Source organism: Nyctibius grandis, chromosome 6 (genome assembly GCF_013368605.1).
Source record: "Nyctibius grandis isolate bNycGra1 chromosome 6, bNycGra1.pri, whole genome shotgun sequence".
In the NCBI taxonomy this organism is placed as follows: domain Eukaryota; kingdom Metazoa; phylum Chordata; class Aves; order Nyctibiiformes; family Nyctibiidae; genus Nyctibius; species Nyctibius grandis.
Window position 1 is genome coordinate 59,782,395 of NC_090663.1, and position 62,114 is coordinate 59,844,508.

General features: G+C 39.9%; 1 protein-coding gene across 3 annotated transcripts; it reads left to right on the forward strand.

The window, feature by feature from the left end:
- Nucleotides 1-721: 721 nt before the first annotated feature.
- Nucleotides 722-59,594, forward strand: NFKB1 (nuclear factor kappa B subunit 1). Of its 3 annotated transcripts, none has more exons than XM_068403658.1 (24): nt 722-880; nt 13,769-13,821; nt 14,960-15,044; nt 22,562-22,602; nt 25,231-25,329; nt 32,374-32,522; nt 34,052-34,215; nt 35,001-35,159; nt 37,147-37,251; nt 39,084-39,175; nt 39,768-39,906; nt 42,341-42,463; nt 43,529-43,618; nt 44,536-44,727; nt 46,377-46,518; nt 49,781-49,895; nt 51,970-52,171; nt 53,368-53,537; nt 54,389-54,491; nt 55,413-55,537; nt 56,357-56,423; nt 56,751-56,923; nt 57,057-57,234; nt 58,787-59,594. In XM_068403658.1, the coding sequence occupies exons 2-24, from the start codon at nt 13,777-13,779 to the stop codon at nt 58,972-58,974; spliced, it is 2,946 nt and encodes a 981-aa protein (XP_068259759.1). In that variant the 5' UTR covers nt 722-880; nt 13,769-13,776; the 3' UTR covers nt 58,975-59,594. The 3 variants fall into 3 exon arrangements, with proteins under 3 accessions (XP_068259759.1, XP_068259758.1, XP_068259760.1); XM_068403657.1 differs by having other exon boundaries at nt 800-880; nt 22,565-22,602; XM_068403659.1 differs by lacking the exons at nt 56,357-56,423; nt 57,057-57,234; nt 58,787-59,594 and having other exon boundaries at nt 800-880; nt 56,751-56,829.
- Nucleotides 59,595-62,114: the final 2,520 nt, after the last annotated feature.

The following is a 62,114-nucleotide window of genomic DNA, read 5'->3' on the forward strand; positions in this document are numbered from 1 at the left end:
GCTGTACAAATCCACAGAAAAATGGTGCTGTGTAGCCTGTACTTTCTGCTCAGTGCTGTTTTCAGACATCAGGTGGTTGTCAATCAGTAAACCTCCTTTTATGAAGTGCCCGTGAAAGGCAGCCAACAGCCAGGCACTACGTAAGTGGGTTTAAATTCGCTCTACGCATAGCCTTTCTTCCCTTCAAAACTTTTTAGGGGTCAAGCAACAAGAAAACGCTGGCAGCCACCAAGTCGGGGCTGACTCCACAGAGGTGTTGAGAACGTCGCTGTGGCCCAAGCAACGCGGACAACGCCGGGATCCCTCCTGTGGCGGTGGTAATGCCCCCGGCATGAAGAGGCTCACGTATGCGCGCCGCTTTCTCCGGGCGGGAGGGCCCGTCCCCGGGGGAGGGAGTTCGCCGCCAGCGGGTGGGTGCCAGGCGCTTCCTCGCCCGCCCGGGGTGGGCTTCTCCGGAGCCGTGAGGATCCGGGCGGGCGCTGAGGGGGCCGCCACAGGCGGCTGGAGGTGCTCGGAGCTGTGCGGGCGCCCTTCTCCTGCCCCGCCCCTCCCGCGCAGCCGTTTGCGCTGCCGGAGCGTCAGCGGGAATTTCCAGCCAGGAAGTGCGGCGGGCCGGGGGGCAGGCGGCCACGGGGGCGGAGGGTACGCAGGCGACGGCCGCGCAGGCTGGTGCCGCTCGGCTGCCCTAGCCAGTGGGCCCGCGGTGGGGGGGGCAGGCGGGAGGGAGGGGGAAAGTCCGCGCGGAGCCAGGGCGCGGGCGGCGCCGGCGGCGTCACGCCGGTTACATGGCGCGGCGCTGAGGGACGCGCGGCCGGGAACCGCCAGCGGCAGACGGCGACAAGAAGGAGGAGGAGGCGCCGCCAGCCCTGCCCTGCTCCAGGTGAGCCTCAGGCGGCCCCTGACCCGCCGCTCGCTGCCTTGTTTCTCCCCTGCCCCTACTTCGGTGCCCGTTTGCCCGTGTCTGCGCTTCTTCCGTCCGGCGGGGAGCGCGGCGCCGCCGCGGCCCGAGAGCGGGGTGGGAGCGGACAGCTGCGCCCTGCTCGGGCTGGGCTGGGGGAAGCGCCGTGGAGAGTGTGGCGGACCCCTGGAGGGAAGGTTTGCCGACAGGAAGCGTGTCCCCCGGGCCAGCCCCCGCTCGCCTGTGACCTCGGCCCGGGCGTGGACCTCTCACTGAAGCGCCGGGAGCGATCGCCGCGGGGTTTGCCAGCGCTCGCCGGGGCGGCTGCGGCGAGCGAGAAGGGAAGGTGGGCAGCCGGCGACAGCGGCGGTGACCCGGGGGGGGCCGGGGAGACGAACACCCCCTTCTTCCCGGAGCGGAGTTTCTGAAAAGGGCGATTGCCACCTCGCTTTGGTTTCTGTTGCGGGTTTGGAGAATCGCGCTCTGCTGGTGCACGAACCGCCTCACGCCTCTGCTGTGGTGTATTTTTTTTAGGCACGTAGTAGGTTTTTCTGCTGCTGTGCTGTAGGGGCCCTCGTACCTAGGAAGGGGTGTCTGTGAAGGACTGACAAGTAAAGTGAAAAAGTTTGAAAGCGCAGCTTGCGCTGACCGTGTGGTCGGTGCGTGCAGGCAAAGGAGGTGCTGCTTGTTACGCTTTTGGTTTCGAAGGTGACATACGTGGTTAACCTGAGACACAGTCCGGAGTGTCCCCTGCTGTATCGTCGCCGGCTGGCCTTGAAAAAACAGCCGGTTACCACGCAAACAGAGGTTTGTCACTGGCAGCTTGGTGTCCTGGTCTTGGGTGGGGCTTGCAGGAGTTCTCCAAGTGTCACAAATAGTATAAATAAAGGCTACTTTAAAACGTTGTAAATAGTGAGTCTTTGAATGGCAATTTAGCGGTAAGGGGTGAAACTGAAATGATCTCACCGTGACAAGGAATATTATCGGACTGATTGTTCTGTTACATTTGACCTTAAAACCAAGAATATTCAGCTGTTCATCATCACAGTTATTTTTTTTACCTGTTGACGCTTTCTGCTTTGATGGTAACTTTGATAAAGAAGCACTATTGACTTATTTTCTGTGAATATAAAATGGAGTATTATTTCTGAACTGTACTACAGGTGAGCTATGTGTTAATTGGCCATTATCATCATGCAGTATACTGCTATGTAATTTCATTCAAATAAGTAAATAAGAGTGCCTGCAAGCATTTGCAGAATAAGGCTTTGTAGGCAAGGGATCATAACACCTTTGGTGCTGCATTTCAACTTCCTGTTTTAAAATGCTAAAAATCTTTGCTAAAGAATAACATTTTAAAAGAAATACGGATTTTTTTGGTTAAAATGGTTTTAAAGTGCCGATCGTATATGACATGTTTTGGGCTTCAGAAGTCCTCTTTTCATTTATTCTGTTCACAGAGAGAATTAATACTAAGTGGGTGAATTCTGCCATATCACCTTGTGCCTTACATGCTGTAAGGTGCTACACCACCACTGTCAAGCTCACAGAACAGAGCTGAAAATACAGCTGTTTTATTGACATCCAAAGTCAATGTACTGTGAAGTATCAGCTTTTGAAGTAGTATTTCAGTTAAAGCATTTTTGTTCTTTCAAAGGGGAATGTAGCTGCCCATTCTGGGAAAGCATTAACCAAAAAGTCATTTTAAGATGTCATCCTGTCTGCAATGTTTTGTAATGTACAGAAACGACTACAGTTTTAACTGAGAAAACGAAAGAGGAAAAAGCAGCCTGTAACTATCCAGAGGCAGGTCCTCTGTTCTGTAAACCTCCTTGGCTTAAGAACTTAACTGACATTTATGCTGAAATACTATTATCAGGATCTGCCATAGAGTGGGGAAATTTTAAGGAAACTCAGTGCTGAAATATGTGCAAGATCTGTTAAATTTAATCCGAAATATTAAACAGAAAGGGAAAAGCCTTTTTCTTTCCCCCTTTTGTCCCTTTTTTAAAGACAGAAGTGTCAATCAGCGGTCGAGTCATCAAAAATGAAATGGTTTTCTCATGCGAGTAATGAATACACTGAGTAAAGTTGTAAAACTGAGAACGGCTTTGTATCACTTTGTGTCATATTGTGTGTTTTCAAAAAACAATGTAGCAGATAAACTTCATACCTGTAGCTGCTTAATTCAGTCAGCACCTTGGTAATGTGTTTGTAGTACATATTTTGAAATCAGACAAGTTTACTGGGAGGAAAAAAAAGTGTGCTGGGAGAGAGAATAAGGGAGTCTTGGGAGAGGGTGAGAGGGTGGAAAGCAGACAATGATAATTCATTTATATGCACATTCTAAAATTTCCTACTTCATGTATTGAAAAACGGCAATTTAATTGTTTCTCCATTACTATGTATTTGATGTTTAAAATCTATTTTAATAATAAATTTAAATTGCTTTTTTCATTGAGGTGGCATTATGTGAATTCATTAATGGATACGTACAAATAAATATGACTGACACAAATTTGCTAATTAATAGATTTTTGAGTTTTCATGAAAACAATACTCTTTTTCATCATGGCCTTTTCTCAAAATCTTCCCATGCCACTGTCTCATGAATACATGCAAACTCCAGAAATAAATGCAGTTAGGAATTCATGTTATCATGCTTGTGACTGCTGAGTCTGGAAGGACAGGAACCAAGTTTGAAGGCCTATAAGTTTTTACTATCAAGGATGCTCTATGCTGACTAGAAAGTTCAAGTCTCCCTCGATAGTTGTATGCATACAAAGTAAATGTTGTTTTGAAGCAAAGATACAGTGAAAGACTATTTTTTATGAACTTACAGCTGGCCTTCTGATGTAGCTAGTGATGAGAAAATTCTGTGGTCTTCAGAGATTCTGGTTAATTACTCTCTGTTTTCATAGATTACTTCAAAATGTACTTGCTAAAATCTTCTCACCTTTCGGTGCTGTAGATGTTTGCCAACTCTAAATTTGGAAGTATTAGCCTTAAAGAAAATTGTTACTTATTTCCCTAAGCAACTAATGAAAACTCTAAAGTTAGTTTAAAAATTTTTCTCCCAGCATGTTGATAGCTTTTCTTTGGTTCTCAGACACAAAATATCACATCTGTTATAAAACAAAGAGGAGAGAATGTTTCAGGCAAATAAAGAAAAAGAAATTCCTGGTCTTGGTCACTTTTAGCTCCAACACAGGTATTTTAGAAGTGGAAGTTGTAATTTGATGTCCTTTAAATAAACTGTGAGCCTTTTATGAAGTTCTACATTGATAAGATCATAATTACAGTTGTCATTAACTGTGCCCTTAGGTCAGTCAGGCACGAAGTTTGCATCTAATTTTGAGCATAGAAATAATTCAGTGAGTCTTCCTCAGTGCCTTCATTTAAACATATTTTGCTGAAGCACTGTTGACAGTTTCAGAAGTAAGGCCTTAAAAGATGATTCAAATTATTCTAGTCTCAGGGTAAAATCCTTTGTTTAGGATTTAGGTGGAGCTGACAGACAGCGTGTGGGGAGGAAGCTACTGTTGCTACTATTAGCATTTTTTCCCCCTTTCAGCTTTTATGTTCTTTTGAAAAGCAATGCCAGATATATTTTTTTTCCTTAATTTAAAATGCAGAATTAGCTAAACTAGAATACCTCTGTATTTCATTGCATCCTCCAAGCAAACTGTACTGGTATCAACAGATCAAGAGCAGAGTAGGTCCGAGTTGTGTGGTGTTGCTTTTTTTGTTTGTTTTTTGTTGCTTTTAAAGATTGTACTTCTATGTTTGAACACTTACAGACAGATTTTAACACACACGAAAAAAAAAAACAAAGGGAGCAGATTTTTTTTTTGTGTCTCATTAGTCTAAGTGATTTTTTTGTTGTATCATAGGTTACTGTAGAAAATTGAGGCTGCAGGAGTTTTACTATTTCTTTGTAAAAAAAAAAAAACAAAAAACAACTTAGTAACCACTTTGCACTTGTAGATTTGAAACCTAGGGTATAGCTGTGACAGTGCTGGGCTCAGTTCTACCTGTTTGGCTCCACTTATTGGTGTTATTTAACTGACTGTTTCTGTCATGTTATGTTTTCAGTGGCTGTTCGAAACCAAAAGGACACTGAGAATCCCTTAGCTCACTTTTGTGATTGCAGTGGTAACAGCCCTTGCTGTTTTCTGAGCCCTCTGTTGCTCACGAAATGAGGGACTGTGTCTTCAGTAAGACACCAGAACCTGTGTGAAACTACCTGGTGATACAGCAAACCTTATGTGGAGTTTTGACATCTTGGGTTTGCTTGTTACTTGGCTTCTCAGAAACGCTGTTCTTCCCCATCCCCCCCCCCCCAAAAAAAGGAAAAGGTCTGCTGTTTAATATTGGTGATTCATTACACTTAAGGCTTACGAAATGGGTATGTGTGGCTTTTTAAGTTAAAATTTTACTTTGCTGAACAACATTGTATGAACTAGAACTATTTCTAAAGAACGTTCAGTGATTCTTTTTAATCTGTAGGAAAAAGTAACAGCATTTTAACATGATACTCAGGTTAGTTCAAGTAGCGTTACCACCCCATGTGGCTAAAATACAGTGTAGTTACTAAAGTTGTTTTGCTGTGTTGAACCTCACTATTTTTACATATACTTATCATTATACATATACCAGAGTATGTTTGCCATATATTTGAATACTGTTTATTCCTTTGGTTTTAGTTGCTTTGAATGTGTTTTAACAAAAACATTCTAATTTTATTCCGACAATACCCTGGAAAAACTGTATGTTTATGGCATCTTAGTGTTTCCTTTTGTCATATTAGTTAACTACTTTGACATTTGGGAAAGGAATAAAACACACAAAAATTCTCTTTGTAAAAATACTTAATAAAGCAACCATTCAGGTAGCCCAGTTACTCTTTGCCAAGTGGATTTCCTCATGCTATGAATTTTTCTTCAAATTTAGTAGTTATCTGGTGTAATAAATTTGAGTCTAGATTTCCTACAATAATTCTGCACCCAGTTCTGATTCAAGAGCATCACACTTCTATGAAATCTCTTTTAGGAAATTAAATCAATCACAAGTATTAATGTTTTGTAGTTTTTATACTGTTGTCCAATAATGCATTTGCTCATGACTGAAAATATTTGAAAATTTTAACTTAAACAGTTTTTTAATTTTAAAAATACGCAGCCATAACTCCAAGGTCCCACCCAACAGGAAATAATAAGCAGACTTCATTAATAAGAAGAGGAGACAATTTGTGTTGTTATGTTAGAAAAACAAACAGTGTCATTTAGGGTTATGTAGTGTTATTGCAGCTGTAACAGTCTATGTATGAGAAAAAACCTGCAGAGGAAAGTAGTGTCTTTGATAAAAATGCCTCTCTGCACAAACCTTTTTCTCACTTGTATACCAAGAAATTATACTCAAATCTTTATTCAGAGATTACACGTCTTTGTAGTAGCTGAAGGAAAGTAAAAAATACAACTTTCGTATGCCACTTTTGCAGAAATTGAGCATTGTTGACTCTCGTACTGAGAATACAGTTTCCTTAAAACAGACCCCTACACCCCCAGGTATTGAAGTCATAGATGGGAGAAGAAATATTGCTAAACTTTTAACATTTAAAGGCAAACTTCAAATTTCAAGTCTGTTTCATTACTGAGTTAAAATCCCTTCAAAAAAACAGTTGATGGGGCTCCTTGTCAACTTGAGCCAGTTAGAAATTCCTTCTCATGGTTTTTAAAATGCTTTTTCTTTCCTGTTTGTGCTTGAGATTCATGCCAATAACGTGAGTGAAAGTATGTATGATGTTCCCTTAATATTTTGATTCTATTTACTTTATATATTTCAAATACATCTGTTTATCACCTCTTATTTTGAATAATCCAGGGGTTTGCTCTCTGTAGCACATCTTTTTCTTTTCCTTTTATTGTAAAAAGAAAAACGTGTGTTTGTGTGTATAGCTTGCATTTTCCCAATTTTTCCAGACTGTGCATCAGGACAGTGTTCATCTAAATGACAAATATTTGGTCCAGTCTTAACCTTTGCCTGGGGACTTCAGAAACAGTATAATTTATTAAAACGGGTGCAATCAAAATGAGTAGTTGAGAACAATGTCAATAAAATTACCATTGGTAAAACCTTTTCTGTGTTAACATTTTGCTTGATAAGTATTTGTGAGGGAGGTCTCTCTTTCCCCTCTCCCTCTCCAGAAAACTTTCTTCTGCAGCAGCTTTGTTTATGGCAACAGTAATGGAAGTACAAGGTGCTGGTAGCTAACAGCTGTTGGAGTTTAGTTGTGTAGACCTGCTTTAAGCAGGTTTGGACAACATGTGTTCAAAATGCCAACAACTGTTTGGAATCCTGCCTGTACAATATTCCCACTGTTGTTACATTGCTTTTAAAAAAAATGGGATTTATTTTTCTTAAGAAAAGCATCTTTTATTCAGCCTTACAAAATTAAAGTGATGAGAAGGACATGCGCGGCTTAAACTAGGAGTTGTCCGTGTAACTGCTGCAGGTTCATGACCCAACTTGTGTGTCCTCTGAAGCGTCAGGAGACCTAAGCCTGTGTATATGTGTACGGCCTGCTATTTTGTGCAGAGGTAGAAAACAGCAGTTCTCAAACTTCCTTTTTTCCCTCCCTGTGCTTCTCTAAGAATATATTCTGCACCAAAGGTTTTTGCTCTGGAGCTGTACTCCCAGTATTTTGGGAAAAATAACTGGGTTATAAGGGAAATGAAGTGCTGGATGAAGTTGAGAGGAGGCAGACAGAGCTAAGGTGAAAAGGCCAGGCATTGAAAGGGGCAGCATCCTGACTTTGAAGGCAATACCGTGGTGAAAACTTGAGACTAAGTTTGGATCGGTATCTCTGTTCTGTCAGAGCAGCCTGCTCCATCCTCTAGCCGAAATCATTTCAGCAGATCTTGTCCTGCTTCCAGTCCTGACCCAGCAACTCGCAGCGTCTGTTGCACAATACATTTCCCAGCATCTCCATTTGGGAAATGCTGATCTCTGAAACAACTGTCTCTATACAGATTATGTTTTGCAAAGGATAGAAAAGTGAGGCTCAAGGATGGATAGTTGCCACTAAAGAAGTAAACGATACCAGATAAAACATGTTGGAGAGACTGTACAATACAAGAGTTATTGTTTCTACCTCAATATTTCGTAGCTGCTACAGGATTTCAGAGAACTTGATGCTGTTCCTAAAAACATAGTTCTCTGCAATCAGATAGTCTACCGTATTTTATAACCCTGATGTAGCAAAAATATACTTACAATATAATGTATAAAACACAGATGTCTTTGCCTTTCTTTCATCCTTATTCCTCTCTATTTTTAATGAGCAAAATAAATAGTGTAAGAACATAATCACAGTGGATTTCATGACTTTCATTCAGTGTCCAGTAGAGAAGTTTATTTTTAACAGGTAGATTCCAACAAAAGCCAAGTTAAAGAGAAAAAAACCACTCTGCTAGAAAACTTGCAGGAAGAACTGTGCTTTCAGTGTATCAAGTCAGCTGGAGTGTAGTAGTTGAGTTTCTCATCTTGAGGCTTGTTTACTGAATCCCAGCCTTGAAAGATGAGAACAGTTTGATGTAAAACATCTCATAAAGTAAGAGATGGATGTTCCTCAATATAGAAATTTATTTAAACCATCAGACTAATTCCAGTTCACAAGTATCATGAACTCTGAGTAATAAAGATCATGATTCACTAACATATGTATCTTCGGTATATCTTTTATGGAATATGCCCTCATTTTCATCCTGTTAAACTGATCTGTGCCAAACCTTCTTCCATAAAATATTAATCTATCCTGAACTCAGTCTTTATACTGAACTAATTAAAAAATAATGGACAAGTTTAGAAAAGATGAGTTGATTCTTTGTATTTTAAAACCGCAGCAGGCAGATACCCTGATGCTAGTGTTTTGCATTCATTTTCTGAGGATATAATTGGCATCCTGTCACATCAGTTTTAATGCTTTTATTTTGTTTGGTTGGATCGAAGTACAGAAAGATTAAAAGAGATGAGTGGCTGGTAAGAGTTTCCACCAGGCATCATGCTCTTTTATGATGAGGCAGGTCTTTGTGGGGTAGAGAAGTTGGGGATACTGTTCATCCCTCATCTCTGCAAATTGACTTAAAAAAATGCATTTATATTCAAAGAACATAGATTAAAAGTAGAGACCTGCTTACAATGTCTCTCCTTGAAGGTCTGGGAAAGGAAGTCCATGTCATGTTTTGTGTTTTGTTTTTTTTTTTTCTCTGATCCTATGTGAAATGTTAGCTTCATCAGTAAGCATGCTCGTGCATTTTAAAACATGGATAGATTTGGGGTACTAAAGTTCAAATTTTTTTGGGGGGGTGGGATGATGTTCAACTATTTAGGGTAATATTCAAGTGATTTTATTTCCTGCTTGGAGGAATAAGAAGTCTTCCTAATTTGTTAGTATATATACTGTTCAGGTTTTTAGCCAGGCTGGTATGAGAACAAAGCTAGAAAGAAAAATAATGTAGTTTGAAGTCTTAGTTTTTTAAAAGGCATGCAGCTGCTGGGTGAGATGTTTGTAAATGTTTTCAGAAATAACTGGACTATTAGTATCTGAATCAAACATCAAAGCTTGATTCCTCATAGATGATGAAATTTGCATCAGGTTATGCTTGTCTGTAGAAAGTCCCATTCTGTGTTCGTAGGTATTGGAGTAGATACAGGTATCAAAGAGGGAAATGGTTCACCTCATTTTTAAAATTCAGGCTGGAAAGTTGAAGAGGAACAGTAGAGGGAAGGATCTGGACTGCAAAAAATCAGGGGGCTAAAAAAGTAGGTTAGAGAAACCTATCTTTGTTTTTTATAGTTAGTTAGATACAGTGGGTGTTGGAGAACAGCAGGTGAGATCTGAAATCAAATGATCAAGATAAACAGAAATGAGAATTTCATAAGATGAAATGCATCTTATGATGCATTCATCTGGATGAGAGCATTCCTACATTAATTACGTTGTTTTCGTTTTAAATGCCTGATCCTTTTGAAGCTTTAAAACAGATATTCAGAATACAATAAATGAACTTGAGTTCCTCCAGCTGTGTCTGCTTGTACCTGGTGTTATTTGGTTATTAAGGAGGAGTAGTGATGCAAAGTAACTGCCATTATGTTTGCTTGGTTAGTTGGTGCAACCCCATCACCTTCCATATCTGTGTACGTATACATATATGTGGATATATGTGTATAAATCTTCCTAGGTTTTTTTCTTTTCTCCTTTTTTTAACCTTTTTCACAGTGGCAACTGACCCGCGGTGGGGAGAAGGAATACTGCACACATATACATATGCATATGCATATGCTCTTACAGTCCCTCAGTAGGCACAGCTGTGTGGTTTTGGACATGTTTAGCTGGATTTTATGTTTTCCCATTGTGCTACTAGCTGAATGATGTTCCTTCACCCACCTTCGAATTTTCACACTAAAAAATACTGTGAGTTGAAATGTTTAGTTTCCTGTGCCCCATTATCTGAAAGACTTCAGACGATCTCCAGGGTGGAGGCTGTCGTGGTTGATTGTGGTCTGCGGGTGCAGGGGTATTTTTTTATTGTAGATGCAAGTTTGCAGTACAGTTTGTGGGAATTGGAGATTATGTGGGAGGCAGACATATATGCTAACACGAACTTCCACAAAACAATTTTGATCCCAGTCATCTTCAAATGAGAGAGGGGTAGTTTTGACCTGACTTCTGTACGATGCATATAGCAGCAAATACAGCTTGGATAAAAACAATCTCTGCCCCAAAATACAACTAAATGTAAGGCGACGATGAACAAAGCTACTCATGGTAGATGGTAATCTTACCACTTAATGCATGTAGGAAAGGTGCGTAGAGACTCAAGCAATAAGGGTCGAGGCCAATTAAGAGTCATACAGTTAATGCTAGGGTCTGTTTTTCTGCAAGTGTCTTTTTGGTTTTTAATCGTATTATTGACTCCCTGGGTTTGCCCCAATTTTCTTGTAAGAAGAGGAAGCTTAGGGATTTGTTAACTGAATAAATCCTAAGGAAACAAATTCTATTTTGGAGGTAGAGTTCCCAGAACATTTTTGTTGTTTGTTTGACTTTGAAAGAGGACAAAACATATAGTGAAACCAAGAGTGTTTTTAGTCATTAGAGGGGTCATTTTAAACTGCTGGATTAATTTTTGTCTAGGCCCTGAAAAGGCAATCAAGTGTCAGTTTACATACACAAAGGTGTTTGTTTGCACATCAAAATTATCACATGTTTATAATAAACTGGTTTAGCAATGAAGCCAGAGAGAATGTCTTTAACCTCTCCCTCAAACACTGCAGCTGACTGTTGAACACAAAAGTTCTCCAGTAAGAGACACCTGTGCTTTTGGAGTGAGAGAGATTGTGTTTAATACCTGGTTAGAAATTCCTTAGTACATACCTACAGCAGCTGGGTAGTATGTGGGTAGTTACCTTGCTGCTTCTGAGTGTAACATTTATCTTTAATGACTGCAGGTTTGCTCTCATGACATTCATGTTCATTGCATTGGCCAAAAAGCAAAAAATGGCCATTGTGATCAGGTGAAATTGAAGGACGGATTCAGATAGACATAGGTTTTATTTCTGCGTGGATTCGAATTTCTATATCAAAGTACTTTAAATGAAAAGTTTTCAGAAATACTGCCTCTGTGGTATTTTTCCATTTTGTTGAAGTCATGTATTGTAGAACTGTAAATGTGATGAGGAAGTGTAGCAGGTGAGAGCTGCCCTTCTCCCACAGACTTCTGCTGGAGTGAGAGTGATGCAGCCTGAGAAACTAGAATAGGGCAAAGACAATAGAACATGCTGTTAAATTTATCCTATTGGGCTTACAGAAAAAGCTGTGAGATGCTTTGAAAGTTTTGCAAAGAAATAACAGGCAAGTGGGCAGATGCTATTCATATTAGAGCCTCAGAATTTTTTTCTGCATAAGTGTATTTACCATGTTATCTGGGTACCGTAGGTATTTTGGAACACAATTTTGCATATGTGACTCATGAAATAGTAAGTGATAAAATATGAGAGATCACAAAACAAGACTTTTAGAACCAGTTTTTATTGTGTTTTTGCAGAAGAAATCTGGCATTTGCACTCACAGTTTACACTCACATCAGTGTGCATCAGCAGGGTGGGTATTTTCTGACACTTCCTAAAAAATGCTGGCTGTTGAGGTCTTCAGATTGTTTTCTGTGATATCTACACCTTTAATTGGTGTTATGCCTTGTATGTTGATTTTTTCCCATAAAGATTGATAAGAACAATAGCAAATTATTGATGAAAATAATGCTTTGCAGAATGTACTTGTGAGATAATGTGATTGACTGTTATTTTTTATATTGCTGAAATCCTGATGTATTAGGTGATGAAGTACAGCATGGGTGATTGTGGCTGCTTGTTGTGTGTGTTACTCATTTTTGGTTGAAATCTTATGTCCAGTTATTTGATATTTGCTCAAATACTACAAATAAACATTACCTAGTAAATATTTCTCTCTAAAATTGAATTACAAACTGGTGAGTACTTTCATTTTCCAGATTAAAAAATAATTTTATCCTCATGGACCTCTTTTTCCTGGAAGTGATCTGGGTACTGTCTCCTATTTCTCAATTTTAAATTTTCTTTCATTTTCTACTTGTGTGGGATGAGTGACTGTGTGTTGTCTTTGGAACTTGTTAACAAGCTGAGTTGAGCCTCTGTCAAAGAGAAGTACTCGAGTATTGCAGTTTTGTTTCTGATATTTGCCTTTATAGTTCCTGTAGAAGGTACATGGTGACTCAGTTTTTCTTTACTGGTTTACTGATCGCTTGCCACTCTCTTTCATAGGGCAGTAGGTTTTCACAGTTCACTTTGCTTTGCTGGAAGACATGGTTCATGTTCATTGTGGTGCAATATGAGAGCCAGTGACATGTTTCTATCTTCTATTAGTTATTAACCTTATTTAGAGTGTCTGCTTGCATGCAGACGTGAGTCTCTTGAAATAGTCACTACGGTTATTTTCAGATGTTCTCTTGGAGAGCCTTTTTTTGTAAGATCAACATAAGTGAAATTGTAATTCTTTCAATAATGTCTGCATGAAAGGAAATAACACTCATCTTTTATTATAGACGTAATAAATTCCTAAGAAAATTTCCAGGCTCTGCTATGGGCTTGCTACTGGCCGCAGGAAAACTAAGCCAGGCTAAACTTTCCCAGTGTCCAGCATTTACATGTAGACCTGTGAGAGAGGATTAAGTATGTTGTACATCCTTAATTGTCATTGTCAGCACCGAGTTATTGTGGGTGCCAAGCACTTGTGGACCTGTGGAAATAAAGGTGTCCAAAATCAATCACTGTTTGACTCCTGGTTTTGTTTAAAGAAGAAATATTGGATGTTCTTTCTCAGGCATCTTTATCTTGCATTTAGTAGTACTTCACAAGAAAACCGTTAGGGTTAATTCATGAATGCTCAGAAGTCGTTTTATTGTATAAAAGTGTGGAGTCCTGCTTTTGCTCAACTATGATAATGATCTTGCCTAACCTCTAATGGCAGAATAGTTAGAGCAAAGGCAGAAACAAATTAATTCCTGATTTCAGTAAATTTTGTCTTCAGGACTTTGACTGTAATTTTTAGTTGCTTGGGAGCGGGGAATGGAAAATCCTAGCTGTAGCCTGTCCTGTCCTTAGCCTGGCCCCTTGCAAATACTGAGGAATGTTAAGAGTATTTTAGAACTCATTAACATTATGAGTAAAATAAGAGAAGTCAGAGATGGGGCTTTCAACTTTAACATTTTTCAAGTTTCTCTATTGCTGTACGTTGAAAAAAAAAATGAGAGTTCTGATTATGTTTTTATGTTTCAGGACTTAAAATGGCAGGAGAAGATCCCTATATTATGGGAGTGTCTGATCCCCAAGTAAGTGGATTTGTGTATTTTCAATATCCCTGTATTCTCTCCTAGCTCTCTGTTTTGGCTTCCTATCATATTGTCCTGTCATTTCCTAGGCTTAACAACATGAAGATATAAAAGCATTCCAGCTATTGGCAGAAATCAGGTTTGGGGAAATCTGGGTTTTTTTTTTCTCTAAGGTGTTTTTCATGTGACCTGTAAAGTGCCTTGCCAGGTGAAATGGCTGAAGTGAAAAGGAAAGGTAGGCCTGCTGAAAGAAGCAGTTGAAAAAATACTCAGTTTTATGCCCTGTCTGCCTGTGACAATTGCTCTGAAACTTCTTCTGTGGTGAGCATGGGACTTTATCTGAAAATGAAGCCCTTTATGCCCCAAAAGGCCCCTTTGTATCATTTTTTGTGAAATTTGCATTGACATTGATGACTAAAATGTTCCTTCACTCACACCGATCACTAGGCCTAGCTCTTCAGAAGCTCTTCCTGATCTCATTAGGTCATTTCATGATTCTTTTGAATTGTGAGAACGGTGCTTGAGTGAAAAGTTTGAATGAAGGACAGATCATTTCTACTCACCTTAATTTCTAAAGAGAAACTATTTTCTCCTTTATACTTGCTCCATTTTGGAAGAAGATAGATTTATACCTGACGACAATTGCAGTGAGTTAAGGCATGTCTGTGTTCAAAAAAAAAAAAAAAAATTAAACTTTAACCTGGGTATACTGCTTTCTTGCATTAGAGCATGTAAATGTATTTACATAAGGAGTGTAGTCTGGTGGGGTTTAATCACAGAAGTGGAAATGAAAACTCATAGGTTTTCAGCAAGGCCTTGGGCAAGACATCTAGGGTCAGATTTTCAGAATTTACCACCTAAGCTCTTCCGAATATATAGCATGCAAGCAAAATGCGTGCTTAGAAACTGAGCCGAGCTCAGTGCAGTCTAATGATACTGGTGAAACTGGGTCAATACTATCAGCTTTGCTTGCGCTGCTGTTGCCAGCAAAAATAAAATAGATACAAAATGTTTATGTACTGCACTGTGGTGTTTGCAGTCTCAGTATTTGCAGAGAGCTTTGACATTCTTTGCGACAGATGCTTTATGAAATTATGTCCATATGTAGTAATGAAGAGTATATTTTCTTTCAATATAGATGTTTGCAATGGATCAGTTCATGGGAATGAATGCATTATTTAATAATACAAATTACATCACTTCAGACTTACCACTACGAACAGGTAGGAACTGTTGCTATTTAATTGTGCTATTGTCCTGCTCTTTCTTCCCATTTGTTTTTTTTTTGTGAAGTTCTTTTCAGAGGCCTTTTTGTTTACACTCTTGTATTTCATAATACTCGATCCCAAAGTTGCCAGCTAGGCTTTTTATTACACCCTTATGCATCTCTTTCTTACCCTCATGAAACTTTCAGCAACGAGACAATCTGATTTTCTTTTGGCTTGTACAGAAGCTGAAAGTTTCAATTAGTTAAATGGTTTGAGTGACCAAAGAGCTTTTAAGTGACGTGGTTTTATAAATTATTTTGTATCTTTTTCTAAATTTGCATCTTCAGTGACCTACATGTTTGTATTGTCAGTTTGCAGAGTGCAACATGTACTTTTTTTTCCTTTTGAATGGTGTTTCGGTTGTTGTAATAATTCTTAAGGTGCTTGTTTTTCACTAGTAAAATGTAGAATATATTCAGCTTCCTGTATCATTCTAATCTGTTTTTCCTTCTTGGTGACTTCTCTGTTTCCTGTAAAGTGGCAGTCAGGTATTAACAGTACCTGACAATTTCCTGAATAATAAGACTAGTTTGAAAGTTCAGAGTCAAATTTCGCAACCAACCACTGAAAATAAACAAATCGTTTTTCCAGTATGGTTCCAGAACAGGATTATCAAATAGAAGTGTGTTATATCTCAGACAGTATTAGCTGCTTGATCAACTTTGGTCTGGTTTTTCTTATTAAATTTCTTTATAAGTATTACTTCTTGCTTGAATTTAGAAAACTCTGTTTCTCCTGCTTAGTTTATTAGAATAGCTGATATGAAAGGAGGAAGGAAATAAAAATTTATTTAAGCATATGAGGTTTTTCTTAATATATATCTCCAATATAGTTGTTAATGTCTTTTAACATGACAACTTTCTGTTGTTCGTCTGTTTGTTGTATCAGGATTTAGCTGGTATCTTCTGTATTGTAGATTGCTTTCTTTTGTTGAAAATGCAAATCACTTTTGTTTGCAATATTTGATGCGCTTGACAGTAGTGAAGGTGTGAAGGGTAAAATGAAATAAGCAATTAGCTTTTTAATTCATAGGTAAAAGTCCACCCTAAAGTAACAATAAATGCTGATCTTAAAAATAAAAATTAAGGCATGGCTACTGTTTCAGTCTTTCCTGGTTTAAACCACACTTCAGTTTTCTTGACTGAATAGTAGGGAGGAAGGACCAAGAAACGCATATGATACAGATAACTTTGTTTCAAGATAAAATGTTCTGGTGAGCAAAGCCCGTGACAAATATGGACAAGCATCCAAACAAATCAATGTTGCAATCATTTGTTTGTAGTGTGTTTTTATTAAGGCAGATAAAATTCTTCAGTAAGATTCATCTGTATAGGATTAAAGGGCTTGTGCATTGTATACCAAGGGTTTTTTCACTGTCCTCCCAGAGTTTCTGTGGAACAAATAAGGTTGTTGGAATTTTGATTTCCCAATAAGGATCTCTCTTACAAGTACCTTTTAAGCTTACTCTGTACTCCTCATGCCAGACTGATTCCATACAAGTTATTCAGATATATAAAACTGATTTTCAGATATCTATGTCCTGTCTAAACTAGAAAACAGCTGTCTTTAAAACCATGTGAGGGCGTCAAGAATTCACTGAGTTCTGGAGTCACAGAACACTCTTACTAGGTTAAGTCTGGCTCTGTCTTTAATTTGCAAAATTGCTTAGAAAAGGCCTTTTTCTTTAATGGCACTGCTCTTGTCTACTGCTGCACTATGGGTGACGAGTTCCCTATGTACAAAATGGGAGTTAATAAAGGATAATGGATTTCAGGTTATCGCAAACAATAATCATAAGTTAATCATACGTTTTAGAAAAGGTTGATCCTTTCAATGCCATCTGATGATGCCATAGTGATTTTGTTTCTTGAGTAGTATCACTATAATGCTTACTTCCTCCCCTGCTTGAAACTATGGTGTGTCGTTACTGTGGACTAGCTCTTCAGTTATAAGGTATATATTATGTTTTAGTTGTTTCCACGCAGGAACTAATGATTCCTTTCTACACAGCAAGGCCAGCTAAAAATTCAAGCAGGATTTCCCAAAAGTATTTCCAGCCGAGATATGGAGAAGGTGAAATAAGTGTTCGAAAAAGGATTTTTCTCTAGGACAGTTGGATGATATAAACAGAAAAAAAACAAAGACATTAATTGTTGCTCTTGTTATGGTGCCTACACTCTTTCAGTCTGTGCATTCATAAACACACAATGTCAGACTTATTACATTGACAGGTAGGTTTAATATATAACTGTGGATTGCCGTATCATGCCAGCGTAGCTGAATCAACAAATAGCTGGGGAATTTGGGGACTTTCTGATGATAGATGTTCTGCTGTTATGTTAATATTTACAGTAATAGTAGAAAACCTTTGAGATGTCGGGACAAGGATTTTCTCAATGAGGTTGTCAGTGCTCAAGTGTCTTCGCTCAGTCTTTTTCTATCTTGCGTGTCAGTTTTAAGTAAAAATTAGGCTTGGTTATTTTGGCCCTAAAGCTGTAGTAGATAGTTACATGGTTCAAGTTCTACCTTTACATCTAAATCTAGAAAGAGAAGTAGTCTCTGTGTGCCTTTGGTGACAAAAGGATGCATCTATGCCATAACAGTGCAACTGCAGGACTGAGCTGTGTGTTTAAAACACCACCAGCAGCAAGGGCAGTATGTCACGAAGTGAACCTGTTCTTTGCCTCATTGGGAAGTATCCTGCCTCTGAGCGTTAGGTACTAATCCTTAAATGGCGTTGGGGACGGAGGGAGCATTATCCATGGCGTGTATTTAGGTGGTGTAAAAGCAGTCATATGCATCAGTGTGATGTCCACCGTGTAGTAGAGGGACAAAGTGATGTCTTAAATCGGAGAGGAAATGGGCAGAGCTCTGAGCAAAGCGTTTTACGATTTTGAGTGTTTCTTACTTCCTCCTGATTATACAAGGCCATCTACAACCGTGTAACATAGAAATCTGTGTGCCAGTTAGAGGTGGTTTTGCGAACTGGTTAATTGTTTTGTGTTTTAGGGGCTCTGATCTAACTAGCTGTTGGCATTAAGGTGTTGTAGGTTTTTTTATTGCAGTCAGACTAAGCCTGTGAAGTTGAAGCAGGGCCATCAGCAGCTGAACAGTATTGCCTGGAGGCTGCTAAAATTACAGTTTTCTGGTATTTCTTTAACCTCCTCTGCCCAACCCTCTGTGATGCTTGCTGTTGAGAAATGAGAAGGGCACAGAGGGAAAAAAGAAGGCACTTATAAAAAGCTTTATTTCATATTTTTTCAGAGAGATACAATGTTAGGAAGAGATTCAAGGAAGCCTGACCATCACCAAAAATGAGTGTTCATTTTCCCTGTCCCATAGCAGTGGCCCTAATCCTCAGAGGCATGAGCAGACTTGCATACTGCTGCTCGTGTTTTTTTCTAGATCATCTCTGCTTGTATTTTGAAGAGTGAACTGAGGGAAGAGAGAGGTTAAGCAAAGCCTGTGCACTGCTTGCTTTAAACATCATGCTTTGAACACTGCAGAGCTGAGATACAAGAGAGTGTTCCTGTGCGGGTGAATCCCTGAAGAGGGGGACGTATAAATGCTATGACTGGCCTTCAGGAAGGATAGGACTCTAGATCTAGAGGCTGAGCCTTTAGCAGCGAGGTACCACTGCCAGGATGGACACGAGAGGGCTGGTGTTGGATTTAGCAGTCAAAACCTGGAGGCCATGAGCGTTTTCATCCATATTCACAGAGCAAAACAACATGCTATTACAAGGGTGAGATGCCTGTTCTGGGGGACCCACTAACAGAGGAGGAGAGGGGGGGACTTTACCATAGCTGATTGCAGGTTAAACTTAGAGGCTTTGGGTACCAGGTGAGCTGTTAGATAAAGGACCCCACTAGTCCTATGGTGCTTCCAGGCTTGCAGGGATATCCCACCAGCCTGACAGACCCCTTTTTTCTTGACTTTGCTGTGGTGGGAAGAAGGAACCAAGAGGGAGCCTAAGATGGGCGCTCCTTTGGGAAGTGTGCATGCAGGGTGAGGCCTGTCAAGAGGAAGAAAGAATGTAAGTGGTGGGAGTGTCAAGATACAGGAGAGCCTCTGACTCAGGCAGGAAGGGAAATGAAGAAATGTAGCAGCTGAAGAAGACATGGGGAAGTGGGACTGTGACTCAGGCTGGAGGGGAGGCAGTGGGATGCAAGTTGGTCTGTGGCAACCAAGGCGAGAAGACAGAAAAGGAAGCACTGAAGCATACCCAGGATGTGACAGTCTGCACCAAACCCCCTCCAGGCGGGAGGACTGCATGTTTTAGTTGCAGTTCTTAGCCCTCCTGACTGCGGCAGTGCCAGGCAAATTGTTAGGAGTGCCAAAACTTGGCTCTTGGCAACCGTGAGAGTCATCCCTGTGTAGAGGCTAGCTCTGTGACTGTATGCCACTTCAGCCTCTCTGTAGGGCAAAAGGAGAACTTAAGCTATGCATTAAGTAGTGTTCCTTCTTGTGGTTGTTTAATACTTAAAAGGGGATTGCTCATTAAACAAGAACTTGAAGGAAGCAACTTTCCAGCCTAGAACAGAGGTACAAAAGATCATCATAAATCTTGTTATTATTACATCCTCTTACAAGGTATACATCTTCAGGTTCCTGCTGTCTGCTTAGACCAGACATGCCTACTAATAGAAACAAAATATTAAAAATTTCCCAGTGCAAAACACTAAATATCTTTTCTTTTCCCCACGGGAAAGGATGAGAGAGAGAAAGAAGGAACCACACCTGGCCAATGTTAGGCTGTCTGTCTACTGTACTTCTGGAAAGTATTCAGAATTTAGTGAAGACAGCTGTGTGAGACCTTTCACTAAGTGAAATCCTTTTTATAGTCATAATAATATGGCATTTGTGCTTGGAAGTTACCTTGAATATTGCTGCTTTATTTTTAAAATGGCATTTCAGATGTAATTAAGTGCCTTGCATTAGAATGCCTTCTTTGTACTGTTAATTGGATCTGGTTCAGATGCTGTACCAGAGAATTACTTAGTCATTATAAAAAAAGAAATGTTTAGTCACAAACCCCAAAGGTTAAAATAGGACCTCACAAAACTTTCTTTTAAATATGAGTATGATTTATGGAATCTGGATTAGTGATAACAGACATCTAATTTGCCCAGGTGACTGCTGCAGCCACTTAGCTGTTGGATAAATGAGCGCATCCTTTTCTGGCTAATGTTTAAGAGAAAGCAGTAGTATTTTGTACCGATCATAACCCAACGTATATGCCTTGAAAATTAATTCCTAAGGGGAGAACAGCCAAAGAACAATTACTTGGCAGATCCTGCCCTGCAGGCTTGGTTGAAAGTTGAACTACACAGTTGTATTTTAGGTGCATTATTTCTGCCAGTGCCCAGAAGATATAAGGCTTCTGGATTGTTAGAGTGTAAAATTTTAGATGCCTAAAGCATGAGGAGGGTTAGAGGTCTGTGAACAGAGGTCTTAAATTTAAGTGCTGATATAATGCTTAAACCCAACTCGACTCATCTTGACTCCATATTACAGACAAAAACTGAAACATAAAACCACACCAAAGCTAAATATTACTCTCTGTCTTTTAAAGTTTCTGAAGTCCAAACTGGTTTTCATGCTTTCTAATGTAGGATGATGTGTATATGGTCTTGAGGCAATTGCTTTGCATGACTTCAGGATTTTAATTGTAGCACTGTTTACTTTTTCACAGGAAGAGAGTTGGACTTGGGAAATAAATGATCTTTATATGTGAAATTGTTGTGACTGACATTTGCAATATTACTTTGGCATGAAGCTAATTCAGTTGCTCAGTCAGCTAACTTCAACAGCAAAATACTAATTCCATCTATTAGCATATTTATCAAAACTCATTTTGAGAGAAACCTGCACTGACTAAAGACATGAAGGTCGGTTTTATTAGAATGAAGTTGGATTGAGGAGCTGAGAAGGATGCATGTAGTCATACTAGAAACTATGAATTAATGAATATTGTGCCATTTTTAACTGTCAGTGAACATTAGGCCTATTGGCAAATTAAAGTTGATGCAAGTATATAGTTCTGTGCTCACTCCAAGTACTACGTAGTTGAGGTAGCTGGGTGGCGTGGTACTTGTAGATGGTGCCGTTGTTCGGAGGTAGATCACACCTGGATGTTGGCAGGGCACAGTATGATTTGTATGCTTGCAGGCTGTGCCACATAGCTGTGGCTTGTCTGCTTTGGAGGTTTCACGTGTCCCAGTGAGCCTGCTTGATTCCTTAGCATTAGTACCTTTAACAGAGTATAAGTGATGATACATTATTCCAACAGGAATATAGCTGGCAAAATATTGTGTAGCTATTCACAGTGAAGCTGTCATTTGGGATCTGCTTTGATAGCAGTTGAATTTTTAGCATTGAAATCCGAATCTTCTTCTCTGCTTAGCAAGAGGCAGGGAAGAAATCATACCTCTTGGAACTGTCATTTTCAGACTTGGGAGTGGCTTGCATTTTAAGAGGTATTTCACAGCCATCCACTGAGAGAGCTTTCCTTCTTGGTGTAGATAATCTAAACGATCAGGGTTGGAGCTAAGCTTTGGTCAGGTGATGAATTCTTAACTCTGGTGGCACCGAGTTCTGATTTGATTTAGGGCCTGCTCAAAGGCTATTTAAACTGGTGAATTTTGAATGAGGTTTGTGGTATGAAGTTAGCCACTGTTCAGGGAGTTGTGCAAGACTGAAAGTTGCTTCAGGAAGCCTTCTTTGAAAGACACAAATAGCATTTTAGAAGAACATAATCCTGTGCATTGGCATCATGCTCAAAGAGGGATCTTATTATGGAGTCTGCATCTGTAGTCAAATAGAGTGTGTTCAGTGTTTTTAGAGGCACAGCAGAACAGTGTATTTAAAAGTGTATCTGATATTACTGAAAGAATGTAAATTGTTTAGTCTCCTCAATTCCAGGGTTTTTTTTTTCTTAAAGCTGTTCTGACTGTTAGGGCATGTTGAGACAGCTTAAATTCCTCCTATATTCCCATACCTCAGAGCTTCCCATTGGCTGTCTTTGGACTTTCAAAAGCACCTATTCAGCAGGAAACCCTAGGGCCAAAAGCTTGTGAGTATATAGTCTTAAGAGCCCATGGGGTTTAAATACAAAAGTTAACCTTAGCTCAGGAAGGCCAGGCTGCTTGTCAGTGGCAAGGGGAGATTCCTGTTCTTATTCATCCTTGCAGGTCTTACCTGAGTGATCAGAGTTGCCCATTTAGACCCTCTAAGCTAAAATTAACTTTTTTAAGTTAATACTTCCCTTCTTACTCCACTGGTCTTAGGGAACATTGGAAATGGCAGACTGCCAAGTGATTATTCATTAAAATTTAAGTTCTGAAGATGCTTAGGTGCTTTCAAAAATTTTATCTCCAGACATTCAAAGACATCAGTTTTACCCCTGCAACTTATATGTCATAGTAATAGGAATATAATTTCTATTATGACTTTTCTTTCTTTTATGTTAGCAGATGGACCATATCTTCAAATCATAGAACAACCAAAACAGGTAAGAAGAACACTACGTTTTGAAAATCTTTAAGGTAGCTATGTCACTGTATTCAGCTTTGCATAAAATTATGGCTTAAGATGAGAAAAAGAGAGTAGTGAAGGGGTTGAACTCTCATAACAAATGTGGCACATAACCATGAGCAGTTTTTCCTCTCACTTTTGTAGTTACATCGTTTCCTGTTTTGTTCTGTTTTCATCTTTGTGTCTCTCTGGAAGTGTCATAAGAAAAAAAAAACCTGAGAGTTTTAAAAAAATATCTTGCTAAGTATAGACTCTTCATCTTAGAAGTGACTCTTACAGTACCCCAGTATTTTGAAACATAAATGATTAGACCAAACATGGAAGATTTTTAGAATTTGTTTCATGTTTCTTGAAACACATGAAAGAAAAAACAAACAACCAACCCCATTTCATTCTGTTCCCAAGTTACAGGAACTTTTGACTTGTGCTTTGTCATTGTAAAGAAATTCTGTTGTCCTTTGAGATTCCTTTCGTCACAGTTGGCTGTTTTGAATAACCCAAGAAAAATGAAGATAAAAGCTTGAATGTAATTTTTTTTGTGACTGTGTAGCAAACACTCATGCCTCTCTGACAGTATGAAAGTCATCCCAATGCACTGGTTAGTTTTCATGCAACTGGTGTATAAAGTAATTGCTGGGTGAAGATTGCCCTGAAGTATGCCAGGGTGTTGTTCCCCTTTAGGTGGTGGCATCAGCAGTTACAAGTATTCGTCCTTAAGCTGTTGCAGTATGGAGACCCCTTTCCTGCCTCTCCCAATTGGTTGCATAAAATCCTACCTTATGGAGCTGTAAAGTAGACTGGGGAAGAGCGTGACTAAAAGCTGTCCCATCCTCTGCTTGGTCTTCTGCAGAAGCATGCCACAGTCCAGTCTTTCTTGGAGGAGGCAGTAGACAACATTTGTTTCAGCCACACACCAAAGACATTTTTGTGCTCGAGCATTCCTCCAGGAATAGGGACACTTCATGGTCATCAGTGAAACAGCAGTGTACTGTGAACTCTTGGAAGAATACACTGCCTCTTCCTTGTTGTTTTAGTTCATCCCAAATCAGGCCATGTCTTTGCATGGCGGAGCCTACAGTGTGCAGTGCCTGAGGAAAACCCATCATTTCTGTGCATGACTTCTCAGCAAGCAGTACCTGTAGTGGAGTACCCATGTGGCAAGCTGGGCAATGGTTTATAACAGGGTGATGAGGGTGATCCATTAGCAGAGTGCTGTGCTTGTGGTCATTTTTGGGGCAAAGAGACAGCTGGGGGGAGTAAGACTGTATGTGTGAAAATATAGCTAGGATAGCAATGGCAATAGTCTGGGGAAGGCCACGCAGATGACTGCTGGATCTGTTGGACCGAAAGCATAGAGGTGAAGAGAGACTGGGTGGTTGCATGGGTCATGACTGCAGAGGTTGCTTTGAGTTTTTGGACAGCTTGGGTTCAAGCTCATCATATCTGGGCACTTCACTTGTAATTCACTCGGTCACTCAGTTCACTGTAGGAAGGCGAATACGTGCTTAAGGATGAGTTACATTGTCTGGTCAGTACCTGAATAAAAGTCAGATCTTTCGATTTGCCTGGGAAACAAGTTTTTAAACTGAAAAGGCTTTAGTGAGAGAGATATTGAAGCTGATGATTACAGAGTAATTTTTGAACCATGTTTTCACTGTCAGCTAATACAAACTTCGAATTCAGAGTTGTCTGCTATTAGAAAGAAGTTGAGTGATTCTTGACAAAGGATACACCGCTAACTGGTGCTGTTTGGACAGACACTGGGAGCCCTATCTCAGATGGGGATTTTCCCAGAAATTGCAGGACTGGGGAGTAGGTCTGAAAGTATTCGAAGTTGGGGCCCACATGAAATAGTGTATAATTAAGTAGATTTAGAGTTACCAAATACGTTTGCTTAAGAGTTGCATCTTTTGTGCCTTATAGATTACCCTGTAAAGTAAAGGGGATGTTATTTCCTACAAATAAAAATGGAATAAATGGACAGCTGTACTCTAGAGTGGTCGCTAATATCCTGCAGTTCCCTAAAGTATATTCAGACATTTATGTAGCTGAGATGAAAACCCAGCCACTCAAAGTCCCTGAAAGCTTTTGTGCTGTTTCTGGACTCCAGTCAGAGATACAGCTTTCACATGCCTTTCCCAGAAGGAATAAGCATTTCTGTTTAATCCCTCTTCTTTTCCTTATGATGCTTTGAACTTCCTTGATTATTATTGGCTTCAATTCTCTCTACCTAGCAGCTATCACAGGAGAAAGAGTATCTGCTCTTGCATTTTCTACCTTTTATTTTTTATCTTGTTTTGAGAGTATAAATAGATCTCTGCTTCAAAATATCTTCACTTACTGAAAGAAAAATTTCATGTTGCTGCTGTGTGTAAGAGTGAGAATGGAATAGTTTCTCCAGAGCTACAGTTCAGTGGTGACTTGTCAACCAGCACTCAGCATTTCAGGGACGAACAGTTGTAACTTTTTTGTTTGTGGGCTGTTTGGGCAAGTCTTGTCTGTGTGTATGTGTGTGCGCGCATGCAGGCTCGCATGTGTGTGTTTTTTTTTAAAAAAAGTGTTGTTTCTAAAGACCTTTCACGTTTCTTTTCCTTTATTTCCACAGAGGGGGTTTCGTTTCCGATACGTATGCGAAGGGCCTTCACATGGTGGACTTCCTGGTGCTTCTAGTGAAAAGAACAAAAAATCATACCCTCAGGTCAAAGTAAGTACATAAATCATTAATTTTGCAAACTGAATGCAAGTGACACGTGTGTGCATAAAAGTGACACTGCGTATCAGCATAAACTTGTACGAAATTACTCAAGACTGCATTTCAATCCCAACTTTCAAAACGTAATTGATTTTGAAAAGGAAGTTGTCTTCAGATTTCTGGAATTATTTTGGCACTGTTTATCTGCCAGCAGTTAAGCAGTAAACTTCTCCGCACCTACCACCTCACTGCCCTCGTGCATACTAATGGAGCTCTTCCTTAGGGTGGAATTTTAGCATAAAGCAAGGCCTGAGCTGCTCAATTACTCCACTTCCAGCATACTGCAAAATGTGACTCTGGTCAGTTATTCCACTTCACTCTAAGATGCTATTTAGTTTTCCTTCTTTTTCTGTTCATGTTACTCCTTATTCAAGATCTCTAGGATTCTCTGTTCTTAAGGACTTAATTCCTTTAAAGTCAATAGAAAAGTTCTCATTTTAATAGGAGCAGCATTATGTTCAGGTGTTCGCTGAATGTTTTTTGGGGCTTTTTTCCTTGGAAGAAATTCAAGGATTTTAATCAAAGAAACATTCTGCGCTAGCACAATATGAAGATTATAACAGTGGTGATTAATCATTCTAGGATTAGAGAACTTTCTTTGCCTGTGGTTCTTGCAGCAAATTCTTTTTCTGTGGAAGTGGAGAAAAGATACACTGTGTCTTTTCAGTATTTTTTTTAACTTAATGAAAGTCTTTGTCTTGGTATTGCATTACCTCTTTGAACTATTGCACTAGAGAGATTGTCTCAGAGAAGCTGGGTTTATGTATTTTAATTCTGGTGTTACCTCTTACTCTCTCCTCTATGGGGAGAGAAGAGGAGGGAAGAGTGGCAAGCAGTCACTCTCTGTTTTGGTGTGTGCCACTCATCATCCTTCTCTGCAGTATGCATATAGTTCTTCTACAGTTCTTGAGAAAGGCTGGAGTTTGGAACAGTTGCATCTCTGTAATGAATCAGTATGAGCATGACTCAATGGAAAATAATCAGCATTGGCTGAGATAGCCTAGGGTGTTAGCCTTGTGAATTGAGAAGAGGCTGGGAAATGATTTCATGTAGCTTTGCAAAACTCCTATGAAAAATTACTAGCCCAGGCAAAGGATCTGCTTGCTTTTCCCTTTCCTATTATGACGGTAATGATGAACCAGTGAATGAAATTTCACTGGTATGTTCAGATACAAAGTAATTTACCTCAATTGAGCCAGATCTTTGGATTCCAATCTGATCTATATTGATAATAATACAAATGATACTTTATAAAGGTGTGATGGGTCGCACAATAACATGACAAGGAGATGCGCAATGAGGAGTTGTACAGGAAATGGAATTTCTCTGTGAGTAAAGTAGAAAGCAAAATGTTCTTTGGCTTTCCATCAAACCTTCTGTTTTCATTGATCATCATATTTTCATTTCATCTAAAGCTTCCCCACACACATGTGTGTGCCTCCCCTCCCTCCCTCTTGTCCTACTGTGTGCATCTGGGTTTTTCCTAGTACAAATCCCCACATGGCAACACCTGCTGGGAGAGGCTGGCAAGGGAACACAACAAGTAAATTCCTCAAGGCCACTGCTTGTTAGTGCCTGTTCTTGATTCAAGTGGTGCCAGTAAAGACAGAGGTGTTCACACCTTTTCCTGTAAGTCTCTTCTGTGTTTTGTCAAAGGGTGCTCACCTTGTCCTAACTGAGGTGAGCACAATTGAAGATCGCTGGGTTTTGTTGCGTTGGGTTTTTTTTTGTTTTGTTTTGGGTTTTTTGTATGTGGTTTGTTTTTTTTTTTTTAAACCCTTGTGCCAAGGTTTTCACTGTAAAACCTCCATTAGTTGATAAAGGACAGTAGCGTGAGGTTTGGCTGTACTGTAAAAAGGAGGTGACAGATATTTAAACCTTGGCCATGGTGTGGTCAGTGCAGCTCACATGGGGATCTCTCTTCTGCTTGGCTGGCTCTCCGCAGAAACCTGATGTAATTTACTGGTAGCTACCACAGGATGTCCTGAAAACGGACATCTTCAGTGCAGTCTCCCTACTCCCTTTTCATAGGATTGTGGATTGAGGGCCAAAAGAAAACATTTATCTGTTGTGACCTCTTGCATAATGTGTTCAACTTCACCATTTATTTTTTCCTACACCTAATCCCTAACTTGTAGCTGAGCTGGAACACATCGAGATGTATCTTTCATTTAAAGGCCAGACTGCTGAAGACTTTGCTATGTCTCTAAGCATGATGTTTTGGTAGCTAATTACATATTTAACCACCTCTTGTATAGTATATTAGGAGATGGTATAGGTCAGGAGTTAGTGTAGCAGTTCTACAATGCCAGTCTTTACACTTAAGACAAGTCTACACTGGCCAGCAAGGTGGAATTGATTTAAAACCTCTTAACAGCAGAATCATGACAAATGGAGTGTAGATAACAGCAGTATTTTTCTATAATATCAAAAATGGGATTAATTATTCTTTATGGTTTATGAAATTATATTCCTTTGTTTAACCCTGTCTTTGCTAACAGTAATCCTAATATCATGTACAAAACATCTTACAGTTTCAGAGGATTTTGTATAACTTTGCATGTAGTTATGGAGAGCAGAGAAGTTGTAGATACTGAACATGTTATAATGAAGTTACATTTCATGACAAGTTTCATGATTACAGTAGAAAACTACCTAAAATTCTTCATTTAAATTTCATTTTCATCTGCTCAGTGTAAGTAAGACAACGCTGGAAAATTTTACTATCTAGAACAGTTGAAATCAAAGCTTCTGAGCTGCTTATTCATCATTAGCTTTTTGTCCAGGGGAAAAAAACGTTGATAATATAAGAAGAAAGAATAAAACTGGATTGTCTAATATTATCACCAGCTTACTTAACTATCTAGATTTTTAATTCATAATTTGCTTGGGTTTATGTATTTGAAAAACTGTGAGAAAATTTGCACAGAGAATTTCCACTGGCCGCCTTACACGTTTACCATGTGTGTCCTAAACTTCAAGTTCAGGAGGGAAATTTATGGGAAAATTAGGCAAGTTACTTTGTTGTACTGATGTTAGTATAGGCATGTTCATGTTTTACACTGAAGTTCTTGATCGAATTTTGGGCGTGAAAAGAATTTGCTGAAAATAGCGGTGTGAAGGAAATGTCCTGAATTTTCATCGTCTTGGGGGCAAATCTACGTGGGTGGCAAACTCAAATTGCCTATTCTCTGTGAGCTGCATGTAAATCAGTTCCATCACAGAGGCTGAGTAACTGATTGCTCAGAGATGTGACCGAGCTAATGAGCACCATCTCCCTGTCGATGAGTTTGGACCATGTGCAGTTCAGCTTGTGAATCAAGGCTGCATACCAGTTAGGCAGCCCTGAACCCAGGCACCTGAACAGGAGAACTGCCCATCCAGTCATATCCTGGGGCTATGCTAAATTATACCTCAATTTGGAGATATGCGTTCTTATTGAAATCAGGGGGATTTCAGCACATACTTCAAGTTCAGGAGGGAAATTTATGGGAAAATTAGGCAAGTTACTTTGTTGATGAGCCTTCTTGGTGAAGAAAGGAGCAGCGTATTTGCTTCCCCCCCATCACAGGAATTAAATTGTAGGGTGACAGATCGAATTCAGCTGAAGCTAAATTCAGTGAGATTTGTGCTTTTTACTGTTATGGTTAATTTGGCAGAATATGGGGCACCAAGTCCCTTTAGTTGGGCTTCTGAAGCAGAGCACCGAACTCCATGTTTTGTGACCTTACATTCAGAGGATCTTCAGCTCCCATTGGTTTAAATTACTTTACATTGCTTATTCTTAGACCTCTAAGTAAGTATTCAGTTGCCTAAACAACTTGTACCACATCTGAAGTATTTTGTCTTAAACTAGCAACTGAAAAAAAAAAAGATGCTGCTCTGTGAAAACATCCCGTTTATGAGAGTGAGCGATGCCTCATCTGTGGACACTTTCTGTGTGTGTATTGAGGACAGCACTAGTCACATGGAAGGTTAGGTAGGATTGGGGCTATAGTTGCTGTAACAAAGCGATTAGAAAGAGAAATAGGTATTCTTGTAGTTGCTGGCTTTTTAGGTTTGACATGGTCTTTTCCATCATTTGCTTTCTGTCGTTGACCACTTGGTTTCACTTCTTGCTTGTAAGAGTAACTGGAAAAAAACATCTTAGAAGTAGGAAAATGTTCTTACAAAGTTTTTGTAAAGTTTTAGAAATCATAAAAAATTGGCTGGGGTCTGGATCGCGGGAGGATGTGAAATAACTGAAAAAACTTTCAACTCTTGTTTTGAAATTGACTCAATTTCAAGTTCACAGGGTCCTTTTAATCTCTCAGACAAATCTCTCTCGAACAGAAACAGCAGATTAATGTGAGCCTGCAGCATTTTATCAGATTAGATCGATTGAATGCTGCTTCAGTACAGGATGTAATCAAGTATTACAGCTATGCTCTTCCCAGGAACTCCTTATTTTCTTTTTTCTCCCCTATCTTTAATTTGAAGTTCAGTAACTTTTTTTTTCAGATCATAGCTCTGATCTTGAGCAGTACAGCACCCACATGCTATCTCCCTCTCATGTTGAGTATATGGTTTTGTGTCAACACCATAATCCTTAGGTTTCTGTAGATATTCAGCATTGTAATACACCATCTACCTTTTAATGCCTTTGACAGTAGTTTTTAAGTTCTTATGTAAAAGGTTATAGTTATTTGTATATCTTAGTGCCAGAATAAATTTTGTGTTGTTCTGAAATCGTGGCATCAATGATTCAAAGACACGAAAGAGTTAATTTATAGTACGTAAGTATATTTAACCACTGAGGCTATTTTGCTGGGCGCTAAGGTAACCCGGATGTCTCAAAATCAAGTAGGAAAGTCTGTCTATAAGAAATACAAGTAGGAAACAGTTCAGGGACATTCTGTAGCCTTTGCAGCATTGGACATCAGACTGGATGACAAAAATAGTTCTTTCTTGCCTTATGACCTACATAGGGTATTACGTTTTAAAAACTCTTTTGTTTTTCCCCTGAGAGAGACTACAGAGATCATGCTGAGCTGAGTAACAGGGGGAGATTGCAATCTGGTTACCGCTGCAGTTATATGTTCTGCTTTCAGAGGCTGGAAAGTCCTTGACGTGCGGCAGTCCTACCTACAGTTTCACTGTGGTTTCTACAGCTGATGAAGGATTGAACTTTTCTGATGTGATACTAGGACATGATGTTACTCATAATGAATATAATGCTATAGATATGCTGGAAACTTTATAGCAGGGAAAGTCTTGTTTAGTTGAGGGATAAAATGAAAAAAATTTTTTACAAGCCCCCTCTTGAAAAGTTAATTTTAGTGGTGCTACATGTCACCACCACTAAACACAATCGTTTTTATTTTCAGATGACTTTGTGAAAGTTACATAGGGATCCCTGCGTTTTCTCACTGCTGGTAAATGGTGGAAATGACAAAGCAGTGATTATTCTGCATCTGTGTTGTTTCCGTCCAGGAGGGACAACAATTTGGAAACAGGAGGGAAGCATGAGTACCCCATGTTTTGTATTTTAGAAACTGCTGGTTATAAAATGCTCATTCATATGGTATTATAAAGTTAACTAGCAGGCAGTGAGTAATGAGAGGACTTTTGCATACCTGTTCCTCCTGGAACAACTCTTTCATAGTTGGGATGTTTTTTTGCTTTTAGCAGTGAATAGGACAATGGGGAGGGCACATGTGTTGTACGTATGCAGAGTATTTCAGGTGTGATGGAATGGGTTCAAGAGAGGGGTTAACTGGAGTGAAGGGAGTTAGCAGGACTTAGTAATGTGGTGAAATCGTGGCAATCCCTGGTTATCAGCATTTTATCAACAATATAACCTTAAGTATTTAGTTCATCACTGATTCATCACTTTAATGTTTATCGTGATCTTTTAATACCTTGGTTGATTAGATCTATAAGCTGCTGTAATACAAAGAACTTTGCCCAAGGCAAATTAGAAGAAAAATTAGAGGAGGGAAAAACCCAACATTGATAAAAGGGTTAATTAAGTGAATTGGAAGGGAAGGTAATGTTTGCTTTTTTAAAAGTGGAGTAATTTTATATTCAGCATAATTTGAAAGTGGTGCATTACTGATAACTGACTTGAAGAGTATTATTTGTGAGGAAAGAAAATAAAGTTCTAAATAATATATGTAAAGCAAATAACTTACCAATACGGTATGTTGTTAATAATTTTAGGTTTGTTTTTGAGGCATTACTTGACATCAAAATTTTAAAAGCTGTTAAAAAATGTATAGGGACTAGAAACTATAACAGGGGAAAAAAGCTTTGTAGTCCTCCAGAGCTGGCTATACTAAGGGACTCAGTTTATCATAGTTCCAGTCCTGCAAAGTCTTAGGTGGGGATTTAGCATATATCCTCATGTACGCTTAAAGGAAATATTTACTGGACTGGGTAATATGTATTGATGTAGCATACTGAACTAACAAAATACCTATGAATATAGAATTAATTCACTTTAAGATCTCTACCTGAAGAGTCATTGTAATGAGGTCAAAATGTTTTAAAAAAATCATAATATTTTAAAATAATTTTTTAAAATGTTTTCAAATTTGGAAAAATAATGCAGGGGTTTTTGTTAAATACATACATTTTCTGTATTTCTTCTTAACATGCAACAATGAAATTTAAGGAGAGCAATGTGGAGTAACTGGCCAGAATATAAATCTGAGATTCATTATTTGGGAAACAGAAGGTTGCTCTCCTTTAGCTTTGTTTCATTTCCTAACTTTTTTGGTCACTACTCTTGCCATTTGTATGTCAAGTTTAATTACAAAAAATGTGTTGGGTTTTCTTTTGATTATCTGGTACAGTTAGTTTGTCATTTGTATTTCATGAGAAAATGCATACACATTTCTCCTATGTAAGTTTGGTTGTACTTAGCTGACAGAAAATACTCAACTGGAATCATTACTTGTTCCATTAAAAAAAATCCAAACAAACAATCCCACATTTTTTAATATTTATTTACAGATCTGCAATTATGTTGGACCTGCAAAAGTAATCGTCCAGTTAGTTACTAATGGGAAATATGTCCACTTACATGCTCACAGCTTGGTGGGTAAATTTTGTGAAGACGGAGTATGCACGGTTAATGCAGGACCTAAAGATATGGTTGTAGGGTAAGTCCATCAACTCATTTGTAAAGCTGGGCTAAGGGAGAGAGAATCAAGTACAAACACTGTCAGAAGCAATACAAAAATACTACTAAGAGGCAGCTAAGAGGAGCACTAGTCTTCACGCTCTGGTCTGTGTTTTGTTTGTATCTTAAATAGAAAAATAAATGGGGTTTCTGTTTACCTTTGTAGAATTTGCCCTAAGCAGGCTAAATAGGTTTAAGCAAATAATTTTCACTTAGATTTTGTAGTTTCATTCTCTTGGTGTGCAGTCCAAATTTGTTTTGTAAACCCGTTCTTCAAAATGTAAGTAGTTTCCATCAAAGAGAAGGGACTGTAAAATTACTGAAGAGAAGCTTTTGTTATGGTTTGGATCGATACTTTGCTTTTGCTGAAATCTGCCAATAGGAATATAGTGAAGAGAAAAGCGTTAAGAAAATAGGGTTAGTAAGTTTGAAATTAGTGCAAGACACGTATAAACATGAAAATATAAATGAGTCAAACTTTTTAAGTTTAAAGCAGTAAGATTATGGTGAAATTGTAGTTGGTCTGTTCTCGTTTAATTTAAAAGAATAATTGTTTATATCAGTAAAAGGAGCTGAGGCTCCTGTCTACGTTTTCAGGGTTAGATCAAGTTTCATGCTGGCTGTGAGTTTTTAGTTCTGTGATCTCAAGAATGTCTTTGTTGGTGAAGAAGATGAAGTTTAAAAAGCTGAGAAGGTTGCGAGAGAGAGATTCTTTTAAACTGTAACTTTTGATGTCCAAGCCCAGTGCACTGACTTTACCAAGCACAGCAATTTAAATAGCTTTATTTGAAACGCTCCTTTTCATCTTGAAAAGTTTGGCTCATTTCCTAACCTGTCTTGTTTTTCGTCAGATGTTTAGAAACAGCTTTCCTATCCTCAGTTGACCCATGTGAAAATTGAGTTATTGTCTTGTTTTCATACTTCCAGATCTACTTGATTTTTTAAATGTGCCAGATTTTTACAAAAGCAGATCTTGTATTATGGAAGTTTTCATTCAAATAGATACCTGAAGTGTCTTGCTGAACGTCCAGAGCCTTGCTAAAACATTTCCTTTGGAAAATGTTGCACTGTTTTTAGCTTCTTAGCTTGCTCTCTGACTCATTTTGAACGGATGGAGTTTATTCTGAGCAGTTGCTCTGCATAACAACTATATAGAATGACATATTAATGTCATTGCCAAGACAGAGCAAAGTGTGACAACCAGATTTTCAAATGTTTTGTAAGGTGCTTCCACAGTGTAAGTCTGAAACCTAATAGATTACTACTTATGCCGTGGGAAAATCCCACGATCGCTGCCATATAATGGTGCACATTTTAAGTGTTTTGTAAGCTTGGCTGACTTTTTCTTGCTGGAAAATTTGCCCTCAAGTATAAATAGCGCCTAAGTAAGCTTATAGAGTCCTTCCATTGACTTCAGTTGTATAGCTGCCTCTGGTAAGAAAGAGACTGCCTGCTGCAGGCTTGGCATCAAGCATTAAGAAAATATTTCCCTCCATCAAAATTCGGCAGGTTTGCAAATCTTGGAATACTTCATGTCACAAAGAAGAAAGTGTTTGAAACTCTGGAAACACGCATGATAGATGCTTGCAAGAAAGGATACAACCCAGGACTCCTGGTGCATCCTGAACTTGGCTATCTGCAGGCAGAAGGATGTGGAGACAGACAGCTGACTGGTATGTAGAAATGGCGGCCTGGTTTTAATAGGTCTTTTGCTAAAAACAGGTTTAGCTTCTGAAAACACAGATTCTTAGCCAGAAAAGGCCTTGGACAGGAAAACAGCCTATGGCTATGTGCTTTAAGAGGTGGTGCATTGTTGCCGTGTTTTAGGGAATCTGAAAGAGTCTTTGCTGTCAACGTGCACATGAGAATGGAGCAACTTCCTTCCATAGCTCCCTGTACCCACCTCTGCACCTGTATTTCATTGCTCTTACCCTATTTAATAAGATGATAAATAGAGTCATTTTGCATTATTGTTGCAAGACATATATCCTTAAGTAAGTTGGGGACCTTTTGAGAATACTCTTTCATTCAGCTGCATTTCACCCATATCCCCGTAAAACCTGTGGTCTACGTTGCTTTCAGGCACTGTATAGAGGGGCCAGCCTTCTCTTTATTACTCTCATACCAGGCATTCAAATGTCCTTAGTAGTGGTCTTTGACCTTTTCACCATCTTTTTAAATTGAGAGCAGAAAATAGTCGTTTTCTGTATGTCTCTTAATTATATACCTTATCTTAAATAACATCTGATGCACAAACTGAAAGATGAATGCCATACATTGTGAACAGTTGCTCCTCTCTGCTTAAAAAGAGAGAAGTCAATGGATACTAAATGAAAAGGAAAACATTTCCTCGCTATTGGTGCCTTTTGATAGTCATGTTTGGAAAATGCTCTCTCTGTTCTGTTACGGGTCTGCTACCCCTTCTGTTAATATCCATCTGTCTACTTATCGGTTCCAGAACGAGAAAGAGAGATTATTCGTCAGGCAGCAGTACAGCAGACTAAAGAAATGGATCTCAGTGTGGTGCGTCTTATGTTTACAGCCTTTCTCCCTGACAGTAATGGTAGTTTCACACGGAAACTTGATCCTGTTATATCAGATGCAATATATGACAGCAGTAAGTATATTTGGCTTTAATTACTTTTTTAATAAGGGGCAAGCTTTCGTACGTACAAAAATGATATGTAGATATTGCTATACGCAGACTCATCTAGCCCTGCTGCTTGCCTGTTACTTGATCAATAACAAGTAGCCCATGGCTAATTGGCCCCATGTCTATCCAGGTACCCATGCTATCGTTCTGGTTTTTAACAGCTGGTGATGTAAGCCATAAAGGAAGGTTTTATTTTGCTGTTGGCACGTTCAATCCTGCCACTTTTATTACGAGGATTTTGTAAATTTTTCTTATATTCATAAGAAGTTCTTGAATTTTGCAGTTTTTAGTTGCTTTCTGTGACAAAGCCTTGTCACACACGATGTGAGGAAAAAATTACTTTGCTTCAATCTTTGTTTAGAGTTTGACACCTTTCACTTTTGCTGGCTGTCTGCTTGTCCTTGTTTTGTGGGTTTGAGAGAGTAATGCAACCAGAGTTCTCAATCAATTTCCTTTAGACATGTCAGTAATTTTCATACTTCTGTTACATCCCTCTAATTGTCTGATTTCCTAGTGAATCTTTTCACTTCATGTTTTCCCTTGTACCTTTCAGTTATACTTACTCATCTTACCTGAACCCTTTCTGCTGCCTGAGTTTTTTTCCCTGTAGCTGTGGATTACTGTGTTACTGATAATCATTCTGTAATGACTCAGAAAAAGTACCATTTTTTTTCTTTGTGCAACAGCCATGTCTATATCATCACTTTTTAAGAACAAAGTCTAGATTATAAGGTATTAAATGCAACTGTTCTAATATAGTCTGTTGCTTGCTATTAATTGGGGAATGTAGTGATGTAGCACAGCCATTTTGCATATATTCACTGAGTGAAAGAACATGATGTCTCCTGTTGTTATGGCACACGACCTGCATTTTCCAGGTGAGAAAACACAGTCTTTTCATCTGGAGGCTGCAATGATTTACCAAGCAGTGTCGTTAAGGAATCTTGAATTTCATTAGAAACAATTACAGAGTCCATTTGTTTTCATTACTCTATCTCACACCTGCATAATGATAGAGAGTATTTGTAAAGCAAAGAGGAGGAGGACAAATCATCAACAGAGGTAGAGCATGTATCAAGCCATACATATAAAAACAATTGAAGTTATCCTATCCTTCTGAATCTGACCATCAAAATTTTGCCTTCAATTAAGGAGGTGAATAGAGGGGTAATTTTGTATGCATGTTTCTGCTGCTTTAAGTCACTACATAGATGTCAGTTAGTAGTTTCTGAGCTCCCAAGGTGAATTCTTCATTGTTAGTTCCAAAAGTTTTATCTCAGGTTTGTTTTTTTTTTTTTTTCTAATACTCTTCATTGGCACCATTCAAGCCTCTTCCACAGGGCAGACACAACTTGTGGTAGCATAACTGTCTATCACAGCTGCTTTTACTTATCAGATGATAGTCTGTCTTGAGGACCAATAGTTATCCATTGATGCCTTTACTAAGATCCGTGGAGGTGCACTTTTTGATCACAGTCCAGTACGTTGGCCAAGGACTGTCAATGCTTTCAAGTAAGTCACAGTGTAAGGCAAAGCATTGCACGTTGCATTCAAATAGTGAGATACAGGGAAGAGCTCTCAAGAGTGTCACGCTGTCAAGACAGCAGGGAAGAAAATATTATGTTCTCTTGTAATGCACTCTTGTCATAAAGTTAGTACTAGTGCAGAGTGCTGGATGCAGTTCACTGCTGTGCTTACTAGTGCAGTAATTGTGCTGGAATGGCCAGGGCCTTATTTTATAGATCAAAGTTCAGTCAAAGCTTAGAGGATACAGGATTATGCCTTTCAGATGAAAAACTGTTGATTTATTCATGTTTAAAAAACCATAGATAAATTTAGGTAGGTTGTATTGGAGGCTTGTCTTTCTATTGCATTTCTGTGTTGGGTTTGGATTTTTTCTAAATTTAACTGTTATGAAGGTAAGTGGTTTTTTACTCTTTCCTTTCAATAGAAGCTCCCAATGCCTCCAACTTAAAAATTGTAAGAATGGACCGAACAGCAGGGTGTGTAACAGGAGGGGAAGAGATTTACCTTCTCTGTGACAAGGTTCAGAAAGGTAAGAGTCCTGAGTATTGCAAGGCACCCCAGGGTGTTCATCTGGAGTACACATGAAGCCTGCTGTGCTGCCTTAGTGTTCTCCTGCTGTGATAGCGCAGCAGGATTTGTAAGCACTCAGCCTTTCTGGAAGTCAGGCCAGCAGTCCAGTAAATTAATAAATCAAAATAGCCTGTTGCATCTGGTGGGTGGTGGGTTCTGGGTAGTGTTTGACTCCATTAACTAACACCTGCTCTGAATTATTATCAAGTTTCTGGTTTATTGTTAAGTTCCTTATTACAAAGAGTAAGTATGAGCATTCGCTGTTAAGCACTGATGAAAGCTGAATGTGTTCCCACTGCTGCTAGTAACTTTATTTTTACATATACGCTAATGGTAGAGAGTACTCGTTGTAAACATATACTTCTCTACAGACTCATTTTGGTAGTCTGCTCATGGCTATGCGTGTGTCAGAATTGGGCAGTGTGGATTTGAATGCTTTGGTTTTGGATAGGAAGATAAAGGTTTGGATAGGAAGATAAAGGTTAATGGAGTGGGTTGTAGAATTTGGGCTGAACTAAAAAGAAAAAATGGGAGTGAGGGAAATCCTTTGTATTTTTCAGCTGTAAGTAATACCGGGAACTCCCTGGTGTAGATAGCATGGTGGAGCAGGTGCTCCGTTCTCACCTGTTTGAAATCAATCCCTGCACATATTGATAAAATCACGCTGACATCTTCTGTTAATACAGGCTGTCCTTTTCCACCTCTCTCTCTTGCAAATATTCTTCTACCACTTAGAGAGAGGGCTTTTAGGGGCTTTGAAAAAACTGTTTTCCTTCAGTAATGTATATAACCCCTGCTATCAGAAGGACTGAGATGAAACATAACTCTTGTGTTCAAAATAAATAAATAAAAGTCTGACTCAGTGGAAGCCCTGAAGTGGGATTTCCCCTCAGCCAGATCGGGGTTTCCCCTGACCTCATTGCTCTCGGAAACCTCCTGCCCGAAGGAACTTGAGCATGCAGGCCAGCAGGACTGGAAGTGGTGGTTCACAGTCTTGAGACTAGCAGGTGGTGGATCAGAGGAAGCAGGCTGTCTGCTCCAAAAGCCTGTCCTGCGTCAGTCACCCTAAGAGACAATAGGCTTTTTCTAGTTTTTTCTTACCAGGAGTGCTGGGGGAAGGAATCTAGTAGTGTGATATTTCCGAGCTTTTTCTAAAAATATAAATAAATAATGCAAAGAGAACGAAAGAAAATTTGTTTTGAGGAGCAGAAGCCAAATCTCATGTTTCTGGCCCGTGCTGTGTTTGGCAGGTGAGGGATCACTGCTGACATGCCGCTTGCTCACACCCTTGCCGTCTCTCTGAGCCGCAGCTCCAAAGTGGCACTCTGCCAGCAGCAAGCGGAACTTGAACTGTGGCACTTCAGGTTTTGCTACCGTTTTTTGAACTGAAACTGTTGGAGGAGAGAGGGTGGTTTCTACGTTTCACGCTTCAAGTTCTCCCCTCCCTACGTGTTTGTTCCAAATAAAGCTCCTCTGGAATGTTTTATAGCCCTAGAATAGGAAGAGGTAGTGAATCTAGTTCTCCTTTTACTGCTCAGTAAATGGAGCGCAACTTCAGTGAAGTCAGTAGAATTAGGCTGATCTAGAACTGATGTCAAAAATGGGTTATTTATGATGTTTTCATAAAACGGTTAAAGATAATTCATGTATTATTCATGTAATATCATCACCCACGTAATGTATTGATTTTTATCTGAAACAAACTTAGCCAGAGGTTAAACAATGCACAAACATCCCAAAGGTTAAACAATGCACAAACATCCCAAAGAGTGTTTCTTTCACTCTTTGCAGATGATATTCAGATACGTTTCTATGAAGAGGATGAGAATGGGGGTATGTGGGAAGGCTTTGGAGACTTTTCTCCCACAGATGTACATAGACAGGTAAGTAACAGAGCATTTGTCATTTGTTAATAATTTTCTCGTCTTTATAAACGATTATATTATAATTAGTAAATTCGGTGAAAGCATCTGTATCCCATACTAACCTCTTCTTTTGTTCGTTGCTTCCTAATAATAATACAATCTTAACTGTTCTTTAAAGACGTACATTAGGTAACTAGGTAGGTTAGGAATACATTGTGAGGAAATTGGGAGACAGACCTATTGCTTTAACATGCACCAGTGTAAATTGGGATAGGATATATAAAAAGCTCACAGAGCTCCTGTGAACACACTGAGAAAGCGACAGAATAGGTGCTAAATAATGAGGACAAACTAATATACATGATGTGGTTATACTTTGCAGTATCTGTCTGACAGACGGCAGTTCTGTCTTTCCCAAAAGGCTTTCAGACTTGAATTCAAAAGTGTAACTGAAAACTAAAATGGAAGTTTATTGTTGCAGCAGCCATTTGCTAAGAATTTTTGCCTCCCTAGCTGTGAACCAGTTCCTACGAAGTGGCACAACTGTAAAAGAAATGTTGTCAAAACCCATGCTCCGTGATAAACATGCTTATCATTGTTTGCTTCACAGTTTGCTATTGTGTTCAAAACACCCAAGTATCGAGATGTCAATATCACAAAGCCAGCATCTGTATTTGTACAGCTGCGTCGGAAATCTGATCTAGAAACAAGCGAACCAAAGCCTTTTCTCTACTATCCAGAAATCAAAGGTAATTCATTAAACCTGTTTTATATATTGGAAACAGTAACTGCAGGGTCCCTAGGAACGATTTTAAAAAGCTAGGCCTTGTTGGATGAGGGCTTTTTTATAGTTGTTATTTTTGGAAAATAGGATATTTGTCTTCTTGTTTTGCACAGAGCTAATATGAGAAGTGATAGCTCTGTAACGGGTTTGTAGGTTTTTTTGTTGGACTGGTAGGCAGTAAATCCGTGAGTATTTTCCCAATGAGGCTTACTCCGTTTCCTATATGCACGCATGCGTGTCCATACAGTAGATGGCACTCTCGTCCTCTGAATTTCTGTGAAATATCTAAGGACATTTTACTGGCAGTACTCTCAGATGAAACCTTAAACCAAAGACTGGTTGGTATCTGGTGGAAAAAGTACCTATTTTGCAGTTCTCGCCTTTTAGCATCATGCCTCACAATTTCACTGCTGTTTTTGAATTTTCCAATTGCCTGTGCTAGTAAAGTGAGCACAAGACACTTCTCTTGAGAGCAGAGAAAGTGCCGTTTCAGTCTCTTGTGTTAAAACGTTAGTTCCCTAGCAGAAGTAGAGTAGTTGGCATCAGACCTGCTTCCTAAGTTGTTAGTGAAAAGAAGTTTAACTAGCAGATCTGTGCCCTTTAAAGACTAGATTTGAAATGTTTGACGTGAATGGCAGCAGTAATCATGGTTTTAAATGTTAATACTGTTAATGATATGGAAATACCTTGAGGCCCAAGTCAGAATTGGTGTTTCCTTGTAGTAAGACAATAATCTTTCTGCTTCACAGTTTACCTGCCTGCAGGTTACACTACTCAGTCCTAATCTTAGATGTTTTCAGTGCTTGGCTTAGAGCCCTGTGGAAATCAATACCCTGTCAAACTCTCTAAAATATGTGTGCATCAGTGGTAATGGACTAAGGACAGCTGAGGAGGGAGGGGTGGTGGTCGATGTCCAAGTGAACATACTTTACGCCTATTACAATAAAATAGCAGAAAGCGTGCGTTCACAAAAACTTCCAGAGCTGCTAGAGGATTTTGTATCGGTAATGATTTCAGGAATCACTTGCAGAAGCTTTAGGGAAAGTGAAGTGTGCAACTGCAGAGCAAAGTTGCCAGATTTGAGTAAAATTCATTCAACGTTGTTATATGCATTTTATGATCCCCTACACAACCAAATCATGAAATTACGATTTAGGGACTGTTTTTTTTTCCTCGTTGCAAGTGTTCACACAAACTTAGACGTGTTATGTGGATTTTTTGTTTGTTTCTCTGACTAGATTGCTCTCTAGAGTTTTTTCTCCTCATCAGTGTGAGTATGCCTGGTGCATGCATGCATACATACTTAAAGATCATGTATGCCTGGAAATAATGCATTTGTACTTTTCAGTACACTGTTTCATGTACTCAGCTATCTCATTTGATGCACTGACTGATGTGCCTGTGCATGAAATTTCTTTTTGTCATATGGCTGTTGAAAACTACTAGGTCATTTAATGAAGAAAGGGTATTTTGTTCTTTCCTCAGCAGTTCTGCTGGATTTTAACCCCTGTAATGTTTGTTGTCCCTGTTTTTGTAGCTCTTGTCATGACATCTTCACTTTCCCCAGTCACTGGGATACTTCTTTTAAATCTTTGTGTTTTGCTTTCCAGGGGGGCTAAGTATTTTGTACTTAAACTGTAAAATATTTAGGCTTTTTTCCTACTGCTGCTCAGCATGGTTTGACAGTATTATGCCCTGCCTGAAAATAAGCTATCTTTATTCTGGTGGCTTTTCTGATATTTTAAGTAAATCATTTCAAGCAAATGTTGTTTTCACCATTTCTTACCATCCTTACCCTTAAACAAAGTTCAAAGAGCACTGCAGGTACTCTGCACTGTTGGAAATCAGAGTGCATTGTGATTTGCTGACCCTTTGATAAGGTTCCATTTCTGAAGTAGATTTGCTTAGCAGAGGAGCCTGTGCTTATATTCCCCAAAGGCAAATTTTCTTGAGCAAGTTTGTGGTTTGAGGCACTTGTGCTGGTTTATGACTTGGCTTAGACATAGAAGAATTTGGGGACCACTGATTTCCAGGGCTCTGAGTACATGAGACACTTTTGAAAGAAACTCTGAGCCCCCTAAGACATCTCTACATCTCTACAGTTTCCCTCCCAGTCTGAGCACGCTTGACATAACTGAAGAGACCATGTGGGCCAGAGCGATGCTCTTGGTCTGGCTGTGGACTTGGCACTGGCTTGTTTCTCGCAGGTATTCTCACTGCTCCAGTACATACAAAGTTGTTCTGTTATTTGGAGCTGGAAGAGTTGACTCTTCTACAGCACTCTGCATTTTCCTTTATAAACCAGTAAACTTCAGTAATGCTTTCTGTATGCACATCCTGTTCTGCGCGTGGCCAGCAGTAACAGTGACTCCTTATCCCGTCTATTCCTTCTAACCCAGATAAAGAAGAAGTGCAAAGGAAACGACAGAAGCTCATGCCAAACTTCTCTGATGGCTATGGTGGAGGCAGTGGTGCAGGAGGCGGTGGCATGTATGGAGGGGGAGGTGGCGGTGCTGGCTCTGGTAAGGCAGCAGCTTTGGGCGAAGAGGGGACAGAGTTCTACTTTGAGAGCAGGACAGATGTTTATTTGGATTTTTAAAATGTGATGAGACTTTCATCTCCTTCTAGGTAGATAAGACCTGACTCTACTGTCTGTACCAGTGTTACTCATTTCAGTCAAACATCTCCTTGTTTTCTAAATATTTCTTCAGCTCCTTTGCCTTCGTACTTCGTTATAAGGCTCGTGGTGACTTTTTTTTTTCCCCTCTTCCTTGAAACTTTAAGTCACAGATAACCCCTTCTAGTTGAGGGAGTCTGAGTCAGGAATCCATCATACTGTAGCTTTGTTGCTTCTTAGGGCCGCGAAGGCACTGAAATTCATGAGGTGGCTCAGCTAAGTACCATCTTGGATGCTTAAAATTAAAAAGGTTCTTAATTATTTCTGGGACCAGAAGTGAAATTTGGCAAATTAACCCTGTCAATGCAAAGAACTATTAAAAAATTTGAGATCTATTTAGTAGATTTTCTACTGTGCTCTATCTTTTGAAGCCAGAGCATACCTGAGATGCAGGATCCTAAGAGCATTGCTTTGATTCTTGCAGCAGAGCATTAAAAACCTGTAGATCAGCAGACATCATCTGAACCACAGTACCTTTGCAACCCTTTTTTTAGAGCAGGGGACAGAGCAGCAGTTTTCAAATTGTTGCATGCATTGCTAGCAGCACATCTATAACATAACACCAGAACACAAATCTGTTGTAATCACAGAGATTCGAAAGCATAGAGGTAGCCTGTGAAGTGTCAGTTGAGTTTTAGATGAAGCATACTAGTGATAATATATCTGTGTGGCCTTATGGATGTTGGGATAGAGAGTGTCACTAGTCAACCATCTAGAATTTCTTTGGATTTTGGAAGGGGTCAGGGAGAGTTCACCTTCCGTCTGGAAAATCTGTTTTAATCATATGGAATAAAGCAGAAGTATGTAGAAAACAAAATTTCAGTTCTTTAGGTTCAGTGTTCTTCCAGATTGTGTTTTCATTGCTTTAGGGTGTAATTCTATTATTTCTTCATCTTTTTCCTTTTTTTAGGGTTCAGTTATCCTTCATATGGATACTCTGCTTTTGGAGGGATGCATTTCCACCCTGGCACAACGAAATCCAATGCTGGAATGAAACACGGTAACAGTAAAAATGTCATTCTTGCAACAGTTGAATTGGGTTTGACCATCTCTATCTTCTTCTACAGTATGAGCTGAAGTGTCATGCAGGTCTAGCTAAGCGCGTTGGGGAGGGCTGTTTTTTACCTAGAATCAGCCTCTTTTCTAGAACCTCTGGCAGCAGAGGGATTTGTGTAGATTATACTGCCCTGCTTCTCTTTAATTCTCTCCAAGTCTACCTTAAAAGCTGTATGCATGTTCCTTTTTGCTGCTAACTCCTGAGAAGCAGTCACCAAAACTCTTCCATGTCCTTCTGTATTCAGTGTATATTTCAAGCAACAGCCCTTTCGCTTGCTTGAACGTGCTGATTACAGGTGACCCAAGGACTAGACCAGAGAAAAGGTATTTTCCTTTGTTGCCAGAGTCTGGTACTCCGCAGTAGCCCAGAAAAATAGTATGAAAGTGAATAGAAAAGATTAAGTTAATAATATGGGCATTCTTGGCTTCCTAAAATAGGGAAGCCATTTCAAATCTACACGGTGAATACTCTGTAGTTATTTCCAAAGTCTCAGGGATGAATCTGCTGTCAGAAAACCAGAAGTAAATCTGAATAATTCTGCTAGATTTCCTGCGAATACTTGAGACTTGCATTCTTGTACCATAGAAAGAGAAGTATAGCTGTTGTTATATATAGAAGTTTATCTTTAAAGCAGAGGCTGTCAAAAACATAACATCACTTTAGAGCAAGTTACAATGCTGTGTGTGTCCATGCATGTTGGCATCTGGAGTTTTAAGATTCATGAGTGTTTAATGATAACACTTCTGTCAGTAAATTTTTGTATTGAGTTCTTTAGGGTTTGGTTATGGCTAGTTGAGCTTTATCACTTGCATAAAAAAGAAACAGCATTGGACACTAATGATATTAATTTTTGTTTGAAGGACTATCAAACACAGCTGAACAAGATGGGAAGAGCTCTGATGATAAACAAAGTGACAAATGGGACATGAAACATGATGTGAAAGCGGAAACTATGGAGAGGAATGAGTGCAGAATCTCTGGTGATAATGAGAAGGAGGAAGATGCTTCTTCCTGTAAAACTGAAGTAAATGAAGCAGATTGGAGGTGGCAGGGTAAGTGAACCAGTGAATGTATTTAGGGTAGATCAAACTGCAGTATTGGCTAAGCTGGTGCTAAAGGCCTGGAAATTCCATAAACGTGTGCTTGCTGTTTTCAAAATACGATAATGCCTCCTGGAGGAAACGGGGGATTCCATTCCTCCAGATCTAAGATCCTTCCCCTTACATCATTCTGTAGATAATCTTCCACCTTTGTACTGCCACTGGGTAACTGAACTTCTGCTTGTCATGCAAGAGATGGCTTAGGCTGCTGAGCACATGTGACACTGCTTTATAATAAACCTGTATGAGGAACACTGAAAGCAGTGAAGGTACATGGAATACAGTTCAGCAGTTGACTTGACTTTTGAGATTTGATAGGCTTTAATGGATGAGTAAATGGACGTTGGCCTGATTGTTGCAGTAGTTCTTCCCTGCAATTCTACTGTTAAATTGCATGCAAAGTAGTGTTAAAGGTTTGAATTTAAAATTTAGATGTATCTGTTCCCCTGTGACAAATACACAGTAAAATAACACTGTTGGGTAGCAAAGTCTTATACATCAAACTGGTGAACAAAACAGGAGAAAGGCAAGAGTAGTCGGTAGAAATGGTTTAGCAGTAGAGTTGTAAAATATATGAAGACTACGAATCACCCTTTCCCAGACAGCAAGACTTCTGTAGCTGGAAATCCTGGGTATTCTCTCTCTATGTGTGCTTTAAATGACAAGCCTGTTTTACTTGTTTGCTGCTAGTAATTTCTAACCTTACAAGGTTTTATAGAAACATGAAACTGTTCAGAATACAGGCTGGTTTCAGATTATACTGCTTCCCAGAATGATGACTGGTTTGAAAGTTCATCTGTTTAATTTTCACTGGTTTCTTGCTGATACAGAACCACAGAGGTATTGACACAGCAGCTAGAGTGACACTTTTCCACGAATGAGTTTGTTTCTTCCCCTTTCTTCCTTTTGCCTCCCCATCATGAAAAATTCTGCTTTTTGAAATCTCAGTGGTTGTACATTTTATAAATCTAAAATTAGGATACTACAGATACTAAGCATTGTAAGCATTGGAATGTTTTAAACAGGTGAAGAGACCCTCTGTGCTGCTGATGTAAAGCAGGAGAGACTGCATGGTTTGAGTCAGAGAAGGGGGCACAAAGTTCTCCATTTATTCCATAGCATTTCTATGAGTTTCTCTGCAATATTTGACAGGTCGCTTAGGCTTCTTGTGCCTCAGTTTCCTCAAGTCTAAACTACTCAGAACTGCATGGGAGGTTCTTTTAAGTGGTCTATGGACAAGAGTCCTTAGATGTCGCTTGTATCTAAGCAAATTCAAGTTCCTGCTCCTTTTGTCTCCTTACACACAAGTGCGCATCAATGCAATTAATTTGGTACCACTCAAACTAAAGGTAGCTCCCAGAGTTTGACCTCACGGGATTCCTGCTGCCTGAACGCTCAACATACACCATGTTTTTCTTCCAAGGGACTCATTCCCTCTACTTACCTCTCAGGAGTAATTAGCAACCTGTCTCAGTGAATCAGTAAATAATGCTTGGTGGTCTGCACTTCGCATTTCTTTGGCAGCACAAATGCCTGTTAACAGAAGGTGGTGTTGCGAGGAAGACAACCGAACTGATGAAGACAAAACTTTTATGTTGCAGATGGTCTGTTCCTGGAGAAGGCCATGCAGGTTGCCAAGCGTCACTGCAATGCTCTCTTTGATTATGCTGTTACTGGAGATGTGAAGATGCTGTTGGCTGCTCAGCGCCATCTCACTGTTGTCCAGGATGATAATGGAGACAAGTAAGTTGGCCTATACTTACTGGGTTGAAAGTTATCTTTTTGGTGGCAGAATGGTGTGGTCAATTTGTTCTGTCCCCTGCAGGCACCAGTCGTGGATTACAGCACTGCTCTAATCAAATAAATATCATTCTCCGTTGTGCTGTTTGGGAGAGGTACAGCTGCGATTTAGACATTTTTGTTGCATTTGCAGAAAAGTCCCTCACACCACAAAGTTCACCTGTCAGAAAGTAATCTGGTCATTCAGGGTGTGTTGAGCATGTTGTGAGTTTGTTTGCCTTTTAAAGTCTTGACTGGCCGTGAAGCGCTACGCTTGCATCATGATACACAGGTGATGGGGATCCTCAGCTTTGTGCTGGCGGAGAGCTCCCTGCTTTTTGTTCCATGCAAGTCCTTAAGTCTTCATAGGAAGCTTTAAGTTGCAGGTGCACCAGGAGATATAGAAATAATAGCTGGAGGGTCTGTGCTGTTTGTCTCCCACACTAAGTTTTTCCCAGAGTATGGTATTTTGCTCTTGCTTACATCTCTACTGTATTGTTGTCTTCCAAGAGATTGCACGGATGTTTGTGGCAGGCTTGGCTGCTGCTATTTGCTTATCAGTCTTTCAATAGTGTGAGCTGGAGTAGAAATCCATTTTGCTCCTCTACAGCTATGCAGATTCTATGGGACTCAGAAATACAGTGAGGAACTGATGATGAGCAGTTGTTTAAAAGCTAATTCAGCGGAAGTGACTGAACACATGCAAAGATAATCTCTTGAATAAGCAAGTGACATTATCACATCCTCACTTTTTAGCTGGCAGGCTTTGGGCAGGCCTTGTGCAATCACTTCTGTTTCCTTAAATCACAGTATTTTGTGCAGTAGAAGCCATGGAAGCCTTAAGGTGTCTAGCTAGATGGAAAATCACAAGTAACTGAGACATGGTGTCCCACTGTTCGATTACTCTGTGAGAGGCTACTGCTTTCACTTCACTTTCAGTGAAAATAGGTCTCAGATTACTGATAAAGGACTGCAAAATCAGAGATAGCGATTTACTTGCTTTGCTTTCCAATTGGCAACCTAATGTCTGCTTTGAGGAAGGCAGGAATATGAATGAGGGAGGAGCTGGCAACAAAATCTGCTAGTACTTTGGACAATACAGCTTCTGTGTTTAAAAGAAAAAAAAAGCTGGGCTAGAGGAGTATTGAGCAAGTAGGACCTGCATTTAAATATCAGTAAGGTGCCCCTCATATTTGGACTTGCAGGACATTTCAACAAAGTCAAAATATATTTCAGAATGATGGTCAGTAGTTGTTTTCTTCCTGAATCAAGAAGTACCTGCAAGTATGTGAGGCTCAAGCTCATGTCGCCTTTCTCCCGGGATGGATTTTAGTCTGTGAGCATGTAATGCATCTAAATTACTCTGCAACTCTTTAACAAAACAAAGTTTTGGTGACTGTCTTCCAGCTCTGTTGCAGGAGCTGATTAAAAAAAAAATTCAAAAATCATAAATCAATTTCCCGGATTTTCACTTTAATCATTAAAATTATATGGCAAAAACTATAAAATTTTTGCTTAAGCCTTTAAAGAAATGTTGCTGTCAACAATTTTGCTCATCTTTCATCAAAGTAGTAGGTAGGGATTGAGAATACCTTTAATGGGACCCTGTGTTGTGTTTTATGGCTTTGAGACAAACTGTGTTAATCTGTGATTAGTGTATATTTACAGTGGGCACTTGGTAACACCAGCTTTTACTTCATTTATACTGGTACCACCGCCCTCCAGAAGCCTGATGGTATCACAGCACTGTGCCGGCCGGAACCGCGGTGCCAAAACGCATTTTTTGATGTAGAACTGTTTTAAGAAATGGAATTGACTGCCCTTTCATGGTCTAGTCAGCGTGTCTTTACAGCGTCATGTGTAGGGGCAGGGTAAAATTAAAATACTTACTACAGGAAAGAGAATTAAAGACAAGAGAGGAGCAAATTTGTTTCTGAAGTGAGATTTGGAAATAAAGTGTCAGCATGATAGAGCATAATAAGAAGCATCTACCAGAGAGCAGAGGAACAGGTCTTTTACCATAGTGGTGGGACTGTTTGAACAGCACAGGAGAGTTGAAGCAGGGAAAGTGCCACGGTACTGCCTATGGCAGGGTCCAGAACCAATAAAACAGGCCCTTCGAGGGTGAGTTTGGTTTAGAAATAATTTTTTTTTCCTTTTTAAAATATCTTCTGTTTTTGAGTGCTCTCAGTCTCAATTTCGAGATGACTCTACACCCCAAATGGCAAGGAACTTCTTTTTCTGATGAAAGTGTAGATCTGAGCGAGTTCAGGTATTTCTGGAGCAGCATAACAAACGCACCACATGTCTGGTGTTGATATTGTGTGTGAGCAGCAATATGGTAAAAAGATGAGTCTAGAAGTTGGCCAGCATCTGTTAAGGGAGAGCTTGGCAAGTTACGTTTCAAAACAAAGGGCATGACTTTGAAATGAAGTCTCAAGGGAACAAGATACATGGAGCTCTGTTGGAGAGGGGTGATGGGATTCACAACCTGCTTTTTTCCTGGTGTCCTTTTGCAAGTACAGCGGCTCTGGCTGGTGGTGAAGGACCTGGCTCTGGAGAAGAGCACGGGAAAGGCCGTTGCATTAACCTGCTAGAAGTGAAGTGTCTTGCCATGCAGAGTCGCTCTTGTCCCAAAACAGGTTTTTCCTTTGGCATGACGTCTGTGGCCACTGCTGCAAATCCTGTGGCTGTTAGTCACCAGGTCTGAGTCCTCAGTCATTTTTCTGTTTGAAAACGAAGAAAAGAAAAACCCACAGATCTGGGGAAACCCCCAAGGGAAAATCTGCTTTGGTGGCAGAGAGGCCTGTGGAAATTCTGAAGGAAGATTTTCACAGTAAGAGGTGTTCGTGTGCTGCATAATTCAGAACATGAAAAAAACAAGCCAGTGAAGAATCTGGGGATTTCAGACAAGTTCTGAAACAATTCTTTTGTGCTACAAAGTTTGTATTTATTAGACTCGTAGGTAAGTTATGCTCAGGACCAGCAAAAGCCATCCCGAGTCTGCTTTTGTTATTGAAGGGTTAAACACAGTTACCTTCTGACTAGTTTTTTTTAATGTTGGGATTCATTTTAGGGGCTGATATTTAGTGCTGAAATCATGACCTCTAATAGTCAAGTGTTTATATCAGTTAGAATTCAATCAGATCTACAGCAAAACCTTAACATTTTTATAATAAATTTGAAAATAGTGTGAATTTTTTAATCTGTTTTTCATTTGTTTCAGTGTCCTTCATTTAGCAATTATCCACCTTCATACTGAGCTGGTGAAAAACCTCTTGAAAGTGATACCGGATTTGAATTATAATGACATCATTAACATGAGAAACGACCTTTATCAGGTGGGCAGTTGTGGTAGTATACCTGTTGTTGATTGTTCAGCCAGCAAAAAAAGAAATTGCAGAACTTACTGTCTTATTTTTCTTCTATTCGTTGGAATGAGCCCAGATCAGACTGTAATGCAAACAAGTTCAGAGACACAATGACATATTGTAAGGCGGTGGAGGAGCAAGAGTGTGTTTCCCCTGTTTTAGTTCACAAGTCCCCTTGATGTTAACAGAAACATCTCCATGGGTTAATTGTAGAACAGGCTGAAAATACGAAATTCTTCAGTTCGTGTCTTCATTATTTGGCTTCTCTGTTATTAAACTAGCAGTATAGACTGTAGTCTGCCACCTCTGGGCACTTCCGACCTTTCTAACATAGGATAACTCAGGATCGTGAGTCAGTTGCTGCGTCATGAGTTATCTGTAGGCACGTGGAAGCTGTAACAAACTATGCCCTTCCTGTAGCCCAGATGGTATTTGTGCCCATCACATGAGCACCGAGATGTCCCTTTCATTTCTAGATTCACTTTATAGCAAAAGAAAAAAAAAACCCATCCCCATGTCTCTTACCTAGTAGGCACGATTCTGTCTCCTCAACTTCATCTATGACAGAGTCTGAACTTTTTCTATTGTAACTCAGTCAGGCTTTAAAAAGAGCTGTGAAAACCTGCCTGGAAAAGAATCTCTTTTCAATTGTGCGCACCATTCGGTTGTCCCAAAGGTAACCAGCTGGACGTTACGTGGCAGCACTCTGACATTCATGTCGTTTCTTTTGCTGTGAACAGTAAAGGCAGGATTGTATTCTACATAGATAGTCCCAGAGGGTTTATTTTGACTTATTTGTTCTCTTTCACATTTCATTTTTATGTCCACATAAAGCAAGTTTGAAATGTGGAGGCTGATGAAAGCAAGCAGAAGATTCTGAATTGAATTGTGTGCCCTCCGTTTAACAGAAACAGGAAGCAAAGCTGTGCTCCACACAAGAAATAAATCTACCAGGACCTCTACAGCTATTCCTGCCTTCAACCTTAAGCCAGTGGTGGGAGGGAATGTAGGCTTGGGCTAGAATTTTCCTTCTGTACAGGTATTCTGAAAGCTGAATTGTACACGTACCCTATAGATTCAGTAATTAATTGCAAATATGTTGGCAAATCTATTGACAAACACAAGCTTACTGTACAGAGCTGGAGTTAGTTAGACTTTTTTTGTAGTCCTCTGTTAGTACAAGGACAATGATACAGAGATGGAATCTTGTGCCATTTTTAGATTATTCTAGTGTTGGAAATACGGTTTCCCAAACCTTACTGGAATGCCTGTTTAAATACATACATTTCTGAGTATGTTCTACATGATGCTGCTCACTGGCAAGGCTGTCAAGAACGCAGTATACAATCAACCTTTGTTGGAAATACTGGAAACCTCTTGGCCTGAGAGCCTCTCGGTTCTGCAGGTGTCTTTGCACAAAAATGGAGAACATGCCAGTAGAATCAGCTAGCTAGACATGCGCTGCCTAAATGCAGAGTTGTTCTGCGCTTTGACAAATGCACAGAACTGCAAGATTTTCTTCTTTTCTATGCAGTCATTTTGAGGGATAAGGAAATCCGAAGCCCATGGCTGCGAACCTCTTTATTCAGGAGCAAAATTAGAGCATGGTTCAGTGCCAAAGGCAGATTTGAGCAGGCCCTGGAAAGCTGCTCCCTCTGTGGCGTGAACGTGGCTATGGAGCAGCTGGAAGCAGGGTTACAGTGTCTGGGGGGCACGGGGATTAGCTCATTTCCCAAGTCCCTTGCACTGCGACGCTCAAATAGCCAGGTCAGTGCCATGGCTTATAGAGTAGGTAACGTCTTTGTTCCTCCTGAACTCCCACTGCAGACACTGGCAAGGCAGCTTTTATTTCCACTAAGTAGAAACGCTGCTTGTAGGACGCAGTAGAAAAAAAACGTACAAGTACACAAGCTTTTCATTTCTGTTAACTTTGGGGTAACGTCTTCTCACATTAGGAGCTTTTATGGGTGTAAGAGATTTCTGTAGAGTGGTGTAGCAGTTGCTCATCTTCTCATGGCTTGCTCATCTTCTCTGTCCCTTCTAGACCCCCTTGCACCTGGCAGTAATCACGAAGCAGGCAGAGGTGGTAGAAGACTTGCTGAAGGCTGGAGCAGATGTCAGCCTCCTGGATCGCCATGGTAATTCTGTCTTACATTTAGCTGCTACTGAAGGCGACGACAAGATTTTGAGTCTACTCCTCAAGCATAAGAAGATAGCTCCGATGGTCGACCTTTCTAATGGTGAAGGTATGGAAAGATAATGGCTGTATTTTACGCTTACCTACTGGACAAGCACACCACAATTCCTGCCTACACAGGCAGATACAGACCTTGGAGGTATCATCATTCCCCACTGTGCATACACTGTCCTTGGCTTTTATATGCCTGCAGTCACAGATGAGAGAACGTTTAGGTTTTCTGGTTATACAGAACATAAAGATTGGTAATGGCCACGTGACACAGTATGGATTTGAATTTTTGTTACTGTATATTCTCTTTAATCTCACAATACTTCAAGCACTGTGTTCCTCCTGAGAAACCTTATGTGAACACTGTTTTTTTAAAAAAAATGCCCCCCCAGAAGAAAATGTTTCGTCCTCCTCTCTAGTGAATTAAATCCCTCAAAAGTAATTTGTGGACCAGTGTCAAGTTTTATATCTGGTACTTCGTGACCATACAGAATTAGAGCCTATAAAATAACCACAAAGACACAATTCTCCCATTTTTCAGTGACACAGGTCATTTGAATTTAGTACTCCTGCTCTAGTAATTTAGAATGTCTGACCTAAAAATGTCATTATGGGATTCAAAAAACTGTGCTAAGTTCCTCAGACAGAAGGGGCTTTTTGTTTGGTTGGTTTGGGGTTGGGTTTTTTTTGTTTTGTTTTGTTTTGTTTTTTTAAATACAAGGCTTTATTGCTCTCTTTTTGAGCTGGTGCATGTAACTGTGAGGTGATAAGGGCAGTGTGACCTTACAGGAGGATAATACTAAAATATACCAATTGTTCCCCTGACTGTTTCTGGAAGAGGTGTTCGATAGCAGGTGGGGCCAGTGCAGGGTACCTACCTGTTTAGTACCAAGATGCAGACTTTCTTTCTAAGGCTACTCTCCTTTGAGGCAGAGAGATGATCTAGGTGAGCTCTTTACTTCCTGCCTTCTGTTCCACCTTGTAATCTGCTGATTTCCTTTTTTTTTTTTTTGTATGGCTGTGACTCCCCATCAATAACACAACTAGTTTCAATTTATGCACAAAGAACATTTTTATTAACACCATCTTTTAGTGTATAAGCAGGTAAAATAAGTCCCTTTGCTCAGATAGATAACTACAGGAACTCTCATTTTACAATTCTCATAGATGTGGCCACTTCAAAACTCATTACTCTGACGCTTCTGTCTTTTTCAAATATTAATGCACATGACGGATTGGTTTTGTTTTGTGTAGGTCTTACTGCAATTCACATGGTGGTGATGGCTAATAGCATGTCCTGCCTCAAACAGCTGATTGCTGCTGGAGTGAACGTCAATGCTCAGGAACAAAAATCTGGACGAACTGCATTGCATTTCGCTGTTGAACAAGAGAACATCCCTTTGGCAGCCTGCCTTCTGCTTGAGGTAAGGGCAGGATTTCGTTCCCACAGGTCTTTTCACTTATATATTTAACAACTCTTGAAAATCCTTAAGTGTTCAGAGGAACAGAAGTAAGGGGTTTTCCTGTTTATTGACTTCATTACTTAAATTGGTATAATGGCAAAATTATTGCTACCGTTATTCATTATTCCTTGTTCAGCACTGCTGGTGAACCTTTTGCCCAGTTGAGGAATTTAGTTTGTGACCCTGACCTGACCACATATGCCTGTTTGATTTGCACTGAGTAATCCCCGCAACCAATGAAACTGCTCGTGAACAAGTTAATCGCTTCGTCTGTGTGAAGTGGAATGTGTGTACAGATGTGCACAGATAGTTGTGTGTATCTATAAATATTTGTCTTGTTTCTTTAACATCTTGATCCTAGCGTGCTTAATTGTACACACCCACAGCTGGCCGCAGTGGCCCTCCTCAGTATGCATGTGCGGACGTGACACCAGCCTACCTGCTCTCCTGAAGAGCAGCAGGAAGGCAGACTTCTGTGCGCACCAGTTCAGACTCCAGCCGCTGCGGGTGATCGGATAGCAGAACTATTACCTGGCATGCAAAGTGGCTTTTGTCTGCCTGACCTCTGAGGGTTTATACGCTGTGCCTCCTGCTGTAACACTGGAGCACACCACCACCATCTGTTCCTCCAGGCAGACAGTTGCAGTTACTTTCTGATTGCTCCTTGTCAGACAATGATTAGAGGTTTTATACAAACAGGCGTGGAATGGTGCTTGTTTGCACAGCAGCAGTGTTTATGCAGACATGAATCTCCACAGCTGTATTGTATAGACGAGTAGCACTTTTCTTTTTGTCGTTCAATAAAAACTTAGGGTGATGCAGATGTGGACAGCACTACATATGATGGGTCAACTCCTCTTCACATAGCAGCTGGAAGGGGCTCTACAAAATTGGCAGCAGTTCTCAAAGCAGCAGGTATGAAAAGAGATATTTGCTGGAGAGTTTTCTTTCACCATGACAATTCCAGTTAGAAGGCTGCAAGCAGAAAAGAACCTGCCAGTGAAGTTGTTCAATAAGCAGAAGAAATTAGATGTTGAAAGCATGGAGGGATGTTTTTCCTCAGGCAAGGCCTACTTTCAGGTGCTGTGCTACTCTTTAGCACCATCTAATGGCTAAAAAAAGCAAATTATGTTAGTCAAGGAAAAAATCTCGGGCACTCTTGGAAGGTTTTTGAGTATTTCTTTCGTAGTTTTTTTATAGCTAAAGAAGCAGAGGAGAGACCTTGTTACATAGTTGGGATAAGTGTTGGACTGCTTTAAAAACAAATAAAATAGGTCACTGAAACATGAGCTTGTTAGTGTCTCCTATTTCATATTACTGGGGAAAAGTTAGTTTTGAATATTTAGTGGACATTTTTTCAACTGTATTTAGACCCTTAATACCTGATTCTTCTCTTTTGACACAGAAATACAAGCCTTCCAGTGCTCTGGCTGTGTGCTTGGTCTTTTAAGAATACTCATACTTTCTCTGACACTATAAAAAGCAGCACCACACCATCGCTTCATCACATTCATGCTATGCTCTGTGTGAGCCAAGAATGGGACTGGAAGTCAGTTTATGTAATCATAGCTCTTTCTTTGGGCCCTAACGCTCTGCTTGTCATTTTTTCCTTCTTTATAATGGAGAGGAGTAGCATAATACAGAGATGGGACAGCATTTAAGTAACTTTATTAACTAAAGTTATTTCCTGACTTACTTAATATAAAATGTAATTTAGCGTGAGAAGCTAAATTAGCAGCTTTACCATTCAGAACTTAGAATACCTATTTTAAATACTGTTGAAAAGCAACTTGAAGCCTTTTCTTAGGCATTTTTTTTTGCACGCTTGTTTGACAGGTGCAAATCCTCATGTTGAGAACTTTGAGCCATTGTTTGATCTAGATGATGTGAAAGATGTTGAAGATGACGATGAAGGAATTGTGCCTGGAACGACACCACTGGATATGGCTGCCAACTGTGAGGTATGTGGTCTGTTTTGGTTTTTTTTTTTTGATAATTAATGATAGTTCAACTCTCTTAGCCAGCTCCTTTCACTGTATATGCAGTGATTTCAGTGGTGACAAGGTACTAATTTGCCATCAAAAATTAAACTAATTCAGCCACCAAAAAAAAAAAAACAAACCACGAAATAGCACTGGAAGAAAGCTCCACTTAACAGACTACTTCTACTGAAGAGGAATGACCAGGCACTTCTTGAAATAGTTGCACTACAGTTCCAAGATGGAAAAGTACTTAGCTGGTTGGGCAGCTTGTGTGTGAAGGCCCGTATTCAGAGTGAGACGCTCTCTAGTGGGTTTCTTTGCTGCATGTTCTTTACTTTTGTGTCCTACCCAAACAGCAATTGGCCGCAGGGTCCATGCTTCAGCAGCTGAGTACGTGCCGTCGGTTTGATGTGAGTGCAAGGTACAAGCAGGCAGCAGCTCTAATCACATGGAGCCTTAGGTGAAAATCTAACCCAGGCTTTGAGTAAATTACTAGTTGCAGACGGGCAATAACTCCTCAGCCACTGCTGCTGCCACATACTGCAAAGACTTCTTCTGTATCTTGAAAACAGTTGCCAGATGATATAGCTAAAGGGCAAGGGAGATGAACCTCTCAAGATTTCTCCCTCAAGCTTTGCACAGGTCTTCTACGGTATTTTTAGTCATACTGATCCTGGGACAGAAAAAGTTGCCCAATTACAGATGGAATTAGGACTTTATACTATAGTACTGAGACTTGTCAAATAATGGACACGAACCAGGTTTCTGCTAAATATTGACTTTAATGTATTCTCTTAGGTGTATGACATATTAAATGGCAAACCCTACAACTCAGCAGTGGTTTCGGAGAACTTACTGACACAAGGTAACATCTATAAAAAGACTTGACAATATCCCTCTAGTAACCAAGCACTGAAAGTGCACTTGCAGAAGACATTGCCCTGCAATAGCTTGTAACTGAAATGGGGAGGGAGAAGAGGTACCCTCCCACCCCCTCAGTCCCAGAATGAGCATGATTCTGTTAAGAGGTGGGTCACAAGGACACAAAGGAGTACATTTCAATATTACAGCAATACATTAGTAAAGACTGAGATTGATGGACACTAAAATACTCTTTAATTTGCCTTTGTTTCTGCTTAGAAATGAACTGGTGCATGGTTTGTATAAACTAACATATCTCTTTGTTCCCCAGGACGTTTGAGAGAGCTGAATGAAAGTTCCAAGATGCAGCTTTACAAACTATTGGAAGCGCCCGATCCAAACAAAAACTGGTCCACTCTAGCACAAAAACTGGGTCTTGGCATACTTAATAACGCCTTCAGGTTGAGCCCTTCCCCATCGAAAACCCTGCTAGATAACTATGAGGTAATGCAGCTTTAACAAGTTATGAAGAACACAGACATGTAGAGGACATTGTCCTCCTGCATGGTGAGACCACACAGCCCTTTGGTTTTAGCGAGTCTGGGTGATGGTGAGCATCTGCTGTCTTCTCTCTTAGGTTTCTGGTGGTACAGTTCAAGAGTTGATTGCTGCTTTGAGACACATGGATCACACAGAAGCCATTGAAATCATTCAGAAAGCACTATCCATCTCACAAAGTCCATCTCACGAGGAGGACAATACAGCAAAAGCTCTTCCATCATCATCACCACCCACCTTTGCAAATGGACAGACAGGTAAAAGTGACAGCAAAACATGAAGAGCTTTATTTAAAACATTTTTTTAATTCTCCTCCCCACCCCCTCCCCTTCAGACTGCTGATAGATTGCATAGTTCTTACACACAACTCCTGAGATGCTTATGTGTTTCAGATTTTACTGCAGCAGGACTTTCTCGTTGTAGACATTTGCTAGGCCTAGAAGAGAGGGGAAAAATGGACCATTTGAATCAGTAGCCCTGCGTTACAGTATTGACTATACTGGCTCCATTTTCTAAAACCAGACATCTGCCATTTACATCCCCTTGGATGTACTGGGGCTAAGTTTGAAAAGATAAACTAGGGAATGATCTCCGAGGCCTGTACAAGTGCCATTACCTTTTGACTTTTTTTCCCCCCTCATATATCGATAAACAAAAATGTTTTGGGTTCATAAGCTTCTCAGTAAGACTTTGGTATTAAATTTCTCCTTCCACAATGTGTGGCACACCAAGATGGCCCCATGTTCTGTAGGTGGAGAAACTGGGGATGGTTTAGGTTACAGGGAACCTCCAGCAGTCATGCTGTCTAACTGCCTCCTCAGAGCAGGGCCAATACAAGGTTACATGAGGTTGCCTGTGTCATGTCCAGTTGAGTTTTGAGCGTCTTCAACCATGGAGTCCTACGGTGTTTTTGGGCAGGGGACTCTACTAACAGAGAAACCCTAATGTAGAAACTTACACCCTATGTGAAAATACTGTAGATATTTCTGGAAAGAAAAAAGAAACACCACGGCAAGTCCATCCTGGTCTAATTGTTGCCAGTTTTCTCTCTAGAAAACTGTTTGTTCAGTCATGGAATGAACCTTCACACCCGTCCAAAAATGTGCTTGTACACATAGTACCTCTTTAGATTAATCTGGAAGGGTAAGAGGAGCTCTGCTGCTTTGCAACATAAATGGACTGCATCACATCATTTATTTTAAGATAGTTGTTCAGAAAAATAATACTGAACTCTAATATGCTGACCACTGTTATAGTCACACTGCACCCACATCATACCTTCAACTCAGGGAGAGTTCTGTTGCAGCCAGGCACTCCTTTGTAGGTCTTGTACAGACAACAGCTGCTGCTGACTTCTTTGTATTTCAGGCTCACTTACTTGAACAATTTCCATCTAGTCTTTGTCTCAAAAAGAAATCTGTAAGTGAAATAACATGAGAAAGTTTCAGGAGCCTCATCCTGCAGCTGTATACTTGCACAGAACCTATGAATCTGAGAGCAAGAGAACCTTTTGCCCTGCTACTACCACACTCGGCCAGAGTCCCAACTAGTGCGGGGACAGCACTGGTGTCAGCAGAGCACCAGGCTTCTCATCCCATCCAAGCTTCAACTGCAGTCGATCTCTGCCAGCAGTGCATCAGATCACATGCTTTGGTCAACTGAAAACATTCAGCACAGCTTTTCCTATTACAATATCTAAAGTTAGAGTTATTTTCCCATAGAAGAGCTTTAACCTATTGGTTTGCTTTCCTTAGGTTTTCCTGAAAGCGACACAAACGATAACGTATCTCCCTTTTCTCTCTCCCTCAGGCGAGCTTTACAATAGCAGATTTCAAGACAGCGAAAGCACGTGTGACAGTGGTGTGGAGACCTCCTTCCGCAAACTGAGCTTTACTTATGCAGACTCTCTGAACAGCAAGTCATCAGTAACGCTTAGCAAAATGCCCTTGGGCTATGGACACGACAGTTCAGTGCAAAGCAGTTACATAGCCAACTAGTAATATTCAATTAGCAATATGCAGTTACGGGAACAAATGTGACATTTAAAATTACATCAGTGTCATCCCAGCCAGAGGGAAGTGAATTCACAACCAAAAGCGTGCTGGAGGAACCACACACAAACCTGAACCAACAGTGACTTCAGCATGCGACTCCTCGCCATTGCTCCCTTCCTCAAGTACATGGGATTTTAATCATTTACAAGCCATATGCAATAACCAGGGCTCTGCTGCCACATTAGTACACAGGAGCGGACGCTGTGAATGACTGACTGAGCTTTTCTGGTTTGTGAGGATTTTCTTTTATAGACGAAAGTCACTCCTTGTTAATGCATAATACCGACTCAATAAAAAGAGGTAAGGCACACACAGCAATCAAAGGATACAGTTTCTAGCTGCTCTCTTCATAATTTTTGCAGCACAGTTGCACAAAAAAAGCTCATAAAATAGCTCGCAGAGAAAAATCATTACTTTAATCACAATGACAACTCAGAGAGAAAAGGAACCTAAAAAAAATTTGTATATTTCAAATAATGTATTTAAACTTAACTTTGGTGCCTCTTATTCAAGAAATTTTTCAAGTTTGGCATTTCCCTATTTGTAAATAGTTTTTTTTATACCTGTTCCTTAAAAAAAAAAAGTGTGCTTTTTAAATGCTTATTTTTATTTTACTTTTATAATAAAAACCCAAAATGAAATGTCTTGTCTACAGTTGCTGTAATTTTTAACATATCTTTCAAGCAAAGTTATTGAAGATTTATCATTTTAGGCATTGATACAGGATTATGCTGATTTCCAAGTACTAAAATAAATAAAGGGTTGCAAGCCATCTGTCTTAAAGCTTAAGTATTTTTTATTAGGGGAGACCAGGAGCATCAGCTACTGCTGAGCAGCTGTGCTTTGGAACTAAAGCCTCTGACTCATGGTCTCTTTTAATTCTCTTATAATTATGGCAGCAGAGGATCATTTACACGGAAACCAACTATTCAGCATCTCAGCAGAAATCTGATGAGACAGTTCTTCTTTGGGCTATCTAGAAACTCCTCTAGTAACACTGTTCCTGAGCAATATTTCTTCTTGTTGCATGTTAATTCCGAGATGACGAGTGTAACTGTTACAGACGTTGGCCCTACTATGAATACAGAACGGGTATCAGATTCCACAATGAAAAAAGCAATGAGCAGCATCATACCATTGTCACTCACTTGTAGCCAGTTTTCTTGGCACAAAGATGGAGATGGACAGTGTTGTTCTTGGCTCAGCTCAGTCTTTAGTAACCTGGCATCACTCCTGAGAAAATGAATCAAGATAAACCTTGAGAATTGTTACATTTAGAGCAGTAGTTGCTGTAATGACTTAAACCATGAGTAATGAAAAAAAAACTTGTGAAATAATTTTATATCCAGCTGAATTACTATGTTAATTACTTCCAGAGAAACAAGATGCATAATAGTAAAAACGCCATTCTTTCTTTCAGTTACTGCGTGTATAACCTACATACGCAGTGTCAAAGGCATACGGAGTTTTGTTCAATTAATGTACTTGTCCAGTGTTCTCTCTGCATTCCAGCTGTAACAGAAACAGGCAAAGGTTCTCCTACTCTGGGGTGGAGGAGCTTTTTCAGCCCTAGGAGAGCTGCTGTCCAAGTCAAACACACCTGCTGCTGCCACAGAATTTCCACCACAACTCGGGGCTGGCAGAGACTTTTATTAAGGTTTCTACAATCCCACAAGGTCACCAGGGCATCCTGGCTGTTGATTCACACCTTTTAGCCTTATTTTCTGCCCAGCTCTGCTTTTAAAACACCAGAAGACACATGTATTTCCTTAAGCACTTCACAACCAAATGCTGCATAATAGCTATTCATCAGGTCAGTGATCATGCAGTGAACAGCAGGACATCTTCCCTAGGCCGTCTGTATTCAAGTGCTTTAAATAGCAGTCTGGCAGCTTCTTTCCTTGCAGCATCTCAGTTTCAGTCTATTTAACAAAAGAGGATTTGGTCCTTTTTTCCCCGCCCCCCTCTTTGTTTAGAAATAGAAAAACATTAATTTAAAAAGTATTCTCACCAATTCAAACAGGAACACTGACTTTTTACAGTTGAGTCACATAATAGGACTTTTCCCATCTGCATGCCACACAGTTTGTCAGAACTAGGTGAGAGTAGGAGGTAGAACACGCCAGAAAGCGGCACGTCATCTACGAGGAGACATTTACGTCACCTTGTGTAGTTCTCATCTGGCAGAGCAAACCTACTGGAGAGCCTAGTGTTTACCTCAAGCAGCTCAATTAAAAGAAAATGCTAAAACACACAGCTTTACTCTTTCTGCTTTACCTTTTCTCTTATTAGTAGGTGGTCATCCTGTCCAGGGCACACTGTCTTGCACTGATGGCACCTGGGAGAAGGCCAGGCACCTTGCAGGTATAAGGATGAAGGCAGCATACAGAGGAACCAGGCGTAGCAACAGAAAGTAAGCAGCAGCAATGCAGACAAGTCTTAACAGAAAGACTGAAAGCAGATGATACAATTCTTCCTAAAGGTAAGTATCAAGATACATTTATGTGCCTCATCATCATATCACCTCAAACACAGATTTATCCTTACACCTCCTTGCCCAGAAAGGAAGTGCTATTTTTATTTCACCACTGTTATGGAATAAATTAGAAAATAGTCTTGCAGAAACCCAGGAATTTGGTGCCCAAGAGCTCCTGTGTACACCTGGCTCAGAGAAACCTCTCACTTAACTGCTAAAAAGAGGGTAGTAATGGTCTAACTCAGTCTTACGTTTTAGTTAAGCATGTGGACCTCACTGTACCTTATTGTCCCTGTTCTATTCTGTATTACCTCTGAGGAAACAAAACTGAGAAGGGCGTTATTCACTAAGTTCTCAAAAGTCAGGAATAAGTTGGGTTTTTTTTTAAGATACATCCACGAACAGCAAGACCAGAGTCTCTGGAGTTCAATTTTTTCCATTAGAAGTTTTAGGAAAACAACTCCAGCAACCTGTCAAGCTCTTATTTACTCAGAGCAGGGCATCTCCGCACTGTGGCTGGATGAACAGAAGTACTGACTAGGCCCACGCCACAGTGGGCTCTTCTAATGCACTACATCATATTGCAGGAAGCCTGGTGCATGTTTCC

Bases quoted from the DNA above. Each gene is read 5' to 3' on its own strand.
- NFKB1 (XM_068403658.1), top strand. From the start codon at position 13,777: ATGGCAGGAGAAGATCCCTATATTATGGGAGTGTCTGATCCCCAA. The intron at 42,464-43,528 runs GTAAGGCAGCAG...TCCTTTTTTTAG, and splicing joins AGGTGGCGGTGCTGGCTCTG to GGTTCAGTTATCCTTCATAT. The intron at 54,492-55,412 runs GTATGAAAAGAG...CTTGTTTGACAG, and splicing joins AGCAGTTCTCAAAGCAGCAG to GTGCAAATCCTCATGTTGAG.